This window comes from Podarcis melisellensis (assembly GCF_964234715.1).
Source record: "Podarcis melisellensis genome assembly, chromosome: 12".
Taxonomy (NCBI): domain Eukaryota; kingdom Metazoa; phylum Chordata; class Lepidosauria; order Squamata; family Lacertidae; genus Podarcis; species Podarcis melisellensis.
In genome coordinates, this window is record NC_138544.1 from 25472620 (window position 1) to 25533567 (window position 60948).

Here is a 60948-nt window from a genome sequence, read left to right on the forward strand (position 1 = left end):
GTTTTGATTTGTTTGTGGTGAGGTTGTATGACAATGAGCATTCACCCTTATTTGTTGGCAACATGTTTATATGTCTTCCCACTTTTTATTCATTCATTCCACGTTTTTTCAATGCATTTCTCTGCCACTTTCCTAACTGCAAAAATTCTGTTTCTTTTGCTCCGCTCACCACACTAGGGCAGCAGAGCACACTTTTAACTATTCAAATGCACTTGAATCCCTCCTGCAAATTAATGACCGTCTTAAGACCCCCAAGGTAGAATCAACAGAAATATGCTCTTACTTTACTTCCATCTTTCTTTCTTTCTTTCTTTCTTTCTTTCTTTCTTTCTTTCTTTCTTTCTTTTCTTCCTTCATTCTCATGCTTTTTAATATCTGTTGTTTTACTCTTCAGCTCAAGTCTGTTTATTTGCTTAAAACCATCTGTCATGGACAAACAGCGCTCAACACAAATAATAACACATCTACCAAGCTGGGGAATACACAAGATAACTGAGCCAAAATTGGTTAGTTCACTCACTGCAAAAATAAATTTCAGAATTAATAATGAAGAAGAAGCAAGCATTACATTTTATGGCCCAGCAATATCCTGATCTCATATCATGTGGCCCCGGTGGTACGAAACAGCAAATGATTGGACAGACTTGCTTCTGTTTCTTTTCCTTTTCTCCCCAACTACAGCAAACAAAACTGCTGTAAAGCACCGACTTATCTATATCAGACCACAAATAATACAACAAATAAAAACTCTTCTGCATCCAGCCAGTCTATGACATATGCACACCTTTAGCAGCTTAGAATGCAGCGAGATGGCTTTCTCCACCACCACATTGTGCATTTCAAGTTGTATTTTTACATCGCTGTACACACCACTTCCTTCTTTGTTTCCCCACACATCACCTGAATTGTTTCCTCGCACCTGCAACACGCCACCCCTGAACTCCTGTACAATGAAGGTTTCACACCTGCAATGTCATCTGCACATGCACAACGGATGTCTGAAACGTATGTGGCTCTGTGTATTCAGAATGCAGCTTATGAATTCAGACCAGATGGAGGCTGGTTTGAGGGGAAAGAAATCAAACAGCAGAATTCCCGCAGAATCTAAAGGATACATATGGATTTTGGCTAATGCCCTAGGTGCTTGGCTTGAAACACCAGCAGTGGGAGCACAATGGAGCCACAGCAAATGGCAATTTGTACACAGCTGTTTTGGAACGGCTTCCATCCATATGTTCTTGGATACCAGATAACAAAGCCAACCAAATCACCGATCTCTCTTGCTTTTGCTCTTCTGAATGGGTTCATCCCGTTCTTCAGGAATAATAAAATGTTTTCCTGGTTCTGAAATGTGGGCTGGACTGCCTATGAAAACCAAACAAAAAAACCTGATGCTGATGTCCCAAAAACATCTGCCTTGATTTCGGCTTCCTCTGAATTAGTCTGCCTATAAATCAGAATGAAACAATAACTGGAAGCGGGTGAAAAGAAAAAAAAAAGGTCACATCTGTGAAAAGTATCAAAAATGAAAGGAGTTAGAGAAGCTTCCATTTTCTTTATTGAGGCTAACATTCCATTCTCCCCTGCTCGACAATTTATTTCTCCTTGTTGGAAAGAAAAGCAGATTTCCATATGTCTATACTCCAGAGCCAGAAGCCATTCCCTTTTCTAAATCAGAATAATAATAATAAAATGAAAAGTGGTTTTGGTGGTAATTCCAATCCAAGCCTCTTATGGTGTCAAAGCCAAGTGACAAACAAAACGATCGAAAGCAAAACAAAACTCAAGCCACGCTGATTGTGTTTAACGAAAACCAAGTTGCGATCAATCTTTTGTGCTTTCCTCTCCTCTTAATTTTTTGCTACATTCACACATTTTTCTCCTTCATCATCTGTTTCCAGGGCTCTGTTGCATAGCCATGTGTTTGCTACAGAATTACAGACTCATGTACAGACTCATGAACAGAAGTTGCTATCCTGTAAAAATTAAAAAATTGGGGGTTTCTGGACTTAACGAACACTGTGTTAGAAAGGCTGGGTGAGTCTGGAAAACCTCTCTGGACTTGCTGCCTCCCTCCATTCGCCTCTGACTCTCTCATGGAGTTATTTGCAGACCTGAGTTATGATGGTAGAATAAATCAGGCAACTCAAAGATAAGAAGGTATGCTTCATGGATCACATTATTTTTTTTCTAACTGAATGTTTTTTATTTGCTCTGTTCGATGGAGGCAAAGAATATGAGCAAGGCCCAGACATCTAAAGCAGCCTCAAGATGAGTTCACAAAGGTTCAGCTACAATTCAGGCATCGGCAGCTTGGGTGGCGAGTCCCATGTGGATTCAGACTCGGCACTTTGGGGCCACAAATGCAAACTTCTCAACTGGTTTGAACTCAGTAGCAGACAGTTCCTTCCATTGCCAGCAGAAGCAGAAGAGTGCTAATTGGTTAGCCCTTGTAACAATCACAACACCATTTCCCTCTGCAAGATAATCGTTTCCTGCTTAAAAAGGAAAAGAAACAAATTGCTTTTTATTTTGAAAAAAACTGAGTAAATGTTTGACTGGGTGGAAATGCTAGGCTCCTGTTTGTTTGTTTGTTTGTTTGTTTGTTTGTTTGTTTGTTTGTTTTTCACAGAGCCTAGGCAAGGGGTTGGCACCAAAATGTCAATGGGCTCTGGAGGGCAAGATCTTGGGAGAACCAGGCAGGGATATGCACAGAGTTTGATTTTTTGAAGCTGCTTATGAAATATCACAACATTTGGAATGTTGTGCCCCAGGCAAGCCGGGTCTTCCTGTTATATACCTGCTGGGATTGACAAGGCATCTGACCCTCACCTGAATCTCATAGCTCTCCTGACAAGTGCTTTGGTCTGCCCACCAGACACCAGGCACTCTACTATTCAAATTAGGCCCCAGTGTTTTGTTACAATCCCCTTCTCGATGAAGTAATCAATTTTAATCTAGAATTTAAATTCTCAAAACTTTCTTATTTGTTCATTCGAGCAAGTAAACTACTGCTCTCACTTCATTACGAACAGTATTTCTACCTGCAACACACCTGAGCAAACCTGCTCCTCTTCCTTTCACAGATATTTTGTTGCCATTTGCAACTATAGCTGCCTCTGATTAGTTATCAATTAACACTTTGGGGAAATAATTAGCATCACACGTTATGTGCATGAAAGTTGCCGAACCAATTAACCAACTAGAAGGTTTACTGTTAATAGCACCAGTTTTCCTATAACTTGATATTGCTGGATAGTTTTGATGAACTGCAAAAGCATTTTTAGTTTGCTTTCTGTTGCCACCCTGGAACTTTTCTTTATTAGTGCCACTTTGTTTTGTACGATTCCTTGCAAGTGAAGGAAAACAACTTTTCTGCTTGTATATGTTAATAATATAATTTTGGTTGGACGAGATGGTTGGTCAGGGTTCTTGAAGCTATGAACATGAGTTTGACCAAGCTGTTTGGAAAGCTCTGGTCTAAAGAATAGTGTTATGGTCAGCATGGGCCTGGGTGGTGCTTGAATCGCAAGGAATTCAGGGGGTGCCCTAGTTACTGTACTTAGAAGGGACCATGATTTGACTAAAAGTGGGTGTGGCTTGTGGCTTCTATTAAGAAGCCTGTTCCCCTGATCATTTCATGCTTGGCACACACAAGTCATCTGAGCAGAGGATTCTCACACCCATTCACTCTGCTCCTTTCTTATTCAATGGCTCCACTGAATGGGCACATAACTGGTGCCCCCCCACCCAACACCCTGAAGCCAGCCCAGCATATTACAAAGCTGATATACAACAGGATGCCCAAACTGTAAGAAAAGTGACAAAAGTTCTCGTTATAAAAGAAGCTACAGCTCTTAGATGCATTATGAACCAATAGCATCACCAGCCACTGAATGGTTACGGTTGCTGTGCTGTCGTTGTATCATCCCCAAACCGTCATTCATCAGCTCCTTCTCATGCTGCGGCCTTTCCAGTGGGGATTGCTCTGGTGGCATAGAAGGATGGTGTGCAAGATTTCCCAGCCTTTAAGCTTCAGCTCTTTGGTGTGCCTGATCCTATCCAGGTCCTGTAAGAGGAATGGATGGATTAGCAACAAGAATGATTGAGGGCCAGGAAACCTTCCATATCGCAAGCAGACATCGGCAGCTGAAAAACCTGGACCCACAAGAAACATATTTTCAGGTCTGTATCAGGTAGCAGATGTCTGCAGAAAGAGAGATAACCTCTGGAACAAAGTAGAGGTAAATAAGATAGCAGGATGGTTATCACGGTCCTGTCTAGGAATTTCAGTTCCTTCAAGCAACGTTAGATTGGAACTGAAAGCCTCTTAATGGAAAAGAAGTGAACATATTAAATTTTAGTAGGCCTTCCCCCTTCTTTGTTTTAGTGGATATATTTCCATATGTTGCTAAATCAGAGAAATCTTGATCTTTTTCCTGCTCGACTGACCCACGTCAAGGAAAACAGCCAAGCAAACACGTGAGCCTCTGAGAGGTTAACAAACCCAAAGTAAATTGTAGATAAACTGGCATGTTATAGATCTCCTGACATTCACATCTCCTGAATTCATATACCTCCATTCCATCACGGAGGAAAACTAACTAATGGATGATTTGGCTGGTGTTATTTTAAAAAATACATTTTACAACACATTGAGGAAAAGGAGCTTCCTCCATTCTGCCTGTCCAGCCTGTAGAAAACACGACCAGGTTGAAAATGGAGAGGGTGGCATTTCAAAGTCAGCTTCTGGATTCTCTTCAGAAGAAGAAGAGAGAAGAGTTTGGATTTGATATCCCGCCTTTCACTCCCCTTCAGGAGTCTCAAAGCGGCTAACATTCTCCTTTCCCTTCCTCCCCCACAACAAACACTCTGTGAGGTGAGTGAGGCTGAGAGACTTCAAAGAAGTGTGACTGGCCCAGGGTCACCCAGCAGCTGCATGTGGAGGAGTGGAGATGCGAACCCGGTTCCCCAGATTACGAGTCTACCGCTCTTAACCACTACACCACACTGGCTTCAGGGGTTTACAAGTCTTGGAAGGACCCATAGGAACATAGGAAGCTTCCTTATACTGAGTCAGATCATTGGTGCATCTCGATCAGTATTGTCTATGTTGACAGGCAGCACCTCTAAAGGATTTCAAGCAGGACCTTCTTCCAACCCTACTTGGAGATTCCAGGGCTTGAACCTGGGTCCTTTTGCTTGCAAGACAGGTGCTCTACCACTGAGCTATGACCCCCAAAGCCACAGAGAAGGGTGGGAGGAAACTGAAGGTGAGCAGCCACACCAGTAATGGAGGAAGCACACCTGGATTGAGCATGGTGAGTTGTGGGAAGGGAATGGTGGGCAGGTTTCTCAGACTTCTGCTCCACACGCAATGAACAGGGCTTCTTATGTCTGGCAGAAAGCCTACAAAAGGGAGCTCAATCTGGTTTCCTGAGTCAAGGAGCAGCTGGCTTAAGTTCCGAGGAGTTGAAGCCAGAATAAGTGTGAGAGCGATAGCCATATTACAACAGCAGATGCTGAAAAGATCAAGCAGGTGGAAGTTCTTTACCCTTGATCAGATTCTCACCCAAATAGCTGTGTTTTAACTTGCCACCTAGAGGAGGACAAAGAGGGGGTGAACCAGGTCTGCCAAAGCAATGAATTTGACAAGCGGTGTGCCACTACTAAGGGGCCTATCCTGCATCAGGTAGATTTATATGAGGAGATGGTTGCTTGGACACATGTCTCTCACACACCACTCTCTATTCATTTAGGCAAAGAAGAGGTATTAGCTGAGTTCAAGGATACATTCCAGGCAGTCAGGAATAAGGTGTGAAGGAAGACTGGGGAGAGATATGGACTGGGGAGTGGGTGGCATGGCTGAGGAGAGGCTTGGAGGGCTGCATTGGGCCCCTGGCCCTGAGGTTCCCCACACCCCATCTTCGAAGAAGAAGAAGAAGAAGAAGAGTAGCTTGGATTTGATATCCCGCTTTATCACTACCCGAAGGAGTCTCAAAGCGGCTAACGTTCTCCTTTCCCTTCCTCCCCCACAACAAACACTCTGTGAGGTGAGTGGGGCTGAGAGACTTCAAAGAAGTGTGACTGGCCCAAGGTCACACAGCAGCTGCATGTGGAGGAACGGAGACGCGAACCCGGTTCACCAGATTACGAGACTACCGCTCTTAACCACTACACCAGTGTTTCCCAACCACTGTTCCGCGGCACACTAGTGTGCCGCGAGATGTTGCCTGGTGTGCCGCGGGAAAAATTTAAAAATTGAAAGATTTTTTTTTAAAAAGTCAAATTTTCGATTGGGGCGCCGTCACTAGATGACCCCTGGGGTTCCCTCCCTCCCTCCCGCTCTGCGCCTCCCTCCTCCTCCTCCTCCGGGGAGGCCCTTCCTGGCTCTCGGCCAAGGCTTGGCGGCTGCCACTCACTCACTCGCTCGCCCACCCGTCCCTCCATCCCTGCACCCGGCCTCTCCTCCTCTGTCCCCGGCGCGGGGGCTGCCGGGATCCGTAGTCCCATCGCCCTTGGGCTCCGCGCCCGCGCGGGGTGCGCGAACTACGTTTCTCAGCGTGGCCTGGCGGGCCGGGCGTTTTATTTGAAGCGCTCTTCTCCCGGCCATGGAATGAGCGCAGCGGCGGCAGCTGGGCGGGCAGGGGCTCTTCCGCGCAGACCCCGCACAGCCTGCCTGCGCCCTCCGGAGATCGGGCGGCAGGATGGAGCCCAGGGATCCCCGCGGAGGCGGAGCGGCGGAGGCGGAGGCTGCCCCCCAGGTAGGGCTGCGTCGGGGTTTTTTTATTTTTGCAATGCTGCATCCACGCCGGAGGGGACGCATCAGACCGCGGGGAGACCCCTTGGCGGGCGTGCAAGGCAATGCATGCGTGCAGGCGTTGCATGGAGTACAGTGCAATGCAATGGCAAAGCGGCGCCCTGCATGCATGCATGCAACTTCCACCGGCGCTCCGGACTTGGCAGGTGAGGGGGGTGCCCAGTGGGCGGCAGAGAGAGCCGGGAGGGCGAAGGGGAGCCGCGGGGGGAGCACCGGTGCTCCCCGAGCCAAGCCCGGGGGGAAACTTCGGCGTCGTTGCGCCGGGTGTTGGAAGCGGAGGCTGGCGGGGGCCCCTCACCTGCAAAACCTGGTCACCTCTCATATATTTCGTGCATTGCATTCATCGCCCGCTTTCTCCTCCAAGGAGCTCCCAGGGGCACGCGTGGTTCTCCCCGTGTTATCCTCGCAACAACAGCCCTGCGAGGTGGGTCAGGCGAGTGGCCCAAGGGAGCACCCAGGGATTGTCCTGGCCAGGTGGGGTGATTTGAACCCTGCTCTCTGCCCCGTCTTCGTCCTCATTTAGCCCCCACATGTGCATGACTGTGCATGACTGAGGTCTTCCCTCCTCGTCTTGGCTATGGTGTGAGTCTGTGCTGTTAATTAATGGGGTTCTGCCTTCGGAGAAGATGAGCCAGCCCTCAAGGAGGTGATTATGTAATTTGCTAGCAATTCATGTCCCTCCGGGCGTGACGCTGCGCGCTGACGTCACGGGGCTGTAATGGTGGTGTGCCTCGAGATTTTTTTCATGAAACAAGTGTGCCTTTGCCCAAAAAAGGTTGGGAAACACTGCACTACACAACACTGGCTCTCCCCTTTGTGGCTCTTAGTCATCTGACTTAACCCCAGGACTCATTGGTCTCAGTGAAGGATGTCCTTCCCTTTCTCGCTGTCAGTTGCTGCTCTAATGCAATCCAGGAGACAAAAAGCATGGCCTGGTCAAACTTTTTCAAAGGTCAGTTCTCAATCTCTCTCAGGCTCGACCTGGCCAGGCTGTTCACTGGAGAAACATTCTGTCTAAATGCTCTGTGAAATTTCAGTCTCACTAATAAAAATATATTTCTCCCCCCCCCCCTTTCTTCTTTGGCCTACTTCCCTGATCACAGGGCTCCTTCCTCACCTCCAGGACTAATCCGTTAAAATTTGAGGCAGCAGAAAACCTGGAAAGAAATTGGTTTTTCCTTTAGGTTCTTGCTTGGCTGAGTTCCAAAGAGAACACTGAAGGACCTGTTTAGCAGGACCACATTTGGGAGGAACCTATGAGTGACACCTGACATGAGTCTTGTTCAAAAAAAGACCCATTAACATCAATGGACTTAAATTCATTCATTTCAATGGTCTTACTGTGATTATGACTACTATTGGAGCTCATCACCCCCATGACCTTTGCCCCCACCTTCCCATACTCGCCCCAGGGACATCCCATTTTTTCTCATGAGAAGACAGCAATCACAATGGCTCCTGCGATCTCATGTTATTTTGGGCTGCACTTTTTGGGGCATGGTGCCCCAAAATGCATGTTTTGGGGTGTTGTGCCCCAAAAAAGTTCTGGGGAGGGGAGCATGATCTCACATGGGTCACATGAGTCATGCAGGAGTGTGTACCCAAAAGATGGCATCCCAGATTTGGTCCGCTTTGTGTTAACAGGTATGCCTACCCTCTCGGCTCACGGAAGTTATTTAAGTCTTTCAAGGGGTCTACTTATGAGTATGGCTGCCATCACCGCTATGACCTTTGCCTCCACCTGCGACACATGCAGACCCTGGTTCATGGAAGCTACTGGAGCTATTACCAGACCAGAGATAAAATGATCAGACAGGCCCTTCTGTTCAGTAGCCATCCCTTCCTCTTGTTCCTCTCCCCTTTCCACAGTTGTATAAATCCTTTCAGAAGGAAACAAAGGAAAGAAAACCCCAAATGTATAGGGGCTGGGGGTCTCTCTTTCTCTCCCTGCATATGTGATGTGGGCATAGACATGCAGCAATTTTTTTTAATGAAAACATGTTTCTTCTTGACAGTAGAGACGTTACAGGGCCTTGCCTGGCTACAGGAAGAAAGATCTATGCACTGTGCCATGCCATATTGATACAGACATAAACACAGACCTGTCTCACGAAACCAGGACCAAAGCTTCTTCCGTCTTCTACGAGGCCACAATTGGTCCTCTAGAGCCTGTTCTCCGGGCTTCAATAAATAACAAAAATAATGCCTTATTATTTATTATCATTTTTTACAGTATTCTTTACCGGGTTCTGCATGCTTATTAATCCACCTCCTCTGCCTTTAAGGGCACAGTCAACCCCAAAACAAAGATTTCTTAATTGCTAGTACAACCCATAATTGCCGGAATGGGGGCGGGGGTTGTCCCCATTATTTTTAGCAATGCATAAAGAAATTCTAAAGTTTCAACAGATCATACATACACACACACACACACACACACACTCATTTTCTCCTTGTGTTATTCTCTTGTTGGTCTTTCCTTCATTTAACAGATTAGCAATATTTTCATGGAAGGCAGGAGGAGGGAGAGAGAAAATAATAAATTACAGAATTTGGCAGCAGAAGGTAGCAATGGTGGCAAAGCACAGCTGGAGTGTTTGAAATGTGGCAGTTTTCTTCTGGGCCATCATTTTGCCTGTCCGCTGGGAATGCACAGCTAAATGTAGCCCCGGCTAATGCAATGATCAATCCATGTAAATCTCAAATGCAGAATTGGGGATCCGTCTTTCTGCAGGCAAATCAGAGTCTGCCCCCCCCAACTCCCCCCCCCCCTTGGTTGGATTTCTTCACATAATCAGAAGCTCATCTCAGCCGCTCAAATGCCATTATACAGCCCTGTATTTCGGGTCTTCACATTTTTCATTTTGATTCAAGCAAACGCCATGCGCTAGCTCTCATTTGGCAGAATAATGCACCACCTGCTCGGGGTTTTTCCCCCCCCATTCCTAATTAAGCATTTAAATTGTTTGTCAACTAAATTGAATTTCTTTTCCTTTATGCTTCTCCCTCTCCTCTCATCCCTGGCTACCTTTTTACAAACATTTTGCCTTTTTTTGCAGGAAAGTGGGGGGGTGCAGAAGAGGTTCCCTTGGACGTGACAACCTTTCATGTTAGCCAAACAGATTTTGGTATTAATTTTGGACATAAAGTCATTAACTGATCTGTATCGTAGCAACCCGTTGCACATATCACTTGGGGAATCTCGAAGAGAAAAGAGGTAAAATTGCATAGGATAGGCCGAAACCCAATTTTCTTGAAATAAAAGTATGTGTATTTGTTTCTTTAACTCAGCTGGTCAGAACTAATGAGCCTTTGGAGTTATGGGGTTTTTTTAATAAGGGGAAGTGTGTGACGACAACATTAGACATAGTGAACTATTTTGACATCTCATCCATTCCCTTCCAATGTAGTTGTAAGAAGCTGGAAGCTTCCATTTCTGTTTCAGATTAGCCACAGTTTAGTGTGTTGTCCGTACCCTTACCTGTGAATAGCCATAACCATGGTTTGTGGAAATAGCCATGGTTTGATGTTGGCTAGTTCCAAACAAACTATAGTTGAGGATAACCATATCTTGGTTGTTTGGTTGGCATGACACAAGTCCCTATTAATCAAAAACAGAAGTGAAAGCTACCCAACTCCTTCTCACAACCGCACTGGAAGAGAAGAAATAAGCAGGAGTGTGAGAGGAGGTTAGGCTTATTCCCATCACAATAAACCAAGAACCAAAAACTCCACATTATCATTTTCTAGAATGAATTCACATTTGTTTCATCATCCATTTCTACTTTGGGGACGTCAGATTTTGCAATCAATCAAAGCACAGCTCTTTTTGTACCCAGGAAAATACGATAGCTGCACACATATTTATCGCTTCTAGGACTGCATTGTGGAATGTGAAGAATAATGGGCACTCAGTGACTTTTTTGGATGGTATAATTGGTAGCATAATTTCCACCTTTGATAAAGAAGAGATCTGGAGGAGAAGAGTATTTGGCTGAAAGAGAGACTATGAGGGTTTTGTTTTCATGGCTAAAGAGAAGGATAAACACATTTAGGTTGGATACACGTGTTTTACCTTTCACACTAGAGTGGTATGCCCCTCCCTTTGTGCAAGAGATTGCAAAAGCGGAATCATTTTGTAAGTGATCCAGTCTGATTCCTCCTTCCTGGATGGATATAAGGCTCAAGACACAGTTATCCTTTGGTTTTTGCAAATGTTAAAAAAAAGGTACCAAAATCATCCAACGATTCATGCATATATTGAAAAAGTCAGTTCAAAAATTAAGGCAAAATTTCCTGCAGCCAATCAGAAGCTGCGGAAGCCCCATCAGATGTCCGGGTTCCAAAGAACGTTCGCAAACCTTAACACTCACTTCTGGGTTTTCAGCGTTTGGGAGCCAAAACATCTGAGTTCCAGGGCGTTCAGGACCCAAGGTAGACTGTACACAGATATGTCTATCTTGAACAACCTTGCAGGAACAAACTCTTCCACAGAATCTTGCATAAGGGAACAGTCCAAGCAGGCTATTTTTCTTCTGCTATTAGTTATTTGGTTCCCCTATGTGGCGTGAAGCCATGATCCTCCCTGGTTCCTTAATTCATGGCACATGCAGTCAAAAATGAAGCATTTGCACATGGTATCCCTTTATTTATTTAGACATTATTAAACAAACAAACAAACAAACACCATTAGGCACGATGTCTTACAGCAATTTAAACCACACCCTCACAGTAAATCAGCATCGAAATGAGATACAAGAGGCAAGCATAAGACATTTTTAAAGAAGCGTTGTCTTCAGATAAACATGATCTGACCAGCAAGGTTGATAACTGTCAGAATTTAAAAAGTCTTTGTTAAGGGGCCAAAAATGGCTAGAGAGATGTCTGCCTAAGCTTAATGGGGTGTAGTGTTCCACAATTTGGGGGCAGCGACAGAAAAGACCCTAACTTGGGTCCCCACCAACCTTGTCTGCACAGAGAAGAGCATCTCCACCATCCTTAGGCAGTAGGCAAGCTGATCAAGTGAATGATACTTTGGCAGATTTATATGATAGTGCTTCTATTTATTCAAGCAAAATGTAAAATGAGAATTCTTCCAAAGAAGGAAATGTACTGGGATATATGAAACAATGGATAAAGCATTGAGTTTTTCCTTTAAAACTCAGAAGGTACCATAAACATGTTATATCTTTCATGTTGGTAAATAAGTCTTTCCCACTATATATCTGATTTCTTTCTCTTTTTTCACCCAGAGAGTATTGCTGGATTTAAAATAAAAAGCTTGCCCGAGGTTATAACTTAAAATTTGAATAATCAAAGAAGTTATTAAGATTGTATAACCAAATGTCTACTTTTTCCAGTGGCATTTCTCTGGAAGTACTTGAAAAGCTATGTAAAACAGTTTCAATTTTCTTGAAAGAGGGTTAGAAGTAAATCTTGGATGTGCCAGAGCTAAAACACTGAAGTGGAATATATTCAAATGCCTTTCAAGTCTAATGCATAAACTCTGGTTATTCCATCAAAGTCTCTTTGAATCAGCCCTCAGAGCTTAGGCATGTTAAAAAGCCATCGCTGGTGTGGAACATTTGGGGTTTATGCATGTAATCTAACAACGGACTCACCGATTGCCGTCTCCCCTGATATATCTGACAATGTGGAAAGCAGTCTGCCTTCGGGATTGCTTGTCTATTTTCTAAATGTTAAGCATATTTGCCATATTGCACCCCCTCCCAGCACCCCAAAAAAACTTTGTTGAAAAGTTAATGGAATGTGGAAAAGAAAAACGCTGCTGCCACAAGTAAAAATAGAAGCATCGCCCCCACAATGGAACAGTCCGAGGTAGATGATCCAAAGCAGTTTTGCAAGCCATCAAACTGTGGATTATGCAAACATTTTCACAAGAGGGGGTGTGAAATCATGTGCATTAAGTTAGCATTAAGTCTGACGGCAGCCACAGGAATCAATCCTCTAGTTGTCTGTCAGTCATTGCCATTTGGGTACCATATTTTCATCTCTCCATGGCATTTTCATGGATGAAAAGCTGGGCACCCAAAAAAAGAAAACAGCATGTAGAGTTAAAGGGTGCCAAACACCACACACACACAATCTTTTATTGGTCCCCTGCAAAAGTGTGTGTGTGTGTGTGGAGGGAAGTATTGAGTGACTTGCAGAGTGGGTGGTTGATTTTTAAGAATTTCCTAGGGATGGACTCACCTTTAAATATGTGGCTGGAGTTCTTTCTTTCTTTCTTTCTTTCTTTCTTTCTTTCTTTTACAAAAGAAGCCTTGCAACCACTTCAAACAGTTTGTATTCCCAGCTGTATTTCGTGAACAAAATGCCCTGGTGTGAACAATGCTACATCAGGAACAATACTGTAGCGAAAGCAAGGCTTCTATTGGCTTGTTAGCTTTTAAAATAAATTAAAATAAACAAGGAAGAGAAACCATATTGGCTCGAAAGTAAAGATCCTCCCCAACAACAAAACAAACTAAGATACAAAACCCAACAAATCAAGATCAACAGGAACAGTTTCAGGGGAGAGCAAGGACTTAACAATCAGCAAAATGGCAAAGGGGGAAGGACAACTCTCTCCCATTGCTGCAGCCCGGACCAGATTCAGAAGACCTGAGCAGGGACCTCGCAGGTCTCATCTGACTTGCCTTTCACATGAAGATTAGTAGTGAGGGGCAAGGGTACAATAAATGCTTTGTAGTCCAGTTCAAGGCATGTTTACGTACTCAAAAGGAGGGATGGACGAGTGTGTCCATTTCAGTTTCTCTTAGTTTCTAGCATTTCCAATCTAAAGTTCCGTGCTCTACCTTTCCATATCACTTGTGTGTGTTTTTTAAAAAATTAAAAAGTCCTCGTGAAAATTCACCAACATTTTGGTTTGAAATTCTACTCAACTATACAGTTTTGTATGCAATTTCCTAAATAAAATGCATTTTTGTATTATATTTACTAATATATGCAATTTTAGGCACACATTGCCCCACTACGTGCAATTTTCAAATATTACACACATGGCTGGAAAGATTTTCTACAAAATTCAAAGAAGTGCGAATTGTGAAGGATGGCTGTGCTTCGGTTCAGATCTTGATTTGGGAAGTGCAGACGTTTAAAAAAAAATGGAGTCGAATTTCACCTCCATCCCTACTCAGAAGTCCTACTGTTTTTAATGGGTGAAGTGGAACTAGGTAAGTTTTTATAAGATTGTAACATTAATCAGCCATTAGATATCCCTCAGTTTAACCCATCCTCCCTCCCATGCCATATCCTCATTTTAGGGCAGTGAGTAGCAGGTATCAGCTACTTTTCAGCTTTAAAATAGCATAGTCAGGTCATAGAATCAGAGTTGGAAGAGACCCTGGGGATCATCTAGTCCAAGGTTTCCCAACCTTAGGTCTCCCGCTATTTTTGGACTACAATTCCCATCATCCCTGGCCACTGGATCCGCTAGCTAGGGATGGTGGGAGTTGTAGTCCAAAAACAGCTGGAGACCTGAGGTTGGGAAACCTTGATCTAGTCCAACCCCCTGTAATCCAGGAATGTGCAGCTGTTCCTTACGGGGATCGAACCTGCAACCTTGACAATACCAGCACCATGCTCCAGCCAACGGATCTAGTTGGTCTCTTAGATTATGCACAGAACTTGAAAGTATGACAAAAGTGCACAGCTTTCTGCAGGGTTTCTTTAATTTGATGTTTCCCACATAGCTGGTTTGCCACCAACAGAGCAAGTTAATTCAGGAAAAGCTCCAGTGCAGATAGGCTTGATGGAAATCTTATTCCCTCTAATTCCAGTATTCAAGCTCTGGAGGCCATTGCCAAACAGCAGCGCCCATGCACAAGCGTAAGGTGTCAGCAGGTTTGTGGGGAAGCCAAGATTTACAGAGGTGCAAAAAATATTTTTGGGGGTGGGCCTGAGACTGAAAGAGGGAGAAACTCCACACATTGCCCATTGAGGTCTGAGCATGGAAATATTGAGGGTGGAAAAATGGGGGCAAACTTCAGCAATAAACAGAAACGCTGAATTTTGTTGCTGCTGGTTCCCTCTTTCTCATCTTCTTTCACATCTCCCTTTCTCTTTCATTTGCCCTGTTGTTTCTTGTGGGCTTTCTTAAATAATAATTTTTAAAGCAACAAGCAGCCCTGTTCATCGCACACACCTCTGTGTAATTGCCTTTCCTTCACTCCGAAGATGTTTTCACTTCTTGGCATGAATAGCGATGGAGAATATACAACAAAAGCTGGTAAACCCCCGATGCCCATCCCCAGAGGAGAAGTCAGACGAGAGAATGCTGATGTGTTTGAGCTGACTGGGTCAGAACAGACAGGCCTTAATAGAGTCAGGCATTCCAGAGCTGTGTGTCACGAGTCTGTCAAACCTACCTCACTAACACCAATTAACTGCGAGATAGACTTTGATCCAAACCTTAAGATCACCTTACTTGCCTAGATGAAAGCATATGTCAGCTTTGAAAGAAAGCGCCAGATGTCTTTAGGAAAATAATTCCTGGTTTTCAGTGAATTCTGAAGCGTTGAACAAAAGGGCATCTCTCCAGAAGACTGGATCACTAACGATGTAATCCTCTGCAAGTTTACTTCAGAGTAAGTCCCACTGAATACACTCGGACTTAGGGCCCCTCCAGATGGGTGGGTTTTTCCAGAGGTAAAATGTCATCGATTCTGGTTTAATAGGGTATCAGTGGTGGAATTATATTCATGAATCATTCAGCTTCTGTGATGCTTCCCTAAGCGTTACTGCATTATTGCTGTCTGGAGGCAACCTCTGTGCTATAGCGCAACAAAAACAGGGCAACAAACACAGCTCACACATCTGCTCTATTAAGAGTTTCCGGATTCCAGTACAGTGGTACCTCGGGTTACATACGCTTCAGGTTACATATGCTTCAGGTTAGAGACTCCGCTAACCCAGAAATATTACCTCGGGTTAAGAACTTTGCTTCAGGATGAGAACAGAAATCGTGCTCTGGCAGTGCGGTAGCAGCAGGAGGCCCCATTAGCTAAAGTGGTGCTTCAGGTTAAGATCAGTTTCAGATTAAGAACAGACCTCCGGAACGAATTAAGTACTTAACCCAAGGTACCACTGTAGTAAGCTATGGACATTCAGCAACTGACAATGAAGCAGTATGTCTGTTCTGAAATTTTTGCAGAGCCAAACCTTATTGAAAGTGGATCACATATAACTGTTCAATCCAATCAGTGCTCCCCCCCCCCCCCCGCCAGGGATACTCAGGGTTATGCAGTACTGACAGCTTTTCAAATGTTGAAAATGTGGCACTTTACTGTGACAACTTCATGGTGAGTACTGACTCCTTTTTCCCTAAAAATAAAGCACTGAATTTCATCATGAACACAAATCGTCATGAATGCACAATAAAACAGATATCTGGAAGGGCCCTTGCCTGTAAGTAAACCCATAAGATAAGTCTGCAAGTGAAGGAAGGAGTAACAAATTCAGAGGAATCCTTTCCCAATGTACACTGGTTCTTAATACAAAAGTTGAATTACTCTTGTTAAACAGTTCCACGATGGAAAAGCCAGCAATGTTTAATTTTGTTTTCGCTACACTGATACACAGCATACGATCTCTGAAGAACACAACCGGGAATAATGATTTCGCTATTGCTGTAGAACATTGTAAATGTTACAATGGTTATCAACAACAAGCTGGTTTAATAGCATTCCATAAAATGTTATATAAATCCTAGAATTCAAGTACATTCAGTGCATTAGCGGAGCACAAACAAGCTCTAAAACTGTGTTCATTGCACTATAATTTTCAGACACTGCAAATGAGATGATAGTTTACAGGCAAATTGCTTATTGCCAAGAAGTACGTGGAACAAACATGGCCAGTTTGGGCCCCAATCACTGTACTGTTGACTGTATACTGATAAAAGTGAAGGCATTGCCAACAATGCTGTCATTTATGGCAATGAGGACAAGGAGCACTGCTGTATCCTATCCTGCATAAAAGCACCTGATTCGCTCTGATGTCACAAAAGATGGGCGAGTTTGCCCAGGCTATATTAGAGTTGGGAGTGGCAATTTCAAGTCTTTGGATGTACTTCTGAGCACCAGTATGGGCTGGAGGTACACACCTGTTAAGTTGTGGGTGAACATATCAGACGACACAGCGATTCTTCAAACAGCTCTTGTTTATTCACAGGCCAGAACAGAACTGAACTGAAGGGTTCAGTCAGCCTGCTTATATAGTACAACGTAACTGTAACAATTTTCTAAAACTATCCAATCACTGAACGTCACTTTCAAGCCCTTATTTGCATAACTATCTACAATATCCCCCTGCTGGCCCAAGGTGAGAACTTCAGTACATAACAACACCTTACGTTACAAATGATAAAATTATTGCCTACATGTTATGGGCTTCAAAAAAGAATCTTGCTTGTACAAATTGGCTGGTTAGTTTTGGAGTCTTTCAATGGAAACAGGAAGGTCGCACTTGCCACTTACAAGAGTTTTACAAGAGAGATGGTAATGCACATTTAGATTTCATTTTCATCATTGTAAGCTAGACTCTACATTTTTCCCCCTTAACTTTTTTGCAGACCAGCCAGCATTCCCTGACATTAAGGGCACTTTCAGACCGTCACTATTTTCATGCGGAATTCAATCACATACGCATACAAACAGCTTGCACAATGAAGATCCAAAATCTTTGTGCAAATAAATCAGGATGAATGTTCAAAATAAGCAGGTCATCTGGAAAAAGCCATAGTTTTTTCCTGGCTATTTTTTTCATGCAAAGCAACCCTGGATAGATTCAGGTTGAGTAGAGGACCCAGCAGGGGGATGTGTCATTTAACATTTTTGCTTCCATTCCCCAGCTGTTTTTCCACTGGGGAGGAAAGATATGGTGACCGTGTATCATGCCCAAACCTGAAGATTCCCACAGCTGCTTTCTGTAGAAAAAGTTGTAAAAACAAAACAAACCACAATAACAGAACAGAAAATGTCATGTGTAGCTTGGTCCTAAATCTGAGCGCATTGAACGTGAGCCCTTCAATTAGGAATTCTTAAAAGGATAACTTGGTCTTTTTCTAAAGAGATTGAAATGTTTGTGAAAACAGTTTGTGCTTTTTCAAATTAAGAAAGGTCAGCCAAAACAATAAATGAACAAATTTAGGTAGGAAGCAAACCAAACCAATCTAATCACATACCCTCATCTGCCAAAGTAGATAAATAGGTTCAGTCATCTTTCTCCCCAGGGAGACACACGTACATGTATTTTTTCCCCCACAAAAACAAAGTACAAAGCAATACTGCATTTCAAATTAAACCGTATAGCTAATTAAAGGGCTATTTTTTCCTATCTTTCTGGTATTACAGGACAGCCCTGTCAAAATGCAAGACACAGTACCCTAAAGAGGAGCAAAGTGCAACCAGAAAAATGGGTTCAGTTATGAGACTATAACACTAGGATTCTTCCAAGTCAATTAAAATTAATAATTAACTGTAGCTAGTGTAATAGAAATTGCATGAGCAAGTATAATCTTTTTCACATCAGGAAAATGTTATGAATAACTGAGCTCAATTAAATCATCTCTTTAAAATTGTAGTGATATAAGCATAGAATAAAATTAAGCAGAAGATGAAAATGCAAAGGTTAAATGCAGTCATATCTGTATTTTTTTAATGTTGAATATCTTTTTGGAACACTCTCTGTATATGAATGATCAAAAATTCAGCTCTGGTATTTAGGAACCAGATAGATTAAGTGGAGTTTTCTACATTTCCTCTCTCAAACAAAGCCATATTTTGTAATTGAGTTTAGATTTATTTCACACAAGGCCCATTTTGCAATAGTTTTCAGTCATACATAATTTGTAGGCAAGTTAGCAAACACTAGGTAGTAACCTAACCTCCATTTCCCAGAAGAAACCTCAGTCTGTGTGTGATGCTCCAGGGCCTCCGAAAATTTCTTAAGCAAACATCTCATGCCCCCATGTGGTTGAATTGCAAGTCTGCTGAAAACTAAAAAGCAGCGCAGCAAAGGAGCAAGCACACAAATGAAGATTTTGTTGTTGCTGCTGCTGTTGTTAAAAAACTGAAAACTTAGAAATTTACAAAATGGTGCTTGCATAAGACAGCAATGTGCAGCTCACCACTTACTGGTTTTGAAGGAATGTCTAAGAAGGTGCCTGCGATATTAGCACGAGCACATGACACACTGCAGCCACAAACGCAGGCTTGTGTCAGACTGGCACAGAAATAAGTTGAGCTCCCCCTACAAAACTGGGAAGTATCTTAACTTATTTCTAAAAACATGGTTTCCCATATTTATGAGGTTGGACACTTTGAGAACTGATGCTCACTGCTTCCCCGGTAGACCCTCAGTTGTGGACCCTTACTCTCCACCTCCTTCCCAGCAGCTGGACCCTCAGGGTCGCTGGAATTCCCTTCAGGTGCTGCAGCCATGGGGAAGTGTGACTTCCTGGCTGGTGTGCTGGGTTCAAACGGGCCAATCAGAGCCCAGGTTGTGGGGGAGTTCCTTGCTGGCTGGCCAGGCATTGGTTCACAGCCATGACCGGCTGGACAGCAACACATAAAAGGACACTGTGAGAATACGATGCTGAGCTGAATGAACTTTTGGTCTGATTCAGCAGAGCTCTTCATAGGTTCTTAAGAACGAATCTCAGTCGCTTACTGAAATCAGCAGAGGTGTTGATGTCTGGGTTGATTCCAAAATGGATATGTAAAAAAGCCAAAGTCCTAAAAATGGCTGGTCAGTGTGAGGTAGGAGGAACAAACAGTAACCCGCTGCTGAAGATCACTGGAGGAAAAGGATCTTCAGCAGTAGATTCCTCTCTGCCCACCATGATCCTTTTGGGAGTAGACTATGTGCAAGATGGGCTGCACTGGATTTAGGGCAGTGTGAGCAGCTGATCCTATTTTCATAGTATCTTCTTAAAGCTTATGATCGAATATATTCGCAATGGTTGTTTTACTACCATTTAGTCCAGAGGTAGCCAATTGGGTGCCCGCCAGATGTTTTGGACTACAACTCCCATCATCCACAGCCAGCGCAGCAAATGGCCAGGAATGATGGGAGCTGGAGTCCATATCATTGGATTCCCTGCAATCAGTTGGAGGTGTTTGCACACACTGCTGAAACTCTCTTCAGCCCTTACTCTCACTGCGTAGTTCAAAGTCCCTGAACTAAATCTCACCAGTATAAAGAATATAAGTTGGAAAACCTGATAGGAAAAGGGAACGTTGGAGCCAGGGTTTTTTTCTGAGTTTCCCGGCATTATGAGTAATAAATGCAAAATTAGTGTGAGGTTTGTGACTAATGTTTCAACATGAAGCCAGCAAGCTGTGAACCACTAAATTCAATGAAAGTGATTAGAAACTATAGACAGAGTTCCCTGCCAGCAAAATAAACAGTTAAGTGGCAGATGGTCGTCGACAATCCCACTGGAATTGATGGTCCCTTTGCCCTAACAAAGCAGCTGTTTATGTGACAGAGTGTATGTGCGCATGTAAAGTAAAATGTCACATATATATCCTCTCCCCGCAAAAATCCAATGACAGCAATGGTCATGAGCACTCTCCTAATGTCATGGATTTTTAAAAACCAAAGAGTCACCCGGGATAACAAAGGGCACGTCGTGTAGCATTTGCAGATGTATGTGTGTTGTAAGTAAGTTCTCACGATTCAATCATCTCTGCCAGAGAAGAGCAAATGCATGTGGCTTTTCTTTTTGCCCGCATGGTGTGCCACCCCTGCCTTTGCCATCCCTGTGGGCAGTTCCTGACTCAGCAGGAGTGTGATTAGTGTGATTGGCTATCACCTGTTTTAAAAGGAAAGCCTGTTTAACAGTGGGTGTGGTGGTTGTGCTGTAGTGTGGTGGTGAGTATTCGTTTGTAAGTACTCTGTATGGACTGTTTCTTTTGTAAATGCCTGTATATAGCTCACATTAAAAAAGACTGCACTGGAAAAACCTGGAACTCTTAGCGTTTCTGCTGAAAGCACCGCGTGGAATACGCGACACAACTGCCCCATTTTAAGCCAGTTATCTCATATTTAAGGAAGCTGCCCTGGCTTCTGATTCCAATCATGGATGTCCCGTTTTGCCTCCTGTGTTCTGGCCGCGCCAGAGCGTGGAACCAAAAGATGCACCAGCTTACCTTGTCCTTGTGCATCACCCACTCTTATTCCTCTGACTTTCTAGCTGATGTACTGTCAGGGACCGTTCTGAGGACAGCTGCACTGAGAAAGGGTGGTGGGAGCCACCCCCTCCCCCTGCTCCTGCTCCTGAATCTTCCCAGGAGCAGGAGGACAATATAAATTTTGAAGAGTGGTTTGCAGAGGGACATAGTTCAGAAGGCAGAAGCTGGGAAATGCTGGGTGGGGAACAGCTAGGAGAAGAAACACTGGAAGAGAGAGGGTTAACAGATTCAGTCATTGGACAGCATTCCTCTGTCTTCCCAAAGTCACAAAGAGCTCAGAAAGTCTCAGAACAGAAAGCACAGAGATTAAAAAAGTCAGGTGACAAGACGTAGGAGTGATGTAGATTAATAGGGACAGAAGGCGATGTAATCCTTAATTGGGAGCACCGCCATTTCTAGGAGATGTGTTCTTTGTTCTCTCGCTGTGATTATTAAAGTTTCTAACTGGTAAGACGTTCCTTTCTTTGATCTTCTTATCTACTGCCACGAGGGGAGGAAGCCAATTCCCTGAAGCCTGACACGTACTTCCAGAAGCTGGGGCCAGACTTCTGGAAGTGGTGCCAGCTTCAGGAAGCACTTCAGTGGCTGTGGGGGATGCACCAAGAGATGGGGGAGCTGGGCTGGAGTGCAAAGGGGGCAGCCTCCATCGAGGTCATGATCCAATTTCCCGCACTCTAGTGTTTGAAGGTATGAGAAAGTTTTTGCTTCATCAGGGCTGGGGAGCCTGTGACCCTCCAGATATTGCTGGACTACAACTCCCATCATCCCTAGCCATTGGTCATGGGGTCTGGGATTGACGGGCATTGGAATCCTGCAACACTGCAAGTGCCACAGGCTTTCTCCATCCCTGGACTATACACAGTAATACAAAAGACACAAATATTCAGAGGGAACAGGGAAATTAAAAGCTCTACTAATCAAATTGATCAGTTTCTATAGGAAATCGCATTCTAATAAATTCCAGAGTAATGAGTATCTATACTGAAAGGCCCTCGGTTAATAGTTAATTTAGTTAAAACGCTAATGCCTCTTTAAAATTCCAGAAAGACTTCTTAAACTTAAATTTATGGAAGTGTTTTTTTCTTCTTCCTGTGTTCTTTGTTATTACCTCTGAATCCAGATTTAATCAGCTTCTTTCTCCCTCCCCTAAGCCTTTATGAAGGCTGTTGATTTGTAACCAATCCAATTCCCCTTAATAATGTATGTTAAATTAGTTTAATTTTTAATAGGAGAGAGAGAGAGTTAGGGATAGTGCATGCTGCAGTACATTTGTAAGTACAGTACCATTCTTTTCAAAAGAGTTAGTAAAAAGTACGAGTACATTTATAGCTCAAGCTGTTATTGAGGACATGTTTGTTTTATTACTAGAATCAGATGCATAATTGAAGAACCTGTCCAGCCTAGAATTATTGTTCTCACGTCTTCCTCTTCTTTTCTTCCTTCTTTTTTTTACTAAGAAAATATAATTGTCTTTGGTCTCTTGCTCTCATTTCACCAAGCCCCACTTCTGCAATGCTTCTCCTTATTCCACCATCAGGAAAAACGCAGCATAAACATTACAGGTCTCTATCGATTTGCGAGATTTGTTTCGTCAAGAAAAAGAATGAAAAAGAAAAAGATTGATTCATAGATTCTTATAAACAGCAGCATTCCCTGAATCACTCCTTCCTTGTATGAATCGCGTTCCCCAAACTTTAGATAAGAACAAAGGTTGGGCAGAAAATAGGAACTTTTGCATTCTAGGACTGATCTCACTTTTATTGCATTTATTATTTAATTTACCCAGTTTCTCTCTGACCCCTTCCTCCCAAGGTGGAAAGCGCATCCACAATAAAAGAATACCATCAAAAATAAAATGAAGACTTTGTTGAAAAAGTGGTACTGGACACCAGTTTAGTTTGCCCATATATTGCCCACAACCCAACCACAATGCTGATGATGCAGTCCTAAGAGGACTTAAGATCACTTATGATGTGTTGCCTGGTAATACAGGTGTTTGGGGGAACTGTCCAAAATAATCTAGGAGATTTTGGGTTTCTCACTCCAATTCTGTTTATTGTCCCCCTCTGAAGGCCTAAAGGCTGGTGTAAAGCATGAGGATTTACTATTTTTTTAGTGGCCAGTTGGCTATTGATAGCTGAAACCTGGAAGGCCTTACCATGATTATTCCTGGATTTATGGTATAGAAATATTTGTCAATCAGCTAGTGCGGAGAAAATAATGCATAACTTAAAAGTCATAAAAGGAATGGGGTGGGGGGACCAGACAATATTTATGCAATATGGTAACTATTTATTAAATATACAAACAAAATTGGTCTTAAAGATAAACGCTCCAAATATCATGTGGCAAGCCTGAATGGCATAGCTAAACCTATAGCATGCTCATAAAGGTAAAAGGTAAAGAGACCCCTGACCGTTAGGTCCAGTCGTGGCTGACTCTGGGGTTGCGGCGCTCATCTCGCTTTACTGGCCGAGGGAGCTGGCATTTGTCCACAGACAGCTTCCGGGTCATGTGGCCAGCATGACTAAGCTGCTTCTGGTGAACCAGAGCAGCGCATGGAAACACTGTTTACCTTCCCACCAGAGCGGTACCTATTTATCTACTTGCACTTTGAGGTGCTTTCGAACTGCTAGGTTGGCAGGAGCTGGGACAGAGCAATGGGAGCTCACCCCGTCGTGGGGATTTGAACCGTGAACCTTCTGATCGGCAAGCCCTAGGCTCTGTAGTTTAACCCACAGTGCCACCCGCATCCCTAGCATGCTCATACAGACTGTAAAACGAAACTCCAGTTGTGCTTAGCCATTGCTCTTCTCAACAACTCCACTTTATAAGGCTCTGTATCATCCGTTCCCTGAGATCCAGGCTCCCCCAAATCATGGGAAAATAGAATGGTGGCTGAGCAGGGTCAAAACTTCAAAATAAGGGCACCATTTAGATGGCCAGTGCCCTGCTTCTGCAATATCATTGGAGAAATGACCCAGAGACTGTCAACCCCATCTATGACCCAAAACTGCCCAAAGCTGCCCCGTTGCAATTTGCTAAATTTGCCCGGCTGCCCCAGTACCTGTCAGGATGCTGTCAGCAGCTCCCGGCTGATTGCCCAGGAAAGTATAAAGACAAGGGAAAGTGTCTTACAGTCCTTTTCTATTTCAGACTTTACAGGGAGAAGCTATAGAACCCAGCCTCTTGATAATGGCGTTGTCCCGACTGAATCTCCACCCCTGTCACTCCCACTTTCTCATTTGTCACTTCTACGGGTGCTGCTATGTGCCCTCTGTCTTTGAGCTCTTTGCTCTCCTACTTTTAAGGCTCGCCAGGCTCTGGGAGATGGAGGGTCTGGAATGCTTTCAAATGACAACATGTTGCTTTGGCTCTCCCATGATTTCCCAACTTTCCCCCTCATCTGCCTCTGAGCTGCGACCTCCCTCAAACCCCTGTTGTAAATCTATACTGTCTTCCTCTTCCTCCTCCCTGCAAGCGTCAGGATAGGGAGGTGGTCTCCACCATTCCTCCTCTGCCCAGTCCCCGACAGTATCCCATAACTTGGTCTACAAGACACAAAGCCTGCTTTGTGCCTCTGACCAGGGCTAGTCTACACCCGAGCACCAAAGGCAACCTTCTAAGCCTCTCTATATGGTCCTCAGGATTTACCCCCATGCCACACCCCTTCCCCCAAGGCCACACCCCTCACTGCCCCTGCTTCCTATCCTCCTTGAAAGTTTTTGGCTGGATGAAATGTCTTGTGATCATGACTCTTGCTTGGTGAGAAAGAGCCAGCATGGTGTGGTGGTTAAGATCGGTGGACTCGTAATCTGGTGAACCGGGTTCGCGTCTCCGCTCCTCCACATGCAGCTGCTGGGTGACCTTGGGCTAGTCACACTTCTTGGAAGTCTCTCAGCCTCACTCACCCCACAGAGTGTTTGTTGTGGGGCTGAAAGGGAAAGGAGAATGTTAGCCGCTTTGAGACTCCTTCAGGTAGTGATAAAGTAGGATATCAAATCCAAACGCTTCTTCCCCTTCCTTCTTCTTCTTCTTCTTCTTCTTCTTCTTCTTCTTCTTCGTCTTCTTCCTCTTGCCTGCTGTGTGAGTGTACCCTGCTTTTGTTGGGCATTTGTTGCTTTGCCCACTTTTGACTCTTCCCCCACCCACCCACCAGCATGTGGCCCCAAGAAGACTGACCAGACGATCCCCACCCTGGTCTACACAGTCCAGATTCATGTCATGGGCCCAGGAGTCAGCTTCGTTTTAGCTGATCAACAGCCTGAAGGGGGAGAAGGAGATGGGACTCCACCTGCAGCTGATCAGCCTTCAAGGACGAAGAGGAGAACCAGCTGGCTTCGGCCTTCTTAAAAAGAGCTCTCAGCAGCAGTCAGATGTTGGAAACAATGTTTGTGGTTCCCGGCCCTACTTTGCTGCTTCTTGCTCTACATTTGTACCCTAGGATTTGTAATCATCAGATTCCCTGACCGCTGGATTTCCCAACTGTTTGCCCAACCCTCAGAACAGACTTAACTTCAACTGCTGACTCTGCCAAGTGTATCTCAAGAGACTCTTCTCTTCTGGTTGTTTGGCCTCACACTCCACCAAGATTCACATGCTGTCGCTCAGCAATGGGACTATGACAATTCATAGGAACCCCAGACACTCCTCCATGCACTACTGTGAATTCTCCATGGCAAACAGCTTGCCAAACTCTTGCAGGAGGTTCTCCCTGCCTCTCTGCAATATATTGTTCATAAATTCTGAATTTGCACATATTCTGAAATTTGCAAATTCTGAATTTTCACATACATGCAAATCGGATCACAGGTTTCCATTGTATTTCTCCAAACTTTGAGATACGGTTCTTGACTCAAACCACATACCACAGTGGGTATAAAACTGTGTATTTAAGGATAAAATATATTTAGAAAGGTGTCTTTTGAGAGAAAATACATTCAAACGTAGGATTTAGGTACATATTTAAATATGAATTTTCATGCATCTTAAGCAAACAAAAAACACAAATTGACACAGAAATAGAATGACATATGCAGGTGTGAGAGTGATGCAAAACTCCTAGAGAGTCCTGGGGTTGGGGGGGGGTCTCTGCCTGTCCACGCAAATGATTCCTCCATCCCTAACCATATCAGGATACTAGCATAACTGTTAACATCTGCTTGAAATTTTACGTAGAGCTGCATTTTTAAGACCAAAGAAATATTGAACACAGTTTAGTAAGAAGGCTGCATACATAGAATGTATGAAAAATGACTGGGCCAATTCTTCAATGAAAAAATGTATGCATTTTTAAATCATGCTATTTCAAAATGAGCCATAAAATAGGTCATTACATACTGGGGCAAAATGAATATGCAATGAATTATTCATCTTTATGGAAATCCTTCGATACTTATTGGTGACATGAGTCATGTAATGCATATTCTTTTTGCACAATGCGCTGTTAATAATGAATAAGGATTTATCATTATATTATTATATGAAATGCAACGAACAATATTAAAACCTGCTCTTCCGCTGGAATCAAGTGATTTACAGCACACTGACGGATTCGCTTAGAAGACAAAGTTGCTCTTTTCATTACTACTGATCAGATTTTCATGCCATTTAATATGAAAGCATGCATTCCTCCAGGCCAAGAGTTCATCACAGCGTTTGAGTTTCCTGCATGGTCCTCATTCATTGCAATGGAACCTACGTGGGAGCAGAAAGTTGTCCCTCAATGAAGCTGACATCATCAAACAGACATTGCCACTTGTTGCACAGTAGTCAAATAAAGAAGAATTTGTTTAATATCCGTCAGGTTTTGAGCTCAGATATCATTACACTTCTTATTTAATAAAACACAATAAATTATATATTAGCAAGTAATCTTACAGAGGATACGATATCCTGCAAAACAGTTGTAGAGAGTGTTGGACAGTGTGTTGGGATAGGACCTGGGAGAGAAGGGATCGAATCCCCACTCAGCCATGAAACTCACTGGGTGACCCTGGTCCACTTACCATCTCTTAGCCTAACCTGCCTCACAGGAGGGGATGCGAGTGGTGCTGTGGTCTAAACCACTGAGCCTCTTGCGCTTGCTGATCAGAAGGTCAGCAGTTCAAATCCCTGCATTGGGGTGAGCTCCCGTCGCTCTGTCCCAGCTCCTGCCAACCTAGCAGTTCAAAAGCACACCAGTGCAAGTAGATAAATAGATACCGCTGCAGCAGGGAGGTAAACGGTGTTTCTGTGTGCTCTGATTTCCGTCACAGTGTTCTGCTGCAACAGAAGTGGTTTAGTCATGCTGGCCACATGACCCGGAAAGCTGTCTGTGGACAAACACCGGCTGAAAAGCGAGATGAGCACCGCAACCCCATAGTCACTTTTGACGGGACTTAACCATCTAGGGCTCCTTTACCTTGACCTACCTGCTATTGAAGTTTAATAATGTCCAGGGTGGAATCCAGAATGGCAAACTACACCTTTAAAGCATATTTAAAATACATTTCCATCCTCAAAGAATTCTGGGCAGGGAAGTTTACTGCTCACAGAGCTACTGTTCCTAACAACCCAGTAAGGGAGTCTGTTTCCAATGGTGCACCTCTAAGAAGAAACAAACTCCCACAAGACTTGGGAGAATGGCATGCACCGACATTTCATTTTCAAGCACTGATGACTGAGGCTGATGCAAGAACAGAGTGGTTTTGTTTCAAACGTGGTAATTAAGCATAAGGTCTTGCTCCAGATTATTGTAGCCCTAATTAAAGCTTGTTAATAGGCAAGGGAAATATTTGGTAATGCCATCTGCATTTCTTGACCGGAAACACTTTTGTTTAAACAAGTTCACAAAAATTCTCTGCATACTTCTCATACATAATTAACATCACATTTCTAATTAATATTAAAATGAAGATGTTTGGAATCGGTGTCATGGTAAGATTATTATTTTTTTTGGTTGCCTGGTAGTATAAAAAGATGCTGCTTTTTCTGCTGTCCAGATTTGGATCTCTGATGTAAATACGATCTAGGAGAACTGAAAATTACAGTATTTCAAATGAACAGATTAATCTTATTTACTTTAGCTACATGTTTGCTTTTAGCCTCAAAGACCTTCTGCCGTGATGAATCGGTAATGACCAGCTTGCAGAGCAGAGAAGAATACAGTGATGATAACTATTCCGAGGTAAGAAATTTACTGACATAATATTATCCTTATGTCTGTGTTTGCACTGCTATTGGTATGCAAAGAGGTTTACAGAGAAAATGTTCAAACAGCATATGTGTGGATCAATCAGGGCTGGCCCAAGGCATTTTGGCACCTGAGGCAAATCAGAAAATTGCACCCCTCCAAGAATCGTACCTCGGGTTAAGAACTAAATTTGTTCTGGAGGTCTGTTCTTAACCTGAAACTGTTCTTAACCTGAGGTACCACTTTAGCTAATGGGGCCTCCTGCTGCCACACACACACAACACAATTTTATATTTTATCAACCTTCTATCTTCATCTTCAGTTCACAGAGATCCATGTCTTCCCAGCTCCCACCTTTCGCAGTCTCACACCCTGAGAAAAACCAGTCTATTCTGCCTCTCACACAAATCTCTTCTACCAATCTTCTCTCTTTATGTATCTTCATATCATATCATTCATATCAGGCTTATAAGTACTGTAATGTTATTTAATATTAATAAAATACTATCAAAAACTAAGTAAGAAAAAAGAAAGAAGAAAAAGAGGTACTTCTTCTCTTCTATCTGTCAATTAAATAGAATACAGTTATTTCCAATATGTAGCAGATACACTCCAGAATAGCTCCTAGCTGTAGGTGGTATACAGCTTTCTGCCATCTGCTAATGGTGCTACTTCAAATTCCCTTTGCAGGCCTCCAGCATCTCCAGTTCTGACACTCAATCAGTCTAATATGACTCTTCCTTTATTGTTATTTCTGATTGTCCCCAAATTAATATTTCTCCAGGTTCTTGTGAGATACTTCTTTTTGTGAGTTCCAGCACGTCTCAATAAAATGAGAGTCTGCATTTATTTGCCTGTTACTTATTCAATAAATCATAACCTCGTGCTTTTTTCTCCTGGAAAATAAGCTCCAGCTCTGGTGTTAGTCATCAAGGTAGAAATTATCCATCAGACATTACTTAGCAGGATGGTTTCACCTTCCTGGTGTCTGTGACAAAAAATCTGGCCAGTTCCAGCCAGTTGGCTATTTAAAAAAAAAAGGATTAAACTAGGAAAGTGGATCGGTAATAAAGCCAAGGATATTAGCCCACACCGGGGTAAGTGCACAGCCAATCTGAAGGTAAGACAACTTCAGAATGAATTGAGTGTAGTGGTACCTCGGTTTAAGAACAGTCCGGTTTAAGAACGATTTGGTTTACAAACTCCGCAAAACCAGAAATAGTGTCTTGGTTTGAGAACTTTACCTCAGTCTAAGAATGGAAGCTGAACAGTGGAAGGGCACTGGCGGCGGGAGGCCTCATTAGGGAAAGAGCACCTCAGTTTAAGAACGGTTTTGGTTTAAGAACGGACTTCTGGAAGGGATTAAGTTTGTAAACAAAGGTACCACTGTATTTGACTTCCCCTCCCCCAACTACTCTTGAAGTGTTCTCACTCTCCACAGAAAAATCTGAGACTGGCAGAGAGTCAAGACTTGGAGAGGGCCAAAGCCTAATCAGAATCACACTTAATTATCAGCAGGTAACCAGTATATTATTCGCCTTGAAGTTGTGTTATTGTTTTTTCCCCTTTTAGTCTAATGAAGACATTATAGAAGAAAATCAGAGAAGCCTGAACCTTGAAGAACTGGAGGATTGGGGGCTGAAGAACATCATTAAGATGAGGACACCCACCACAAAGAAGGTGCCCAACTCAGCTGCGAATTTGCCCCTGAGGTTTGGCAGAAACTTTCAGGAAGAGAGAAGCATCAAGCCTGCAGCAAACCTGCCTCTCCGGTTTGGAAGGGCGTCTGCCGGAAGCCTTGCTTGGCACACCCTTCCTTTGTCACAAAGATCTGAGAGAGCTCCTTCGGTTCAAAGTTCCTTCCACTCTCCCGCCAACTTGCCACAGAGATTTGGGACGTCGCTTCTCTTCAGTCTGCCCCAAGTGGCCAAAGACCCTGACCAAGGCAATAACAAGTAAATAAATTTAAATCCATTGTTTTATTGAAGTGCTGAACGCTCTGTGGCAGCCTTCCATGATCTGAACAACACTTCCCACCAGCCACAGATTGTGTGTCCATGATGAAGTCCAAAACAGCTGAAGGGAACCAGGTCATAGAAAGCTGCTCTATGTGTTATTCATTCAATAAACAACTTCTAATCCCAACCTCATTATCAATCTGAATTGATGTAATAATATACCATTATGAATTTGCCAGGTCAATGTGAATAAAATATTCCCTAGAAGTCCAAGTATGTCCTTTGTGGCTTGAGAAAATCTTAACGGACCTGCCATCTGAACTTGAAGGAGGAAAGTATGATGGAGAGAGATGTGATATTTTTAAAGCAATGAGGCCACTCTGGAAGCATCCTCTCTGCATTTGACAAAAAATGATCTTTCCTCTCCAAAGTCAAGATCTAGAGTTGTGCCTAAAAATTCTCCTGCATTATATTTCAACCATTCTCTATCAGTTCTCCACCATCCAATTCTCCATTCTCCATCACCAAAACCCAAAAATAATAATTGGACATTTCATACAATTCAAAAGACATTTTTGGAATGGGGTGGTGGAGAGGATTTTTTTTTTTTTAAGCATTTGAATGGTACCCTTGAAAAGCACATTTAATTTGAAGAATGATCCAAAGGGTGGTGAAGGGCTCTCTCCTTTACATCCATCCACATTTGAATCATTGGTGCCGCTGAATCATTCATGGTTGATTCTTTCTTTTCAGATTTGGCCATTTACACAATAATATGAAAAGGGAATCTGATGATGAAGAAGCAAGACTTTGGAAGGTTCTGGGAGAATTTCCATTCTAAAAGGCGATACAACGAAAGAGAAAGAAATGGGGCAATTTTTTTTAAAAGCCACCAGTCTTCAATTTATGATTTCCATCAGGAGGCCTTTGTAGACTGGTTATGGTGGCTGTTGTACTAGTTTGTTTCCATAGCTGTGCTGCGGGTTTCAATCTCTCTTGTACTCTGTACCATTGGTGTCAATTGTAAATAGCATATAGTAGTATTGCATGTAGCTGAAAACAGTGTCAGCAAAATAAAAAATGTCACCACAAGAAATCTACCTTGTAACCAAAGTGGCTGAAAAGTGAAGCGGAAATAAACATGTTTGGGGCTTGCTTCTATAAAAGCTGTGCAGAAGAAAATGTACCAAAGGATTGGAATGTTTTTCCTGATTCCTGTGGATGAAGAAATCCTCAAAAATAAATAAATAAATGGGGGGTGGGAATGACATGATGCTGTGCAATGCAAATTTCTCTTTGGTTTTATAGCAGAGGAGCCAAGGAAATAATCACTGCCTAGTAAGTGAAGCTGCAAGCAAATTCTAGGCAGGTAACACACACAAGGATGGCTATCTGTCGATTATTTATTATCCATGCATATATATTATTCATGAACTGGGGAGAAAGGCAGGGGAAGGGCTGGAATAAATCAAACCTACAGGAATGGATTTCAGGAAGCTGCAGGAGCTCCCAAACCTTCTTTGTTTCTCACACAAGTTGTGTGTTGGTGCCTAAGCCCTTTATTTTTCAAAAGAAGAAGAACACAATACTCTTATTAGGCTTAGGCCAAGAAGTTAGAGATGAATCATTGAAGAGCTGGCAGTTGTAAAGTGAGTCCAGACACCTGCAGGATTGTACTGCAGTTGCGTTCATGTACAAATCAGGGCCAAACTAAACAACATACTGCACTGTGTCACTGCTAATAATCTCAGTTTTGGGCTTTTTAAGTGTGGGAGCCCTACTTTTCATCAGGGCCAGGTACATGGGGAGGGGAGCTTCAACTCTTTCCTCACCCACCATGGTTTTGATTGAAATTGTCATAATTGCCCCCCATAAGTACCAAGAGGAAAGTATCTCTATCATTGGCCACCTCAGGAATTAGATGCTGGCAGGTAGTGGTCAGGGTTTGGACTTGTAGGGCAGAAAGTAGGAGGACCAACATTAGGTGGCGCCAGAGCCAATGAGAGTCAATGCCATCACCTGACTGGTTGCATAAAAAAAGAAATCAGGCAGGTGGAGACAAGCTGAGGGCAGACTAAGGTTGGTGGGGCAGTGCCCCATTTGCCAGAATGGACTAACCTCCACCGCTAGGGGGTGAGGAATGGTGACCAGATGTTGGAAGAGAGAGCCATATGGGGTGTGCCATGTGGCCTCCCCTGCACCCCCTAAGCCTGCTGCCTTCCATTGTAGTGGAGAATATTGCCCTGTTCCCAGTGACTGTGAACATTAGAATGTGTTTCATTCTGTCGAAACATAGAGAATACAAAACTAAGCACTGGTTTAATGAGAATGTGGCCGTCACTCTCAGATATCTCCCCCTTGTTTCAAGAAATAGCTTAAAAGGTTGTTTTTCAAAGCACAATTAGGTGAGGGTTTTCTTTTCCTTCGTTTACCTAAACTTCCTTTAAGTACATTCGTGGTATTTTGGTTTCGGTATCAAGCAATATATTTCACTTTTCCACATCCATTTTACCGAAATATAATGTGCCAAATTCAACAAGCTAATTTTCCATCAGAAACTGTGAAAGCAAACAATCAGGACAATCTCCTCTATTGTGATGTCAGATACCACTGACAGGACAGGGCAGGAAACTAGAACAATATACTGCACTGCCCTTAAACTAGAAAGGTAGGTTTGAAGCTCAAACTTCCACTTTTATGTCCGCTTCCATCTGTTTCCTCTCTTCTAGCCATTCTTATCTAACTTTCAACACTGCATGGGGTTGGGGGAAAGGCCTGGAGACTAATGGAAGCATCAAAGATGGATCTTCATCCATCCTGCGGGTAGAGGGTGGTATACAAATTTAATAAATGATAATAATAACTTTGAAAGTGGACATTTGTTGCACGATTCATGGTGTTGTGGTTGTTGATGGATGGCGTTGAGCAAGTTAGAGCAGAAGACAAGCCTGCTGGATCAAGCCAAAGGCCCATCTAGTCCAGCTTCCTCCTCTTAGAGTGGTCAGCCAGATGGTCAATGGGGAGCTCGCAAGCAGGACCCAAGCACAAGAACTCTCTCTCCCCTCTTGCGGTTTTTTGCAACTGGTATTCGGACAGTTTACCACCTTTGACTGTGGAGGCAGAGCAGGTTATTAGTTAATAGTCCAGAATGGGTGGCTGATGAGGGATAATGGCTAGGTTGATAGCTGGTGTCAGGCTGCAGGGAATCTGATCCTCCTCCCTCACAGCAGGCTGCCAGTACAGTGGTACCTCAGGTTAAGTACTTAATTCGTTCCGGAAGTCCGTACTTAACCTGAAACTGTTCTTAACCTGAAGCACCACTTTAGCTAATGGGGCCTCCTGCTGCTGCTGCACAATTTCCTAAAGCAAAATTCTTAACCTGAGGTACTATTTCTGGGTTAGCGGAGTCTGTAAACTGAAGTGTATGTAACCTGAAGCGTATGTAACCCGAGGTACCACCGTAATGGAAAAAAACAAGAAGCTCTTACCAAGGTGTTTTATTCAATATTCACAGAGATAGACATAGGATGCAGTCTCTCAGATAATGGCGTTGCTCTGAGTAAAGTCCCGCCCCCTCCGTCTCTCCTATTATACATCATCCCTGCATCAGCTAATCTGTGTTTTTTGCCTTCTGTTCTCCTACTCTCAATGCTCGCCAGGTCCTGCGAGGAGGAGGGGATCAGGAATGCTTTCCAAAGACACTGAATTTGTCAGCTGTCCCTCCCCTGGTTCTTCTTCCTCCTGCTGCTCCTCTCCCAATATTTCCCAGCTTCTCCCCTCTGCAGCCTCTGAACCATGACCTTCTGCAACCCACTGTTGTGAATCTATACTGTCTCTGAAATTCTCTGGGAAGTGCAGGGGGGTGGTCCCCACCATTCCTCCTCAGTCCAGTCCCTGACAGCTGGGATGCTTTCTATGCCTTTGAATGAGGTACCCATTGGAGCACAGAGAAGGTGACCTACAACCACCCCTCCAGCTGAGAGGCGGAGGATGATGTGAACAGTTTGTGTAAACATAGACTATTTGCCATTTGGAAGAAAGGGACACAGAAAGAAAACTGGTTTCTGGCTGAGGGCATCTTGGAAGTGCAAGGTATCTCTGTTTGGGAATCTGCTATGGGGTAGCGCATCTCTTGCCTTGGAAGAGGGCCTTTTTGCTTCTCCTTGTGTCAAACCTGTGGCCCTCCAGATGTTGTTGGACTTTGGCTTTCATTAGACCCAGTCAGCATGGTCAATGGGCAGGGATGATGGGAGGTATAATATAGTAATATAATATATATATAATATAATATATTTGCTTTCGTAGATTTTCACGGGTACAGGAATGCAGGTTTTGGTGTCCTCGGGTGTCTTCCCGTGTAAAAGTTGGGGTGTCTAGGCGACGTTTCGAAGTGCAGGGGGGTGGTCCCCACCATTCCTCCTCAGTCCAGTCCCTGACAGCTGGGATGCTATATATATTATATAGTAATATATATTATTTTATATATTATTATATATATATTATATATATTATATATATTATATATATAATATATATTATATAATATATATTATATATATATTATATAATATATTATATATATATATATATATATTATATAATATATATATATTTTATATATATATATATATATATATATATATATATATATATATATATATATATATAATATAGTAATATAGTAATTAGTAATATAATATAATATATAATATATTCGGAAGGTCACAGGCTTGCCATCCCTGCCTTATGCTCTGCTTGTATATTTCTTCCACTGAAATGTCATTTGAAGAAGTGAATAGGGATAGAACCAACTGTGGTCACATCCTGGCATTACATGTACCCATAGCACTGGTATATGGTGCATAACTTCTGGTGTAATCCAGCAGGCAAACGCACTCACAAAACTGCATGTATTTATCAAAAGTGGAACACAACAGAAACGTGTGATAGTTCTGTATGAATTTGCCAAAGTTCAATGGTAGATCACATTAGAGTGGAAGGCATGGTACAATGGTATTTCTGCCAAGAACTACATCTTAAGGGAAATCAAAGTAAGAACTAGAGTTTACTGAATGGCTGCTAAGAAGAAACTGACTCATATTCTTCCCACGTACCATTTGGTACAATACCCAGAAGTTGAAAGAGAATTTCCCGTCATGCAAATAACTTTAATCCAGCATTCCCCCAACATGGTGTCTCCAGATGTTACTGAACTCCAACTCCCATCAACCCCATCCAGTTTGGCCAGGGATGGCAGTTCTAAACATCTGGACTGCAACAGGTTGGAAAAGGCTGCTCTAGTCCCTTCCAACTTTTTTTAGGGACTTTGTTTTAATATGATACTGTGTCACTTTGAAAAAACAAAATTGGCTTCTTCTTTTCCAAAATCCCAAGTTTTCAATGTTTCTAGTTCATCATGAAATTCTTTGTCATGTCTATCTTTGTCCAGACTCTCTCATTTTTATATTGCAATCTGAAAAGTGATCTCGTTCAGTAATGAAGTTGGCGCTGTTGCTAAGTCAATTCTAGTTACCTATTGAAACAGAATTTTATCTGTTCAAACTAAGCAGAATGCTAGTTGCTTTGATCACGGACTTTTCTGTGTATAAATTTACTCTGTAGCTATTAAAGATGGAAATGCATACGGGTATGACCTATTACAATGATGCTCAAGATGGAACAGCCTTAGTAACAAAAACCTTGGAATCTGCGAATCACCTGACTCCACTGGATATTCCCCCGGGCCCACCTATATCACCAGAAAGGTAAGAAGTAGCTATTCACTCTATTTTTTTCCAATATCTCTATGTAGCTGAATTAGGTCTTATACAGTGGTACCTCTGGTTACGAACTTAATTTGTTCCGGAGGTCCATTCTTAACCTGAAACCATTCTTAACCTGAGGTACCACTTTAGCTAATGGGGCTTCCCGCTGCCGCTGCCCCATGATTTCTGTCCTCATCCTGAGGTAAAGCTTTTAACCTGAGGTACTACTTCTGGGTTAGCGGAGTCTGTAACCCAAAGTGCTTGTGACCCGAGGTGTTTGTAACCTGAGGTACCACTGTAGTATGAATATACTCATTACGGCCACAATGCTGTGTATTGGAATTAAGCCTCATTGACTTGGATGAGATTTAATTCTGAGTAAACACACATATAGGGACATGGGTGGCGCTGTGGTATAAACCACTGAGCCTGAAGCTTGCCGATCGGAAGGTCGGCAGTTCGAATCCCCACGACGGGGTGAGCTCCCACTGCTCAGTCCCAGCTCCTGCCAACCTAGCAGTTCGAAAGCACGCAAAAAAGTGCAAGTAGATAAATAGGTACCACTCTGGCGGGAAGGTAAACGGCGTTTCCATGTGCTGCTCTGATTTTGCCAGAAGCGGCTTAGTCATGCTGGCTGCATGACCCAGAAAAATTGTCTACAGACAAACGTCGGCTCCCTCGGCCAGTAAAGCAAGATGAGCGATGAAACCCCAGAGTCATTCACAACTGGACTTAGCTGTCAGGGGTCCTTTACCTTAAAACAACAACAACAACACATAGGGCTGGGCTACACATTTTGCAAGTAGCAACCCATGAAATAGCAGAAATTGCATGCATGTCAGTTGATAGTTAACATGGACTGAGCAGGGACCAAACTAGTCGTGATGTGAAATATGTCTGCATTTGTGCTAGTTCCTCTCAATGCAAATAGCAGCCTCAGATGAGTGATTTAGCCCAGGAATTTGGCAGGAAGGATATCTGACTTAGTCCAGCATCTCTGTGCCAATAGCATTCAATGAACCTTGTTGTATGGAACGTTAAAAGTAACCTTAAAAAGCACAGCCACAGCATAGATGTTTCAGTTTAAGGGTGCAAGAAACATGTTCTAATAACTCAAGAAGGGCTGTGAACTTTAAATTGATGTGCAGGACAAGCTGACTAGCCAGGAGTTTTGAAACAGGCTAATGACATGGAAGAAAGGAGAAATTAAGGGTTTGAGGCTGCAGTCCTAACTCCACTTACCTGTGATTAAGACTGAATCAGTTCAATAGGGCTTACATCCAGGGCTTTTTTCCTAGAAAAGTGCCAGTGCTCACCATGATTCCCCCTTTTTTCTCTCTCTCTCTCTGTCTCTCCTGGTCCCCCCCCTTCCTCAACTTCTCCCCCCCCACACACACACCTTTCCCTGTCTGCTCACACCCACTCAGGACAGCAGCACTAGCAGCAGAGGCTGCTTTCTTCTCCCCTTCTCTCTCTCTCCCTCCCTTCCCAGCCCCACAGACATGGAAAGAGTGAGCAGAGATGAAAAGGAAGTGGTGCTTGGGCTCACCTGGTCACTCGCGGTGCAGCGAGGCAGCGGCATAGCTGCACACCCAGGGGGAGAGTGTGCCCTACAGGGGCAGCCAAGTGGGAACAGTGTAACCCAGGGGTTTGTCAACCTGGTCCCTACGGCCCACTAGTGGGCGTTTCAGGATTCGAGGGCAGTAGGGGGTTCTACAGCACAAGTGGAATCCTCCTTCCATCGAGCACTGGTGGGCGGTAAAGAAATTTTACCATCAAGAAAGATGCATTAGTGGGAGGTAGGTATAAAAAGGTTGACTACCCCTGGTGTAACCTGTTGACTGGGAGCAGCAACTACAGCCCCAAACAAAGGCCTCCTTTTCCTCGCTGCCACCTACTCCATCTCCTGCTTTTTGCAATCCCCCTTTGAGATACGCTTGCTAGCTTGCTCTCCTCACCCTCCATTTACCTTATCAAAAGATTGGGGGGTGCTGATAACTGCGTACTATTGAATACAGTGGTACCTTGGGTTACAGACACTTCAGGTTACAGATGCTTCAGGTTACAGATTCCGCTAACCCAGAAATAGTACCTCAGGTTGAGAACTTTGCTTCAGGATGAGAACAGAAATCGTGCGGTGGCAGAGCGGCAGCAGCAGGAGGCCCCATTAGCTAAAATGGTACCTCAGGTTAAGAGGTTTACCATTAGCTAAAATGGTACCTCAGGTTAAGAACAGTTTCAGGTTAAGAATGGATCTCCAGAACGAATTAAGTTCTTAACCCGAGGTACCACTGTACTGCCAGGGGGAAAAGCCCTGCTTACCTCTGAGTATACATCAGGCATAGGCAAACTTTGCCCTCCAGATGTTTTGGGACTACAACTCCCATCATCCCTAGCTAACAGGACCAGTGGTCAGGGATGGTGGGAATTGTAGTCTCAAAACAACTGAAGAGCCGAGTTTGCCAATGCCTGGTATACATGGCTAGATTTGCACTGTTAGTCACTATGAGCTAGGTGTCCATGTGTCCTGCTTTATGAGGGACAGTTCTCTGTTTGAAAGGCTGTCTGTTTCAAGTCTGATATACACAGAAAGGACTCTGAGAAGAAGGCGAGAGAGCCTTCAAGTTGACTCTCAACAGTCAGAGCCTGGTCAGCAGTCAGGCCCGCTATGGCAAGATGCATTATATCTCTATTTAAACTGCAGCAATTGCTTCCAAATGTGAACCATTGCATCTTAATCAGCATGTGCAATTGCTATGCAAATCTGTGTCCTCTTTTGCCCTCCTGTCTGTTAAGTGTCCATCCCAGCTATGAAGCAAGCTTCACTCAGGTAGAGTATCATTGCTGCAGCTGCTCTTTGGGAACACTTGATCTGATTTCAGATATGAAGAGCTAAGGGAAATATTCCAGCTGCGCAAGCCCATCGTGAAAGGAGAACAAGAATCTGAACCTCTGTTGCCAGAATCCCACAGAATCTATGAGCCACCTTACAAGTTTGATCAGGAACACCAGTACTATGGCAGTAACAGAGATGCCCCGCTAAGGTAGGCTATCTACTTTCACTCTGGATGGCTGGATATTGGTGTTTAAATCCAGAAGCCAATTCAGAAATGCTGGTGTCTCTCGGAAAGCCAAAAACTGATGAGGACTAAACCTGGAAGAATATTTATTTTATAAAAACATTCCCTCCATCCTATGGTCAAAAGAGACTGCCCAATGTGAACAGAGAGCTTTTATGATCTATGATACACTAACCTCACGTTTAAAATACCTGCAGCGTTCAAGAATGAGGCATTGGTGTCTACATCCTGAAATTCTGCAGTTTTCAGATCACTACATTAACAAGTATGTCATTATTCTGGCAATAGTGCCATAGCAAAGGGCACTCCTATATACCTTGTGTGGCTTTGCATTTAGGTTGGTTGAATGGGTTTTTATTCAGCATCGCTAAGATACACAGGTATCTTCATCACAAGTCAGGTCACATATATCCTCAGATTAAAACCACAAATTGTATTGTGACCCCTTTAAAGACAACTGTATTATAAAATGGGCTTTTGTGGACTGGATTCCGTCTCAGTTCATAAAGGCTTGTGTGTTAAAAATGAACTGCTTTGGCTTCCATTCTTATTGGTATGGAGGAAGGTTAGACAACTTTGGCTATTTGATAAGCTTTCATTCTGATTTGTTTCTGGGGAGGTTAGATGACAGAATTCCACTTGAAAATGATGGCAGTCTAGAAGCACCCTTTGTTATATTTGCAGCAACAGGTTAACATGGTTGTCTCTCAAGATGTTGTTCCCAGCTAAGATCAGACTGTCTTTAAATAGCACACAGAGCTCGAGTGCTGTTGTGGTTGTGCCTTTAGATTTTGATGCAGAGAGCTAGCGGTTAAGTTAATAACTGAAGAAAAGGTTCTCTCATTGCCCATATGAAAACTTAGCCGGCTGACAGAAACTTGAGCATTGTGGGATTAGAACTGCAGAACTATAGTTTTGCCACCTGATGGCACCAAAACACAAAAAGTGATTGCTGCACGTTTCAGAACTGGAATAAACATAATTATTTGTTTGAATGCCTGTTTCATTCAGAAAGAAACACAGTTGCGTTATCAGCATAATAAAAAAATTAGGATACATTCCAAGAGCAACTATTGCAGCCCACATGAGTTCCTTTTTAAAAAATGTATCTATTTGCATTTATACTAATCCAAAGATATACAAAGGTTCATTCCCAGTACAAATTATCTTTTATAATACACCAGAATAAAATAAATACTTTAAAAATCTAATCTAAAAAGGAACAGAAGGGAAAAGGGAAAAGGAAAAGAAAGAGGGGAGGAGATAAAAAGACTTCCGGTTTTCTGTCCTTCAACTAAATATTCACTCATTAACATCCACCTATTCTATTTTTTATAACCCAAGATTTTTTCACTCTTCAAATCCAGATATTACAATGAGTCCACTTGAGATCCTGAGCTGTGCCCCCCCCTACTAGGTGTTGATGTAGGGAAGTAGTGGTTCCTTATTTTAAAACATACTTCCTTCCTGTGCAGTGTTTGTAATGTTTGTGGTTATGTCTGGACACACCTCATGTCAGGAAACCAGCCACCAGAAAGCTGGAAAGAACAGACTAGATAGATTAAACCTGCTCTACACATTCAGCAAAGTAGTTTGTTTAGAACTGCACCCCTTCATAACATTGCTCATCTTGCAAGTGAAAAACCTAGCACATCTGGAAGAAAGTATTGTCTAGCTGGGCCCATTCCATGTTGCCCTAGCTTTCTACTTGCAAAGATGCCATATGCAGGTAGATTCTGTACATGTGGGCAACCGTGGGTCGAAGACATTCTTCATTATTTGTTTTATTGCCCATTATACACGAAGCTTGGAGATGCTTCCTAAATCCCCTGTTTGTTCAAGAAAGCAGTCTCTCCTCAGCAGAGAGAGTTCTGTGATTGTTGAGTAACTCTAACACCTGTGAGGCTCATATAGTCACCCTTTTTCCACTAGCGGCAAAAAAGATTAGGAAGAAGGAATTGGACAAAATAACAGTAAATTGTAAGGAGGATTTGGAGTTCTAAATTGAAATATGTTGTATGTGGTTGTGGAGGCTCCCCATTCACAGTCTTGCTTGCAACACATGGTTCTGTTTGTTCAAATAGAGGCTTTGCATTATATTTTATATTGCCTGTGTTATATGGTTTTGTCATGTCCTTTGGCTAGCACAATAAATTTACTGAACAGAACTGAACTACTTCCAGTGAGTTGTTTATGTACGGGGAGGGTTAAAAGATATGATATACCACCTGCAGTTTGAAATGGCAGTCTCTTTTACCACCTCAGAAGTCGACCGCCTCATTTTACTGCACACATGCAAGCCTTGCTCCCTATAATTTTTGTTTGCTGTTCCTGCTGTTATTAATTTCATTTTAAAAGTGGCCTTCAGCCCATAGGATCCCAGGGTGGTGGACAAAAATAATCAAACAGATGTTACCTGCTAGAGGTGCAGCAACAAAACTGCTAGCACATTTGCAAAGCTAAGCAGGGTCTGGTCTGGTTTCAAATTGGATGGGAGACTGCATGTTGAGATTCCTGCCTTGCAGGGGGTTGGACTAGATGACCCTTAGGATCCCATCCATACAATACAGTGGTTCCTTGGGTTAAGTACTTAATTCATTCTGGAGGTCCTTTCTTAACCTGAAACTGTTCTTAACCTGAAGCACCACTTTAGCTAATGGGGCCTACTGCCGCTACCGTGCTGCCAGAGCACGATTTCTGTTCACATCCTGAAGCAAAGTTCTTAACCCGAGGTACTATTTCTGGATTAGCGGAGTGTGTAACCTGAAGCGTATGTAACCCGAGGTACCACTGTACAAAATACACTGTTTAATAGCAGAATAATTATCAAAATCAATAAACCACCGAAGTAAATATTTTACAACTATGAATAATTCAGGACAATGCAGACAAAATACTAACTGATGGATTCCAAATAACATTTGTCTCCCAAAGTAGATCCATCCAAGGAGGTTCTCCTCATTTTGACTCCTAACAATGCAGAGTGCTGCTGTTTGCATCATGTTGCAATCCATGTCCAAAACGTGAAGGACATTTTATCATCATCTTCTTCATCATCTTCATCAATTAAATTTATATACCACCCTATACCCAAAGGTGTCAGGGTGGTTCACAGAATAAAATCAAAATATAAAATCACAAAATACATAATCAAAATAAAAACAACAACCCAATAATCTTTCCCCCCCCCAAAAAAAAAACACCACCCCACAATTTAAAAGGGCATAGGATGTCAATCAAATCAACCAAGGGCCTGATTAAACAGGAACGTTTTTGCCTGGCACCTTAAAGTGTATAATGAAGGCACCAGGTGAACTTCCCTGGGGAGAACATTCCACAGACGGGGAGCCACTGCAGAGAAGGCCCCTTCTTGTGTTGACACCCTCCGGACCTCTCCAGACCGATGGGTGAAATTTACTAAGCTTTGAGTATATCCTAAAGCCATTTGGCCAAATTCAGCTGCAGCAATCAGAATAGTCTCAATTACAATTGCCTTTTGGAAGTATAAGGTATCCTATACACTGATATAACTGGCTGACCTCTCTCTTATTACAGACTTCCTGACTTGCCAGAAAATTCAGAGGAGTAAGTATAGTTAACTTACGTCTGTGTTAAAATCTGTGTGTGTTTTATTCAGATAACAGGAAAAGTATGACTGACATTTTTATCCATTTCCCAGCCAAACTGGCTTCTAAAGCAGCTTACAGTTCAAAATATACAATATATTAGGACTATATGGAGGAGTTTGTGGCATCTAGTTCCTGGCAATTGATGCCACAGTCCAGGTTCCCTGAGGAGACAGAAAGAGCTGAAGATGACCACAAAGGCTTGCTGATGACAAAGACACTGCCCTTCCCTTTGGTTTATTCTTAAATTAGTTTCAGTATAATTTATTGGCTAGAAAACGATGGCCCAAGCTCTCCACTGGACCTCGTTCCAGAATTCTGCATTACCCTTCCTGAAGTGCAAAAAAAGTTAAGAAAGAAAGAAAACAAGTGTGTGCATTTAGCACTCTGGGTGCAGGGAAGGGCAGGGGTGGGGTCATCTTCCGAAGAAAAGGGAAAGAATTCATGCTGAGTAATGATAATAATTTATTGCTTGTACCCCAGCCACTCTGGGCAGCTTCCAACAGAACACCAAACATCAAAAGCTTCCCGAAACAGGGCTGCCTTCAGATATCTACAAAAAGTCATATTATTGTTTATTTCCTTGACATCTGATGCGAGGGTGTTCCACAGCGGGTGGGGGACTACAAAGAAGGCCCTCTGCCTGGTTCCCTGTAACCTCAATTCTTGCAATGAGGGAACCACCAGAAGGAGCTGGACCTCAATGTCCAGGCTGAACAGTGGGGATAGAGACGCTCCTTCAGATGTCCAGGGCCAAAACAGTTTAGGACTTTAAAGGCCAACACCAACACTTTGAATTAAACTCAGAAACGTACTGAGAGCCAACGTAGATCCTTTGGGACAGGTGTTATATGGTCCCAGTGGCCACTCTCAGTCACCAGTCTAGAAACCGCATTCTGGATTAATTGTAGTTTCTGAGCCACCTTTGAAGGTAACCCCATGTAGAGAGCATTGTAGTAGTCCAAGAAGGAGATAACCGGAGCATGTACCACTCTGGTGAGGCAGTAGGGATGCCCTTCCTCCCCATGTCTTTGGCTCATTCTTAGGGCTTCTTTCTATCTTTTTATAATACTGTTAGTAAAATCTGGGTGAAATGTGTTGCTGTAGCCTGTAGTTTAACAGCTGAATCCCTCGACTGAACTGAGGGCATTCCTGTTGGCAGGTATGGAACAGCTTGTAGAGAAGTCAAGGTAGAAGTATGAGCAAAATTAAGGGATTGTATTTCTTCTGAAATCCATTCCAAGCAACTGAAGCCCATCATGACCATACAATGTTCTTTGTCCCTGTCAAAAACTTTCTGCTGTATTTGATAGATATGAGAAGTATCTAAGGCACAAGTCACCAGCCAATCCAGAGACACATCTTGTGGCCGGCTGTCACCGGCCACTTCATCCTTACGTCCACAATAACATCGACATCACAGGTAAAGCATTATTCATTTGTGCCTGTGTGCGGTTTTGGTTTAAGTCTTCTCGTGTCCTTTTCTCATGTCGTACCTACGGGACTGCCTCTCCCGATATGCCCCACGGAGAGCTTCAAGGTCCATAAATAGCAACACCCTAGTGGTCCCGGGGCCCTAAGGAAGTTAGATTAGCTTCAGCCAGAGCCAGGGCCTTTTCAACACTGGCTCCGGTCTGGTAGAACGTTCTACCTCATGAGACCAGGGCCCTGCAGGATCTGATCTCTTTCCGCAGGGCCTGTAAGACAAAGTTGTTCCACCTGGCCTTTGGCTTGGAGCCAATTTGATTCCCTCCCCCTCTTTCTTTTTTCTTTTTCCTTTCTCCTCCTGTGACGAGGCTGCATTTTAATATTTTAATGTTTCAGTATTTTAATCTTGTTTTTAAGTTGTATTCATTCAACTTGTTTTTATTATTGCTTGTTAGCCGCCCTGAGCCCGGTCTTGGCTGGGGAGGGTGGGGTATAAATAAAATTATTATTATTATTATTATTATTATTATTATTATTATTATTATTATTTTATCAGCTAGAGAAACTTAATTTAAAAACCTGCTCTTAGGATAGCTGTAAAGAAGTGTGCAACCAGGGACCCTCCAGATGATGCTGAACGACAATTCCCACCTGCCCTAGCAATCTTAGCCAATGGCTAAAGGATGATGGGAGCTGTAGTTTAGCATCTGGAACACTAAATGTTCCCCATGCCTGTTAAAGATCATATTCTCAACTGTATAAGCTAGCAGAGCTCTCTATTTAGAAGCTTTAAGGCAGTTCTGTGCATTATCTTGGGGGAAGAGGGGGAGCAGCAATACTTCTATATAATTGGAGGGTAGGAGTCAAACCAATGGCTTCAAGTTACAAGAAAGAAGATTCTGACTAAACTTCAGGAAGAACTTTCTGACAGCAAGAGCTGTTCAGCAGTGGAACAGACTCCCACAAGAGGTAGCAGACTCTCCTTCCTTGGAAGTTTTTAAGCAGAGGTTGGATGGCCACCAGTCATGTATGATCTAGTTAAGATTCCTGCAGTGAAGAAGGTTGGACTAGATCAGGGGTCGGCAAACTACGGCCCCCGAGCCAGATCAGGCCCACCTGGGTCCTAAATCCGGTCTGAGAACCCACCATGAAGAGTTATGCCTGCCCTTACCCTTCCCCATTCTTCCCAGTGTGCATAGGAATTCATTCATATATATTTTTCAAAATATAGTCCAGCCCCCCACAAGGTCGGAGGGACAGTGGACCGGCCCCCTGCTGAAAAAGTTTGCTGACCCCTGGACTAGATGTCCCTTGGGATCTCTTCCAACTCTACCATTCTGTGATATTATTATTTGTTATGCTACCTTACCCAAAAGGCAGGTATGACATACCTAGTATGTAGAGGAAATATTGACCATCTCTGCATCCAGGGCTTGCCTATCTCCCCCTCAACTGCACACTTCTTCCCAAATGCTAAACATCCTCTGACTCCGAGATCCATGTAAGGCACAAAACTGTTTTGGAATCAATAGAAATCTGCTGGTGAAAAAACCATCAGACTCAAATCTACTGAGTCACAGGAGGCTAAGCCACAGACTCAATCTTGGTGGCTGAACCTTGACTTTTGAATTCAAGCTCTGTATAGGTGCTCATAACATAATGGGTTTATTGGCAGGGTTCCATAGAGTTCCTGGTGGGGCTTTTAACTGAGGCCTGCAGCAGGGTTTCTCCTATTCCAAGGAAAGCGGGAGGGAGATCCTGGAGATTAGGTTGTAATGTAGTGACATTATCAAGCCTCCTTCATCAGACCAGTTCTGCTTTTGTTACTTTATACATCTGTCCATGCAATACAAATATATGCCACTAAAAGAAAGGGCTTTACAGATGTGGCCCCAGTATCTTCTAAAACTGAGGGATTGTTCTTAGCCTGATTTTTCGGACAAGCCATCCCTTTTTTATCTATCTATTGGGGTTTGCCCCTTACAATGCTTTCAACTGGCTAATACACATTATTAATAAATTTATATAATGCCCATCATCCGAAGATCTCAGGGTGGTTAACAAGATAAAATATAAAGCAAAAGCACAAATAAATAGTTAAAACAAAAATAACAAAACAATAACCCCTCCTTCTGCAAAAACATTTAAAAGGTTAAAAGATTTATTAGAATATTAATCAGCCAGTGGATGGTTGAAGAAGAATGTTTTCGCCTGGTGCCCAAAGATGTATAATGAAGGTAGGGGGGTGCAGGTGGCTCTGTGGTCTAAACCACTGAGCCTCTTGGGCTTGCCGATCAGAAGGTCGGCAGTTCAAATCCCTGCAACGGGGTGAGCTCCCATTGCTCTGTCCCAGCTCCTGCCAACATAGCAGTTTGAAAGCACGCCAGTGCAAGCAGATAAATAGGTACCGCTGCGGTGGGAAGGTAAATGGCATTTCTGTGAGCTCTGGTTTCTGTCATGGTGTTCTGTTGCGCCAGAAGCGGTTTAGTCATGCTGGTCACATGACCCTGAAAGCTGTCTGTGGAGAAATGCCAGCTCCCTCGGCCTGAAGCAAGATGAGTGTTGCACCCCATAGTCGACTTTGACTGGACTTAACCATCCAGGGGTTCTTTACCTTTACCTTTTACCTTATAATGAAGGTGCTGGATGAACCTCCCTGGGAAGAACACACCACAATGTATAAGCATATTTATTTTTATTTTATTATTCCAGTTTTAATTTTTCTCCTTTCCCCCCAAATTGCTTTGAATGCATTGAAAAAGTAGTATAACATCTTTTAAATAAATTAATGAATAGATGACCATACTGCACATTCAGACTTCTATAAACGTGTTGGCAATAACGCAAAACAGATTACAGGCAAAGGGAAGTAATGTAAGAGGAAAACCTCATGAGACTACTGCAGTCACAGAACATTTGTCCAGTTTAAATGCATACAGTGTTAAGAAGCTTTAATCATTGGGAAGTAATGGCATTAAGCAACAGGTCAAGTTGAGTTAAGGAGCTGTTATCTCCAACCACCCATCACCACAACGCTGAATAAGAATGCTGAAGCACATTGTGGAGTCTTTGCCTAGTAAACAAAGGAGGCTTGTAAGACATTATTGTACCATAGTGTGATTAGCATTCCTCCTTCTAAACTTTCTCCCGTCTGCCTGTACTCCATTCTAGACTGGCCCTAAGCAGTACAAAGATGGAAAGATGTGCGGTTCTATTTTTGTTTTGCAAGGGACCATCAGAGGACAAGTTCTATTCCAAGCAAAGCTTATCAGGTTAAGAATTATGGCCTTCTCTGAGGAATTCTTCAGCTGTGTTCCTTCTTTGCATTCAGACGCTGGCAGCAAAATCATCGTGACTGTACACAAAGAGCGTGCACCATACATTTAAAACACACACCACTACCACCAACCCGGAAAGAAACCTGGGAACTTTAGCTGACCCTTCACAGAGCACCCTTAAGAAATTACTGTGCCCAAGATTGTGCTTTTACTGTATGGTGTGTACTCAGCCAGTTTTGCCCCTCTTCCACAAACATTGTTAAAAAGTGCTCTGCGAAAGATAGTAGTCTTCTGCCTTCTGCCCAACAGGCAAAGACCTCCTGGTAGATCTCTGATTTGTGGTGAATCAGGAAGCGTTTCTTGACTATAGCAAAGTAGCTGCCCCCTTCCAAGTCAGATTCTTCTTCTTACCTGAGCTGCTTGAATTTCATATTATGCAATCAAGTATTTCTGAATTTTAAAGGTGGCCCCGAAAGAGATGAAAGAGCCGGTGAACCTTTAGACAGACGGCTTGGATACTTTCCTGTAGGTAATCGCTACTATGGTTGGGAATTTTGACATTAGAGGGAGGGCTACAGCTCAGCAATAAAAAAGAACCAGGTTCAATTCCTGGTTACCTCCATCTTTAAAAATAAAATTTTAAAACCTCAAGTAACAAAGAGGTCTTAGAGACAGCTCTGGCAGAGCAGACCAGCCTTTGCCAGCCAGCTTCATGGACTATAATATTATTGTTGTTGTTATTTCTTAACTGCCTTCCACATATATGTCTCGAGATGATGCACAAATTAAAAATGACCTTTTTAAAAAAGTTTAAAACAGAACAATGAGAGGAAATTATTATTTTTTAATCTTACAAAGTAGACACGCCCATGGCAGAGGCAATGCCTTCTTTGAATGGAGGAGGGAGGGTGGCAGAAGGTGTGTAGAAAATATCCCATAGTACTAAGGTAGCATTCATATTAATGGCTGCATCCTCTTTTGCCTCTGGTCCTGACCTCCACTAGCACATGGCCTCCAGCAGGTTGCTCAAAAGGGAATTTGGCCTTCAAGCTGAAGACAGCTCCCCATCCCTGCCCTAGACTCTTATCTGGAAAGTGCATCCAAACTTTTACCATCCTCATTCATTTGCTCCCAATTAGACAGATTTCTAAAACCACATTTTAAACCTTGACAGCTTCAATTTTGAAAGTTGTGTCCTTCCTACCCTCTCAGCAAACACCTGCACGGTTCAAGTAGGAGAATTTAACATGCCTGTTCTACTTTTTATTGTCAGAATGGCGATGAAAATGGTCAGGCAGGCGACCCAAATGCTTCCCCAAAGGGGGGCCGCAAGAAGACTTCCAAACCCCCGGAGCTTGACATTTCATTCAGAGCTGCCAACATGCTGGAAAATGTCAAAAAGGCCCTCTGGTTGTCGACTTACAAGCGTGACTACACAGGTACACACCTTTTAAATGTGAGAGATTAAGGCTGGAACACAAAATATCTACAGATAAATCATCTTGAGATTTGCTCTGCATTTTCCAAAATATTATGAGGAGGGGTTTTTTGGGGGGACAGTCTTGATGATACCTGGAGTCCCAATTATTAGGACCTGTACCTGTAAGGCTGGAATGTATACGAGGGAACCTGCAGAATGGGTCAAACTTATCATGGTAATGGCTTTAGTGAAGCCTTCGTGAGCATCTCAAAGAACGAGCTAAGTGATGCTACTCTCCAGGAAAGGGGGCCATAGGCATCTTCCTCACTCCCTTCACCTGACTAAAGGCCACATGATCCTAGGTAGAAGAACGATGCCCAGAATTGGTATATCTGTGAGGTATGAGCTGCATGTTGAAGCTGCAGAAACAGAGACATGACTTTGTGTCTCCCCTGGAAGCTTAAAGGAGAAGCAAAAACCACAAGGGGGGGGTGTTGTTGCTGTGAGCCACTCCATCCTATGACTGGGATCTATATATGTGTAAATGAAACCATTTATCCTGGGGACACCACAATCTCCATTGGCTTTCATTCCAAGGAAACTAAATCCTGGGTTAAGCACAGGTAGCCCTGGAGTCTCCAACAGCTTGGAGACTGGGGTAACACATAACAATATTATTGCATACCACATATTACATATTAACTTCCTAAACTGATGTCAACATTGGTTTGCTTAAGGTAAAGGTTCTATGAACCCCTTGCTGCTGGATGACCATGATCCCAAGATGATTGGCAGAGCAACTGGAGAACTGGGCATGGATGTTGAACTCGTAAGTATGGCAACTAGGACCTTTCAAGCTGATCGTTCCCTTCCATTTCTGATCTTCAGGCTGTGAGTGCCATTGATGATGTAGCCCGAAGGGCAGCACCCACCCACAGCACCCAAGAGGGAGATATCAAGCTGGGAGGTGGGCACGGTGGTTGCAGAAATGCAAAAACAAATAAACGTGTCTCTAAGGGAAGGGGGGAACCACAAAGCAGCCCAATGAGAACTGAGCATGCTCAGTTTCATAGAACAGCCAGCTGACTGTCCTAGAAAACCAGGTGGGAAGGAGAATGGAATGGAGAGGCTGGAATTCTGAACAGCGACATTCCATGCTGCAACCTTATTGTTGCAAGGCACACTTTTTCTATGCATTAGCTTTGTTCGTGATGAGACACGTTTTATTGATCTGTGGTGATGAAATGTCTTCATTAAAGCTTTTCTTTAATGGAGTGGAACAAATAAAATATTATTACTAATAATAATGGAAATAAACGGGGGGGGAAAGGTAATACCCTGGACATAGCTGTCACCTTGCAATGCCTACAGTGGCTTTTAATCTTGCAATGACACTGAAGTTGCGATCTTTTCAGCACCAGACTTTCCTCTTTGATAGGGCTGGGCGACATGTCACTATATCGTCCAAAACCAGTGTGAAGCCCATATTGTGGTATCGGCTTCATACTTTTTGACCTGGCAATATATCACAAATCTTGATGTGCGTTTGTGTGTGCTATGCAAAAAATCGCAATGTGGGAAAAACCGTGAACCCAGACAATGCCTTTATACATAGCTCCATCCTTATTTCAGATATCACGATATATCAATATGTCGCAATGTTTAGCTGGTGATATATCACGCTGTTGAAAACCAAATATCACCTAGCCCTGTTCTTTGAACACGCATTTTTAAAGGGTTACATCTGTCCTCCAGTCTCTTTGTTCGTTTCATAGATGTTGTCTTTTGGTTTCTTGTATTCTCTTGTTGCTGATATTATCATACACTGCCCTGGAATTTGCTTGCACGAAGGACAATTTATTTAAATATTAAATCATCAAGCAAATGATATACAGTAACTAGTTTGGTCCTAAAACAGAAATGGGGAATTTGTGGCATGGCAGATACTGCTGGACTACAACTCCCATCACCCCTGACCATTGGCCATGCTGACTGGGGCTGATGGGAGTTGGGAATCTAACTGCATCTGGAGGGCCAAAAGTTCACCATTGCTGCTCTGAGAGTTGTCTTTAGAGAACATCACTGTAAACAGAAAGGGTAGCTATCAATCCCAAGCTATCTGTTTTTCAGAGAGATTCATTTCCGTCAGCTGAGACTCAAGTAAGACCCTTAGAAGGACGTATTGCTCGCGCACTTCAAGGCAAACCAATTCGCCCCTATGACCCTCAGCAGCAGGATCCTGGCTATATTTGTGAGCACCCACCTCAATGGACAGGCGAGTCACTCATACGCAAATGTTTAGATGCGGTGCAGAGCAGCAGTAGGCAAATGCCTCCGGAAACAGACAGCGGAGCAAAAAAGAGAATTGAAGACTTCCAGCAAAATCAGATTGATCGTCCGGTAGGTAACCCAAGAGAAAGCATGAAACATACAAAACTCCCGTGGAGCAGGTTTCAGAAAATTACAGATACTTGGAAGACGGAGAAGTTGTATCAAAGGCAGCTTGCTGTCCCCCCCGAACCAGAGATTGTTGTGAAGCCCGCTGAATCCATTCGCTACGAAGATCTGCCCCCCTCCCGCTTAAGCAATTACATTGTGTGGCACCATCCCATCAGCCTCTCTAAACCAGGCCCAACGGAGGTGAACTTTGAAACCTGTGATGACATCCCGGGTGTTCAATGTGTTCCTAATGTCTTCCCAGGGATCGAAAGCAGGTCCAGTTTCCCAGAATGGATTCCTAACTGCGGGATAGCTCGGCCTCAGACAAAATTAAACGATATGCAGTATTGTTTTAGGAAGGGTGAAGCCATCAAGCGCCTGAGTGATCTAACTAGAGGAGGAATAAGGGACCTGAGAGATCACGACAGGAAAGGCAGAAGGCACAAATTCTACGGCGTGAATGCCTATCACTATAACTGACACACGTCCTCACCCTTTCAAAAAAAAAGTGAAAGGGAAGGGCGAAAATAATCTCACCCGATTTCTCCAGTTGTGGCTTCTGAATTGGCTTGCTGTGCTTTATAAAACACTCTCCTAGTTTTTCAGTTTTTTGCGTGAAGTACTGATTCAGTGTCATCCAAAGGCAGGTTGAGGCAGCTCTGAAGTGGTTTGGGAGGAATCAAATGAGAACAAGACATAACGCCTCTTCACACCAAGGGCCACACCTGCTAGCCATGCCTCTAATATTATGAGGTACAGTGGTACCTTGGTTCTCAAATTTAATCCATTCCGGAAGTCCTTTCCAAAACCAAAGTGTTCCAAAACCAAGGCACGCTTTCCCATAGAAAGTAATGCAAAATAGATTAATCCGTTGCAGACTTCTAAAAGCAACCCCTAAAACAGCAATTTAACATGAATTTTACTATCTAACGATACCATTGATCCACAAAATGAAAGTAATAATCAATGTACTGTACAGTGGTACCTCGGGTTACATACGCTTCAGGTTACATATGCTTCAGGTTACAGACTCCGCTAACCCAGAAATAGTGCTTCAGGTTAAGAACTTTGCTTGAGGATGAGAACAGAAATTGTGTTCTGGCGGTGCGGCGGCAGCAGGAGGCCCCATTAGCTAAAGTGGTGCTTCAGGTTAAGAACAGTTTCAGGTTAAGAACGGACCTCCGGAACAAATTAAGTACTTAACCTGAGGTACCACTGTACTATAAAATAAATATGACAGTATTGTAGATGACAACAATTAAAATTATTATTTTTTTCTTACCTGCACTGATTATAGTCATTGTTTGGATGGCGGGCTTTTATCCATTTCTGCAGTCACACAATCAATCAATCCACACAGTCACAAAAACAAATTAACTGAAAAAGCCTCAAAAACAAAAATGCAAAATTAATAGCAAAAACAAAAGCGCCGAACTTAATCCGTTCCGGAAGTCCGTTTGACTTACAAAATGTTTGAAAAACAAGGCGCAGCTTCTGATTGGTGCAGGCGCCCCGGAAACAATAGCCAACAGCCACATCGGACGTTCAGCTTCCGAAAAACATTCAAAAACTTACTTCCGGGTTTTCGGTGTTTGGGAACCAAGGCATTTGAGAACCAAGGTACGACTGTAGTTGTTAATTTGCATTTTTCTTCAAGGAACTCAAGGTGGCGCTTCGCATGGTTCTCCCCCCTCCTCATTTAATCCCAACAGCAACCCTGTGAGGTAGGTTAGGATGAGAGGCAGTGACTGACCCAGGGTCACCCAGTGAGCTTCATGATCGGGTGGGGATTTGAACCTTGGTCTCCCAGGTTCTAGTCTGAGGCTCTGACCGCTACGCCACACTGGCTGTCATCAGCACACCTCTCTTTCTATGCCCCTGACATGTGTGTGTTCTACTGAATGTGAAAGCGGGTCTTTCCTTTATGCAGTATTGCATATGCAAGGATCTCTTTCGTGTATTCAACTTCATGTGAGAGAGCAGAAGGGCCTAAATTTCTTTCACATGTTGAGAGCACCAAGGGAGAAGGGAGAGGGAAGGATTTAAAATGTGGGGAGGGAAAATTAATCAAATGATGGAAAGTGGAATGAGGGGGAAGCACTCTGGAAGCAATTAGGATATGTTTGTGGCAAGACCAAACCTGTCTCTAACAGCTCACTGGGCAGGAAGGCAGAGGAAGGGCAAAAGAGGGGGGGTGACCCCACCCACTTTTGGCTCTTGTCCTGCCTACTTATGGAACACAGCCCCTGATAGATCACCCCAGAATAAGTGCAGCCAGCAACAGAATAGTATTCCCCACTCCTCATCTAGATGCACAAATCCCCACAGAAAGAAAAAGTATTTTCAACGCTTGAGATTAATTTAAAATATAGCGGAATAGTCAATTTGCTACTCACCTGTCAAACTATATGGAGATCATGTGCTTTTAAGAGCTCCATAAAAGGGAGGAGCCAACAACCTTTGCCTGCATAGCTGTAGAAGTACTCTAACTTCCTTGTTCAGGCAATGAAATGGAACTTTCGGTTCATTTATTATGGTGGACACAAATACACAGAATGCAACATGTATTTGCATTTACTGAGAATACTCAGTAAATCCACATCAGTGACCTTTAACCACCCACCAGCATTTTCCAGCTAATTATATGGCTAGCAACCACATCATGGGATTTAAAATCAATACAGTACTGTATAATGCTAGGTGGGAGGTGTGCAATTGTTATCAGGGCTGCAATGCACAGGGAGGGGAGACTTAACCCTTCCCTTCCCTTGCCTGACCAAAACCTCAGCAATTTGAATTAGCAAAAAGCACCCAGGCCTGTACTATGATGGTGGTGGGTGATTTTCTAGGGGATCCTATCACATCATACGAAAGAGTTAAAGCTGCTCTTCCCATGCAATGTGGCCTTATTTTTTAAAAATCCTCTCACCCACCGTGCCTAATATTAAATTTTTGTCAATCCCTTGATATGGGCACTATCCATGTGATTGACATAACATCTAGTTAGGCTATCCCTGCCTCACTGTAACTGAGCCTGGAGTAAGGGTCATTGCAGTTTGCACTAGATGGACTACAGCTTGTTGGACTACAGCTCCCATCATCTCTGATCACGGGCCAAGCTGGCTGCAACTGACAGCAGTTGTAGTCCAGCAGCATCTGAAGGGCGCCATGTTGGTGATCCTTGTAGTAAGGCATAGGACCTTGGGAGGTTGCACAAGATATCCCATAAAAGGTGAGCTTTGAATTCAAAGGCAGGAAGAGAGGTGTTCTGGGGCATATACAATTGTGGCACTAAATTTTGCAACGTCATATCGACACAATCCAGCACTGTCACAGAGGGCACTAAAAGGCTTCTTCAAAAACAAAATTATTATATGATATCCCTAACGTAGAATCAACACTAGCTAGAATATGCATTTCATTCCAACAGGTGCAAACCTATATAACATGTCTTCTCAGAAGCAAATCACATTGATTTCAACACAGCTTGCTCCCAGAAAAATATACGGCTGTATGCTAAACTGTTTTTACCCCACCTCTTTCTTATTCTGTGTTTGAATATTTACTCAGAGAGACTCAGGTGAGAAAACAACCTTTAGCCCTTTTTAAAAAAATGGGGCATAATAATCCTCAGACTATACAATTTAATACTTTGCTCTGGGTGCAAAGGTTAATAGAGTCGTTCCAACTTGTCTTGCTCCCTAATTGCATCATTTACCTGTAACTTTGTGACTACACCATCATTACCTGAATGGGCATCCCCCTTCATTGTACGAAGAGGAACTGCAATATCCTCGCCCAATCACACACTGGGCGGAATTCCCACGCACGTCACTTTCTGTAGGGAGGAGCATCCAATCACATGACCTTTTTTTTTTTTAAAGCCAGCATCCTCAAGCGTGCTTGACCTTGCCGTTATCCCTCTTCTGCACATGCGCGGCTGTCGTCATCTCCCTACGTCCCTGCCTTTGCGCAACGCCAAAGCCGGCTCACCCGAGATCCCCTCGGGCTCAACCTAACCTGCTGAGATTAGTCACGCTGACAGGCGTCCGGCTGGCCCAATAGAGCTTCTCCGAGCCGGCGTCCGATTGGCCAGTTGGGAGAGACGGCGGCAGGCCCCCGGAGGGAAGCTTGGTTGCGCGGACACCGGTTACATAGCGCTGTGTACGGGGTGCCCTTGGGCTCAGTCTGCGGAACTCTTGACGGGAGAACGGGCGGCGGCGGCGGCTTTGCATTCCTTCCTCTACTTTGCGTGGTAATGAATGGGGGAGCGGGAGCCTCTCGTGTGAGGAATGGAGGGGGGCACCCCGAACCGGAGGAGTGGGGTTAGGGGAGAAGTAGAGGCCTGCGCTGTAGGCCGGGCAGGGAGGAGAAGCGGGTCGAGGCGGGAGCGGGCTGTGCGGAAGGCCAAGGTCAGGCAGGTGAGCCCGGGGGGAGAGGCCTGGGAGAGAGGCCGGGCCACCTCCACGTGGCCGGGAGCAGGAGCGCGGCGGGCGGCGGAATCGCGGCCCTTCATGGCCTCCCCCGGTCATCGCCCTGGAAGGGGCTATAGATGCAGCCCCTGCAGCGGCCCTTCCCTTCCACGGGCGGTGGAGACGCCCGTGTCTCCTGCCGGAGGGACGCGGCGTCCCCAGAGGCTCCGCAGCGCTGACTCATAGGCTTCGGCGGCGGCGATTTTATCAGGTTTCGAGCATGCGCCCTTATGCAAGATAAGGAAGAGGCTGCTGCTGCTGCTGGGCATCTTTCGACCTTGTGAAGCTCCACATAAAGCCGAAAAGGAAGGCACAGGTCGTTGACCCCAATGAAAGAGGCCGTCCGAGAAAAGAACATTGCTGCGCGCCGGTTTGACCCCCCGCGTGAACTCGTGCCCTTCATCCCGCCCTTAAGCAAAGCTTTTCTAGCGGCCTGGAGCTTCCCGCCGAAAACCAAGCATGGCTAAAGGCACAGGGTGAACTTGGTCCCTATATATATAGGGCGTCCACATGATCACACCGAACAGCAGGGATTAGCAGTCTCTATTTGCCAGCCATTCACAAATACGGGGTTGGTATTTAAAAGACGAAATTTTAAATGCATATATACATATACATACATGTGCTATATGTATTTTAAATCTATCCTTTTGTTTACCAACTCCATATTTGTGAGGGTGGCTGGCAAAGAGAGGCTGCTCGTCCCTGCTGTTCAGTGTGATCTTGTGGATGCTCCCTTAACTCTTGTGAAACAGGAGACTTTAGAAGGAAGGCATGCTTTGTTCCAACATTACAGTGCCTCTCTCACTTACCTCTGTAACACGGACAATTTTCCTGGTGTCACTGTCCTAACCACAGTTTTTGAGACTGCCCCCAAACTGAGAGGGAAGATGAGAAATAACACTTAACATGACCCTTATTTCCTCAACAGGTTTGGCAGTAGTGGGTCCTGTTGAGGAAATAAGGCACTAATGTTGGAACACCTCTTGCTTAATAATTTCAGCCATGTGCATGTTGATTTGGAAGCAAGAACCTCCCAAGTAAAGTACATAGGATTGTAGCATTGCACAATAACTGTCACGAACAACTTAGCTTGCCCTGATTGTATCCTGGGTATGATGACACTACAGGAATATAGATTACTATGAATCAGACAGAATTGAATATATCTGATACCTTGTTTTATGCAGACAAGCTCTTTGATATTCACTTATGCTATCTTACTCTAGAACAAATGCTCCAAACAAATTTCCTGAGATAGTTTTGAACCCCAGGGACAGACCATTTTCTTCTTTAATGTTTCATTTTAACATGTAACGTTAGTAAGACCTAATAGCTTTTGAAAGTTGATCTACTGGTCATAGTCACTGGCTTTAAAATGCATTGTTTTGTGCTTGGTTTTTTGTTTTCTTTATGGCCGCTTTTAGAAGTACCCAGATCTTTGCATTCTTACTGCGTTTCTCATTCACTTCAGATGAGCCCAACTGACCTTGAAATGTTTAAGATTGTATGATGTTCTTGTTTTTCTTCAGCAGTGACCATGGGAGACGTTGAGAAAGGCAAGAAGATCTTTGTTCAGAAGTGTTCGCAGTGCCACACAGTTGAGAAGGGAGGCAAGCACAAGACTGGCCCTAACCTTCATGGTCTTTTTGGCCGAAAGACTGGTCAGGCCGAAGGTTTCTCTTACACAGATGCCAACAAAAGCAAAGGTAAAATGGAAGTGTCCTGTTAGCTTTGCAAATCAGATTGCAAGAAAACTAACAGCAGTCAATAGGGAGGACATAGTTGTAACATAGAATGCATGCTCACTCCCATGACCAGGGCATTCTGGAATGTGCTCTGCATCTTTCCAAAACTCAACCAGTCCCACTTCATTGCCTGTTATGTGCCCTGCTTTTAGGTCATCAAGGAAAGGTGGCTAGGGAGTCAACCGCAGCTTATCAGGATGCAGAGGAGGAAGGTCGGCTCTGTGTGCATGGCACCAGTGGGAGTGCTGGATTGGCTCCACTGGTGCATCCACAGAGAACTGACCTTGTCCCAGCAGTGGGACAAGTGCTGCTGCCACTCCTGCCTGCTTCCAAGAATTAACTTGCCATTTAATTTCTGTTCTCTCTGGAGTCAGCTTCCTAACTTCTTCTTTGCAGCAGCTTTGAGCTGCCATTTAATCATGAAACAGCCCACACTAGATTAGTGTCTCTCTTGCAACTCCCAGCTCCATACCTAGTTGTGCAGGTTAGCTGGCAAAAAATTGTTTGCCAAGTAAAGAGCCATAGAAACACCACCTAGTGGTTGCATGCAGTGGGCAGGCTTTTAGGTTTTGACTGTCATGAGAATGAGCAATTTCAGAGTTCCTAAAACAAAAATACTCAGGACCTCATCTTACCAAATGCCCACTTAGGGGAAGATTTTGCCATGCATTGCACGGCAATTTACTGCCTATGCGTGTCTTGGCTTTTATCTAATATAGCATGGAATTTTACAGGTAGCATCATGACTGTACAAACAAGCAGGGTTGAGCAGGAAGTGTGGACTCCCATCGTGTGCTTTCAGTTCAGGGCCAGTAACAACATCTTTAAGAGTAATGCCTCAGTGACTGGTCTTAAAAGTTGCCAGTTCATGTCCTGATTGCCTAATTTGTCTGTCCAAATCTGCTGGTGGTTTTAAATATAAAATGAACCATATGACATGGTTTTCAACATTGGACCAAAGTATTGAAATGGGGGGGGGGGAGGGTTGTTGGATTCTTTATATAGAAAACATCTTGTTAAATACTGTTGTTGTTTCCTAGGTATAACCTGGGGAGAAGATACACTGATGGTTTACTTGGAAAACCCCAAGAAGTATATTCCAGGAACCAAGATGATATTTGCTGGCATTAAGAAGAAGGGGGAGAGGGCAGATTTAATAGCATACCTGAAGGAGGCCACTTCTAACTAATGGCTTCTGCTGCCTTATTTATTTCACCATACAAATGGAAATGACTCTCTGATGAGAATGGTTTTTAAACTTTCTATTTTTACATGCATTATATTGTAACAACTTCAAAAAGCCTTCTCGTCAGCCAGAGAACTTTTGATCATGGATGGTTCCTAACATATGTACTTGTTCTTGTATTATAATTTATAGAATTGTGAAATCAGGCTTGAATGAGTACAGTCAGGGTGACTGTAGCGTTTCTTGATCATGTAATTAAAAAACAAACAACCCCTGTCAAAGTGTCTTTCTGCTTTTTCTTTCCGAGTTCAAGCATACAGCGGTACCTCAGGTTACATACGCTTCAGGTTACAGACACCGCTAACCCAGAAATAGTACCTCGGGTTAAGAACTTTGCTTCAGGATGAGAACAGAAATGGTGCTCCGGCGGCGTGGGGGCAGCAGGAGGTCCCATTGGCTAAAGTGGTGCTTCAGGTTTCAGGTTAAGTACGGACCTCCGGAACGAATTAAGTACTTAACCCGAGGTACCACTGTATTTGAAAGCAATGAGCATGGTGCTTTCCATAACCTTATCACAAGCAAGTCCATGGCCCTGTATGCCTCTCCTGTTTTCCTTCCCCATATGACAAATCAAACACACTTTTTTAAAATTTAAACTTAGCTACAAAACTTGGAACATGACCTCTTGCCCTTGACCCCTGGCTCTCCAGAGGCTTATGGTAGAGGCAGGCAGCATAATAGCTGCTACAGTTATTAAAAAGTAGCAAGTTGGTATGAAGTGGTGGTAAAAGCCATGAGTAGAGTCCTGTTGGTGCGCTTGTGCTCACAGAAGGGCTTTAGAGCCAGCAAAGGTCTTCACTAATGGAAGAAGATAGGCAATAAGAATAATTGCCATCTTCTCCACTCGCCCAAAAGGCTGTTGAGTCCTAAGGGTTGAGATGCCCTCCAAAACAGGAGGAGGTGGGCTGCAGGGGGAAAGGAGAGTGAGAAAAATGCATTCCCTCCCATTCTTTTAGCTGAGGTATACAAGGACACCAATTAGATTTTACCCTGGAGTGTTATGTGTCTATATTGAGCAAGAAATGTACACAGTATATCGAATGGCAGCACTCCATGCCATGATACATTACAATCTTAGTTTCTAAAAGGTTAGGGGCAGCTGGCTGGGGAAGTGTGTTGGTCAGAATTCACGATGGGCAATTGGGCTGTTTCGGCAGGTTCTTGCATTTTTATGAGTACTATTTATGAGGGCTTTGAAGGAAAAGGCACTACAAGATAAGTGCTTGTAGCAATATAGTAATTATACCAGCATTAACCACAGCCATTATAGCCAACGGTTAGTGATGAAGGAAATTACAGACCAGCAGCTGGAGGCCACAGGTGCCTCACCTCTGAACTAACACAACCATTTTACTTCCAAATTCTTTTTCCTTATCACCGAACTCATCATAATTGAGTTGAAAGGTTCATTGACTTCTTTATATAGCTTAGAGGTAAGACATACTCAAACCAGATTAAACTACTGTGCCTGATCAAGGGATGTCAGTACCGCTCTGTTCCGCCTTGATCAGGCCACACCTGGAGTACTGTGTCCAGTTCTGGGTGCCACAAGTTAAGAAGGATGGATATATATATATATATATATATATGCAGGTTTTGGTGTCCTCGGGTGTCTTCCCGTGTAAAAGTTGGGGTGTCTAGGCGACGTTTCGACGAGGTCTCACTCGTCATCTTCAGGCTGGTGCTTTCGGCTTCTTGTTACTGGAACAGAGCAGGATCTCAGTGTTTGAGTTCCTATAAATACTGTTGAGGAACTTATATATATATATATGCTTTCGTAGATTTTCACGGGTACAGGAATGCAGGTTTTGGTGTCCTCGGGTGTCTTCCCGTGTAAAAGTTGGGGTGTCTAGGCGACGTTTCGACGAGGTCTCACTCGTCATCTTCAGGCTGGTGCTTTCGGCTTCTTGTTACTGGAACAGAGCAGGATCTCAGTGTTTGAGTTCCTATAAATACTGTTGAGGGGGTGTGGTGTATAGCCTCCAATGTTCTGGGCAGAGAGGAAGTTCCCAGGCTAGTGTGCCTTTTCTTCTTTTGTTCCTTAATTACTTGAGGGATATCTTGAGTGATTTCTTGAGTGATATCCTGAGTACCACTTAGGTGGGTCATTAGGTGTGGATTAGTTGCTAAAGTCTTTGTGTCTTGACCTCTTGAACTTTGTGAAGAGTTTTTCTGAGAAGATGGCTGTACTGCACTTAGTTGTGCTCTGGCTTAGCTTCGTGTATAGGGGCGAGCTGTGGTTTTGTGGCCTGTGTCAGCCAGATCTGTGTAGGGA

General features: G+C 43.5%; 3 protein-coding genes across 4 annotated transcripts; all 3 read left to right on the forward strand.

Annotated features, from left to right (window-relative positions):
- Positions 1 to 28039: 28039 nt before the first annotated feature.
- On the forward strand, positions 28040 to 31267 carry NPVF (neuropeptide VF precursor). Its single transcript, XM_081883539.1, has 3 exons — positions 28040 to 28207; positions 29786 to 30168; positions 30925 to 31267. Exons 1-3 carry the CDS (start codon positions 28079 to 28081, stop codon positions 31010 to 31012), a joined length of 600 nt encoding a protein of 199 aa, XP_081739665.1. The 5' UTR covers positions 28040 to 28078; the 3' UTR covers positions 31013 to 31267.
- Positions 31268 to 32723: 1456 nt separating this feature from the next.
- SPMIP4 (sperm microtubule inner protein 4) lies at positions 32724 to 51812 on the forward strand. Its single transcript, XM_081883335.1, has 9 exons — positions 32724 to 32839; positions 35794 to 35936; positions 38819 to 38980; positions 42572 to 42601; positions 43956 to 44065; positions 47812 to 47873; positions 48622 to 48787; positions 49506 to 49597; positions 50899 to 51812. Exons 2-9 carry the CDS (start codon positions 35803 to 35805, stop codon positions 51685 to 51687), a joined length of 1545 nt encoding a protein of 514 aa, XP_081739461.1. The 5' UTR covers positions 32724 to 32839; positions 35794 to 35802; the 3' UTR covers positions 51688 to 51812.
- A 3496-nt stretch (positions 51813 to 55308) lies between these two features.
- CYCS (cytochrome c, somatic) lies at positions 55309 to 58894 on the forward strand. Of its 2 annotated transcripts, none has more exons than XM_081883497.1 (3): positions 55309 to 55462; positions 57212 to 57388; positions 58468 to 58894. In XM_081883497.1, exons 2-3 carry the CDS (start codon positions 57220 to 57222, stop codon positions 58614 to 58616), a joined length of 318 nt encoding a protein of 105 aa, XP_081739623.1. In that variant the 5' UTR covers positions 55309 to 55462; positions 57212 to 57219; the 3' UTR covers positions 58617 to 58894. The 2 variants fall into 2 exon arrangements, with proteins under 2 accessions (XP_081739623.1, XP_081739624.1); XM_081883498.1 differs by having other exon boundaries at positions 55313 to 55462; positions 57215 to 57388.
- Positions 58895 to 60948: the final 2054 nt, after the last annotated feature.

Excerpts from the sequence above, each read along its gene's own strand:
- NPVF (XM_081883539.1), top strand. The coding sequence starts at position 28,079 with ATGAACAGATTAATCTTATTTACTTTAGCTACATGTTTGCTTTTAGCC. Across the intron at positions 28,208-29,785 it reads GTGATGATAACTATTCCGAG|TCTAATGAAGACATTATAGA; the intron begins GTAAGAAATTTA and ends TTCCCCTTTTAG. Across the intron at positions 30,169-30,924 it reads CCTGACCAAGGCAATAACAA|ATTTGGCCATTTACACAATA; the intron begins GTAAATAAATTT and ends CTTTCTTTTCAG.
- SPMIP4 (XM_081883335.1), top strand. The coding sequence starts at position 35,803 with ATGGAAATGCATACGGGTATGACCTATTACAATGATGCTCAAGATGGA. Across the intron at positions 38,981-42,571 it reads AACAGAGATGCCCCGCTAAG|ACTTCCTGACTTGCCAGAAA; the intron begins GTAGGCTATCTA and ends CTCTTATTACAG. Across the intron at positions 48,788-49,505 it reads TTACAAGCGTGACTACACAG|GTAAAGGTTCTATGAACCCC; the intron begins GTACACACCTTT and ends GGTTTGCTTAAG.
- CYCS (XM_081883497.1), top strand. The coding sequence starts at position 57,220 with ATGGGAGACGTTGAGAAAGGCAAGAAGATCTTTGTTCAGAAGTGTTCG. Across the intron at positions 57,389-58,467 it reads AGATGCCAACAAAAGCAAAG|GTATAACCTGGGGAGAAGAT; the intron begins GTAAAATGGAAG and ends GTTGTTTCCTAG.